At 41.5% G+C, this 72,089-nt stretch overlaps 1 protein-coding gene and 2 pseudogenes across 1 annotated transcript; 2 read left to right on the forward strand and 1 right to left on the reverse strand.

The window, feature by feature from the left end:
- Nucleotides 1-14,501: 14,501 nt before the first annotated feature.
- Nucleotides 14,502-33,297, forward strand: MYLIP (myosin regulatory light chain interacting protein). The gene is made up of 7 exons (XM_054491185.2): nucleotides 14,502-14,848; nucleotides 15,991-16,181; nucleotides 26,976-27,161; nucleotides 28,076-28,273; nucleotides 28,750-28,914; nucleotides 29,940-30,360; nucleotides 31,706-33,297. The coding sequence occupies exons 1-7, from the start codon at nucleotides 14,762-14,764 to the stop codon at nucleotides 31,793-31,795; spliced, it is 1,338 nt and encodes a 445-aa protein (XP_054347160.1). The 5' UTR covers nucleotides 14,502-14,761; the 3' UTR covers nucleotides 31,796-33,297.
- Nucleotides 33,298-33,387: 90 nt separating this feature from the next.
- LOC129039651 (small nucleolar RNA U3) lies at nucleotides 33,388-33,492 on the reverse strand (annotated as a pseudogene).
- A 23,915-nt stretch (nucleotides 33,493-57,407) lies between these two features.
- LOC129038349 (large ribosomal subunit protein mL42-like) lies at nucleotides 57,408-57,834 on the forward strand (annotated as a pseudogene).
- The last annotated feature ends 14,255 nt before the right edge of the window (nucleotides 57,835-72,089 follow it).

Genomic DNA, 72,089 nt, shown 5'->3' on the forward strand with positions numbered 1-72,089 from the left:
CAGAAAGGACTAAGTTCTGAATACATTATTAAACAGAAGCACTCAGCTTATTGTTAGCCCAGATGACATCCCATTTTCTACTTTCAAGACCAGAGGGGAGAAAATTTTTGAAAGCTTTTGTTGGAAGTGGAGGAAACCAGATAATGAAACTACAGACATAAAATAACAACCAGTGATGATTCCATTCAAACATGGAGTTTTGAAGAATATTAACTATTAAGAAGTTGGACTGATGACCTGGAAAATAACCTCTGATTGAGGAAAAAAGGCTACACTATTTAGGGCCACATATAACAATCACAAAGATAAAATCACTTACTTCCTCTCATCTGTATAACTTTCGATCGTATTTAGAAAAGATACATAATGTTCAATTTAAGTCACAATCAGGAAGGTGGAGACTAAAAAAGGAAAGACATTCTTTTACTGAAATAAAGTGATAAAATAGGAGAAGAAAATTCCAGGACTGGCATAATTAGAAGTACATAATTTTTAAACTCTGCTCTTAATCTTCAGATCAGTATTTTTGGGGGCTGGCTGCGGTGGCTCACGCCTGTAATCCCAGCACTTTGGGAGGCCAAGGCGGGTAGATCACCTGAGGTCAAGAGTTTGAGACCAGACTGACCAATATGGTGAAACCCCGTCTCTACCAAAAATACAAAAATTAGCCAGGCATGGTGGGAGGCGCCTGTAATCCCAGCTACTCAGGAGGCTGAGGCAGGAGGATTGCTTGAATCTAGGAGGTGGAGGTTGCAGTGAGCCGAGATCACACCACTGTATTCCAGCCTGAGTGACAGAGCGAGATTCTGTCTCAAGAAAAAAAAAAAAAAAAAGCCAATATTTTTAGCTCAAAGAAATCATTTACCATAAGCCAATTTTGCTAATCCCTGAGAATATTTTGTTGTTGTTTTTAAGGTAAAAGTCTAAGCCCACCAATAATGAAAATGCCAAAGTACGTTTAGTGACTTTTTAGTGGTTAGACAGTAAAATGAAATATCATGTAGAAATAACCTCCTATTTAGACCTGTAGCCTATACTTGATCATCTACAGCTATCTACATTGAGTTACATGTTCCATTCATAATCTAGAAATTTTCTTCTGCTGTTCGGCTACTATATTACCTACTCGGATTATATTAGTAGCCAGGACTCTGCTAAATATGTGGCTACCTTGTGAGATAGGCTTACCTCGTGAGAGACCAAGATAGAGGGTTATTTAGGACCGTTGTACCCAGTTCACTGCAAAAATAAATCAGGTCCAACAATGATGACAAAAATGTGGCCCACGTTAAATATTTTCTCACATATTCAACAAAAAATAAAGGGAAAAAATATAAATTTGAAACCAATAGAATTAAACTCCAAATGAAATAGAATAATTCTAGTTTTGATAATGAAGTTTCAGAATACATACACTAGCCAAAAATGATTTTGATCATTCATCAAGTATGATTCACTAAAGATGAATATACTAGGGGCAAATTCTTTCTTAGGTAGCAGTAAGAAATTGTGAAAATGATTTTGTATATAACCTAATCTAACAGCCTCCTGGCTGGGCTCTGTCACCCAGGCTGGAGTGCAGTAACATGATCTTGGCTCACTGCAACCTCCACCTCCCGGGTTCAAGCGATTCTCCTGCCTCAGCCTCCCGAGTAGCTGAGATTACAGGTGCCTGCCACCATGCCTGGCTAAATTTTTTGTATTTTTAGTAGAGACGGGGTTTTTCCATGTTGGCCTGGCTGGTGTCAAACTCTTGACCTCAGGTGATCTGCCGGCCTTGGCCTCCCAAAGTGCTGGGATTACAGGCATGAGCCACTGTGCCCAGCCTCTTTTCATGTTTTTAAATTAGTCTCCCCTTTTTGAGGAAACTGAGGCCTAACGAGTTGTAATAATAGTCAGTATTTATTGTAGGCTTTCTGGGTGCCAAGGACGCTGAGTAATTTCATTTAATTCTCACCAAAATCAAACAAGCAAGCAAATTCCTCAAAGATTAGGAAACTGAGGTTAAGCCAGGGGAGTAACTTACACAAAATCATAAAGTGGCAGAGGCAGGACTCATTCCTTTAACTACAGGACCAAGGAGCATGGCTAATTTTCTGGAAAACTACATAACAGCTTTGTTAAGAAGTCTTAAGTTTTCTTCAATTTAACTGAAATCATTTTAATATCTAAAATATTATTAATTCAATATTTAGTTCTCTCCAAACTCCAATTTAGAGTTCAAGGAAGGGAAGGGGGGAAGTAAGATGGAGGAATTGCAGTTGAGCTGCTCAGCATTAGGAAGGAGAGAAGTGTCTAGAGACCTGCTCTGCTCTGGAGTCGCCCCATTCTGGAACAGAAAATGGGGGCTCTGTGGTCACCTCTCTCTCTGAGCAGGCCTGACTGTTATGAAATGGTGGGAAAACTTGGGAATTTGGCATCGGTTAGGAAAGAAATTTGGTTTTCACTGGCGGCATCTACCAAACACTTAGGGAGCATCAACACCAATGCTATACAAACTCTTCCAGAAAATATAAGTGAGAACACTTCCCAGCTCATTCAGTGAGGCCATCACTAGCATCCCAGTTCCAAAACCAGACAAAGCCATTACAAGAAGAGAACTCTACACAAATATCATTCATGAACATAGACGCAAATGTGTCTTATGTAGTATTAGATCAAATCCAGCAACACAGAAAAGAACAGTAGGACTGTTTGTATTTGCTTTAAATTTTCATTTTTAATGATTTCTATGCCTAGTGCAATGTCTGTAATCTTTCCTGTTTTCCTTTGCGCAGGCCAGTGAAGGAGGTGGCAGAGCTTCCTTTAATAGTCAATGACATTTCCACAGCAGTCACATGGAGTGGGCAGAAAGCACCCCATTTTCCGTATGACTCTTAGAACAGTGGTCCCCAGCCTTTTTGGCACCAGGGACCAGTTTCATGGAAGACAGTTTTTCTCTGGCTGCAGGGCGGGGGTAAGGATGGTTTAGGGATGATTCAAGTGCATTACATTTATTGTGTATTTGATGTCTATTCTTATTACACTGTAATATATAATGAAACAATATGCAACTTGCCATAATGTAGAATCAGTGGGAGCCCTAAGCTTGTTTTCCTGCAACTAGACAGTCCCATCTGGGGGTGAGGAGAGACAGTGACAGGTCATCAGGCATTAGATTCTCATAAAAAGCACGCAACCCAGATCCCTCGAATGCACAGTTCACAATAGGGTTCATGCTCCTATAAGAATCTAATGCCTCTGCTGATCTCACAGGAGGCAGAGCTCAAGCAGTAATGCCAGCGATGAGGAGAGGCTGTAAATACAGATGAAGCTTCACACTTGCTAGCCTGCTGCTCACCTACTGCTGTGCAATGGGGGGTTGGTGTTGAGGACCCCGTCTTAGAACATGTGTTGATTCTATCATTGCACTGCACAGCGCATTTTCACATTTGACATTATTTTACTTTCATTATGTTAGGTATGTTGATCTTCTGAACTTTAAGAAACAGAAATTTAAGTATTTCTTCCATTGTATGTTAAGGAAAGTATATCTGCTTAATATTTTGCTGATGCTTTTATGTGACTCATCTCACTTAAATCAGAGAACAGGTATTACTCCATTTTACAGCTGAGAAAATTGAGTCTCCAGTTGTGACTTGGCCTTCATATGACTTGCAAGGTCAGCATTAAAATCCACACGAGTGCACTTCTCTGGCCTATGAAGCTGAAGGTTGGCAACATTCACCAATTACATTTGCATTTTGCCTGTGTGGACGTTGCATAAAGATCTTTGAACAAGAACTTGTAGGATGATCTTGCAATGGAATGTGAAATCTTGGAGGTTGAAAACAAATGACCTACTGATTAATTTGGTTCATAAGCTTTCAGAGAAAGCATTGTTTCACTTCTCTCTCAAAATATCTGAAACATTGTCATATTAAAACATATACTTGGTTTATTTAAAATACAATATATACACATCCTTCTGTATGAAAATCTCTGTGGCATGATATAGCTTGTTACTCAAGTTAAACACTTCCCTTCCTTTGTATCTGAAATTACATGTTACTTTACAAGAACCTTGAGGAGGGTTCTGCCTTAATATTTGTCCTGGGACATTGAAATGGTATTATTATAATTAGCAAGATTCAAAGGATTTCAGGTAATTAGAGCATATAGTGTTTTAAAAAATAAGAAGCGGCCAGGCGCAGTGGCTCACGCCTGTAATCCCAGCACTTTGGGAGGCTGAGGCGGGTGGATCACGAGGTCAGGAGATCGAGACCATCCTGGCTAACACGGTGAAACCCCGTCTCTACTAAAAATACAAAAGAAATTAGCCAGGCGTGGTGGCGGGCGCCTGTAGTCCCAGCTGCTCGGGAGGCTGAGGCAGGAGAATGGCGTGAACCTGGGAGGCAGAGCTTGCAGTGAGCTGAGATTGTGCCACTGCACTCCAGCCTGGGCAACAGAGAGAGACTCCGCCTCAAAAAAAAAAAAAAGCAAGGATTTAATAGAATTTAAAGAAAGGCAGAATTTCCTAATATCTCTTTCCAGTAACCTACTTGTCCAAATAAAAATACCTGCTAAACATCATTTAGGGAAATAAGCTGAATAGTTAATTAGTATCTTGAATTGACGAAGTAGGCACAATAATATTAATATTTATCCTTTGAAGTGCAACTAATGGAGTCTTGGTCTATTCATATTGGAGGTTCATATCGAAGTTTAATTTTCTTGGTTAGTTTAAAATATCTCATTAATATTTTAACTAATTCTAAAAAACTGTCACACTTGAATATTTGTAGGTATTATTTTTAGATAACAAAAGCCATGGCCACTCATTAAAATAAAGTTCTAAAATTAAGTAAAGTCAGATAGTTTTTTTTTTTTTTTTTTTTTTTTGGAGACAGGGTCTTGCTCTGTTGCCCAGGCTGGAATACAGCGGTGTGATTTTGACTCACTGCAACCTCCATCTCCCAGGTTCAAGCGATTCTCCTGCCTCAGCCTCCCGAGTAGCTGGGACTACAGGTGTGTGCCACCACACCTAGCTGATTTTTTGTATTTTTAGTAAAGACGGGGTTTCACCATGTTGGTCAGTCTGGTCTTGAACTCCTGACCTCGTGATCCGCCCATGTTGGCCTCCCAAAGTGCCGGGATTATAGACATGAGCCACCGCGCCTGGCCCAGATAGTTCTTTTCTTTAAAATTTCTTTTTGTAAATACCTGCCAACCCAAACAATCACGGCCAACATGAGTATATGTCCTTCTGCGTTAGTTTTCTGTATAGATGTGGTGTGCATTTAATATTCCTGTAATAATATTCTGCTGGTTGTTAAAGGTTTATTCAGCAGTGAGGCAATGAGGGAGAGGAGGACATAAGACATGACCCTACAGTCTCTGCCAGCTCCATCAGCACCTCGGGCAGGTTCTGTCTGCAATCTGTTCTTTTCTTAGATGATTTTTGATGAGTGAGGGGGTTGTTGAGCCTCCAGCTGCTGTTCCCTCAGAGGCCTGCTTGCTCTTGGGTAAAATATGGGGACAAAGGCTGATAGTGCTTTGAAGTAGGTGCCTACTCCCTTAGGGCTGGAGTATTTGAAAACACCTACACAGGACTCACTTACGTGCTGCTTACATATTTTTCCTGCCATTGAGTCAATGTGACACTTCATCGCCACAATAGTGAGGCAGGAGAGCTGCAAACAGGAACACAAACGGGAGAGCTGAGAGGCAGCCAGGCAATGTCCTCAACTGACCACAGTCTCGTTATTAAAGAAGGTAGAAAGGTTATTTAAGCCAGAGGAATCGAATAGTCCCAGTGGATGAGGGATGGAATAGTGACTAGTGAGCTCCTTTTGTAGTTTACGTCTTTTGGGGACAGCATCCACTGAAGGCTTGCATAGCTCTGAGAAACCTGCAATGTGAAGATTAGGCCAAGGTGAAATGGCCAACTCTTAACAAAGTTGACTTGCAACTCGTCTAATTGGAATTTGATGGGGGAAAAGCGTGGCACAACAAGTCAAGGCATAAGTCTCTAACCTCTTGTTCTTAAGATCTTCAAATAAGATTCCAGATCTAAAAGCCTCTTATATGACCATGAATTTAGATCTTGCCTAGAAAACAGCAAGAGTGTGTGAGGGACATTAAAGAGGACGTCTGGCTTTTAATAAATCTTTTGTTCAATTTCTCAATGCATGTTACATTCTGCTATCTTTGCTTTTACCTTAAAAATGATTATTCGCAAATTGAGGGATATCGTACAAGATCTGTACTCTTCAAAATGCCAATGTCATAAAAGACAAAGAAAAGACTGACGAATTGTTCCAGATTAAGGGAGGATAAAGAGACTGACAATCTGAATGCAACACATAATCCAGGAGGTTTTCTTTTGCTATAAAAGACATTAATGGAACAACTGGTATAATATGAATAAGGTCCAGATATTAGATAATAGTACAGTAATGTGATAAAATGTTAACATCTAAGGACTCGTATGAAACTATATGAAAAGTGTTTGTACTATTATTTTCTGAAGTCCAACATTCTTTCAGATAAAAAAATATAAATAATAAAAGATAGCCTTTAATTGTTAAAAAAAAAAAAAGTCTAAGATGGTTTTATTAACATCATATAAGCCAGGTGCAGTGGCTCACTCCTGTCATGCTAGCACTTTGGGAGCTCATGAGTTCAGGAGTTCAAGACCAGCCTGGGCAACATGACAAAACCCCGTCTCTACAAAAACTATAAAAATTAGCCAGGTGTGGTGGCACATGCCTGTAGTCCCAGCTACTCGGGAGGCTGAAAGGTGGGAGTATTCCTTGAGCCTGGAAGGTCAAGGTTGCAGTGAGCCTTGATTACACCACAGCACTCCAGGCTGTGTGACAGATGGCGACCCTGGCTCAAAAAGAAAAAAAAAAAAAAAAAAACACAAAATATTACAAGGCACCACTGTAAATACCTAGGATAGTTTCAATGATTGATAATATGTGTTTTACTTTTCATGACATACCTAACATTCTAATGGCAAAATATAATTTTTCAGTTATAATAAGGAACAATCTAACTGGCCTTACAATATGAATATGACCTGGAGCAGCACATCCCATCAGTCATCTGCTAGCAAGAATTGTCTCCTAAGAACATTGATTTACACAGCAGGATGTCAAATGGATGACAAAGGCAGGTAACATAGGCAAGCAATTTAAAGGAATCATATCATTTTTCCACTGTACATTTGAATATCACTTTTCTAAGTATTTTTGCCTCGTTATCTCTTTTTATACTTTGCATATATATACCATTTTTGGCTTGCCATTTTTCAAGAAAACATTTTCACAGCTAGATGAGATTTTTAAAATATATATTTGAAGCTGGTTAAAAACAACTACAATCTGAGAAAGACCTCTTATTGACTAAAGTGGAGCTTAAAAAGGGAGAGGAGGATTTGGCTTTTCTCCAAATGCCTAGAAATGTAAGTGATGCTTATTTTTAATCTATCACAATCCTGTATCTAAGACCTTCCTCGGACATCTATGATAAATCAAAATATCTTTATCACGACAAGAACAGTGATATGCACCTGGGTGGAATCTTGATTTCACGAGTATGTATTTAACATAATTTATTATGAAAAAGTGAATTAAAACTTTGTATTACAAGTCTTTCCATCTAAATTAGACCCCAAGATCAAGAGATTTGGTGTTTGTCTTCCTTACATCTGCCATTTGTAGCCCCAACTTTCCAGAGAAAAAGCAACAACTGTTAGAAATGTTATAGATATACCACGGTTATGCTAAATCAACCAGCAATGTATGTTGTGAAAGTGACAAGCTTTTGATCAAGATAGAAAACAAGATAAAAACTATGAGCGTTTTAAGATGAGGCACCTTCTCATTAAAGTTCAGTTACACCATCTCTGCCCAGCTTTTTTACTGCTACTGACATTTGCATAGTTTATAGCACTTGGTATGCAAACCTTACGCTCCTTCAGTTATTCAGTGTTGTGTCCTTGCTGGGTTCTCTGAAATTGTGATTATTTAAAAATGATTTGAAAATGAAGGTCTCCTATCTTCCTGGCAATCTGTCAGTGGCTATTCATATCTAGCACCCTCTATCAAATGTTTTCCTCTGTTTCTCCACTCCTCCCCTCTTCTCTCACCTGGTTCAGAATTCATGGACAAGATTGCATGGGAAGCCATAGGCATTCCAGGGTAAGGAGAAGCAGACTGGTTCCTCCCTACCTACACTGATGTCTGGACCTCAGACCTATGCTTCCCTCTAAAACAGACATTTCTGTTCTCAGAGCTCAGGAACACAGCAAAGATTAGGTACAGGCTGTGGATATTTCTCAGGTTGCCAAAAGCAAGAGATTCTGCTCTTTCTTGGGTTCAGATTTGCTGGAGAACAGGAGTCCAAGCATGTGCTCCTCAGTGGTTGGTGTAAAGCCAGTGCCCACTAGAAGCTGGGCCAGATAGGTACCTTGAAGCCCAGAGAGCAAACCAAATCTCGCATTGACCTACCTAGTTTTTGTGTAGCTGCCCTTGGTAATTCCTTAGTTTTAGCTCTTGACAGAGTAGGGTGGGAAAGACCTCAGGTCCCTCACTTGGGTCTGAGTTTTAAAGAAAGTAGAAACTACCCTCCCCATCCACCCCACAAGGGCAGTGCAGAGGCAATAGTATTAAATAGTAATTCCAAGAGAGTAATTCTAGAGAAAGGTGGAATGTCCAGCTGCCCAAACTACATGGAATATTTACCTCTTATCTCCCACCTTGGAAGATCTGGTTTTTAATTTCATTCAGGAAGACAGAAATTTTTGTGTACTCTCACACATGTTTCACATCTCAATGCATTTTCTATATCATGGGCAAGTTCAAATGCATATCTATTAATGTTAACCTTGGAAAAACCTGTTAACTCATCAACTGAGGTTCGGGCTTGAGTTGGAGCCTCAGGCAGGTTGGTTGTCTGTTCTCTACTCTGTGGCTTCCAACTGCATCAGTGAGTCCCCAACCTCATTCAAAACTAGAATGATGGTGAACTCTGCTGTGGGTGGATCAGCACCTATGTATCACTACCCTTGATAAGTAACTCAAAAACACATGCCTATTGATCATTTCCATAAGTAAAAGATAGGCATAAAAACATTGTTGTTAAACAAAATGTACCAAGTTGGAAATTTTCTCCCAGCTCTGAGCATCTCTCAATGAAGTGACACATGCTAAACAAGTAAGTATATCACAAAATGTGAACTTTCGGGGCATCTTAGTAGTGAGAAAGAAGACAAACGTAAGAAAGGTTAGTAGTCCAGAGAAGAAGAGAACTGAGAAACAGTAACAGTCGGAATTATTTTTGTGTGGTTGTTGTTCTTTCTGGTTATAACTTTCCTAATAGTCATAATAACAGGTTTAGATTTGGAACTCTGCATCCAAGTCTCTCTTGCTCTCTTAATATGTTTCTGGAAATTAACATGCAGTATTTGATTATAACACGATCAATATTTAGAGCCCATCATATGCAAAATACAACAGTGAAACATCAATATAAATAGAAATGTCTGATAAAATTATAGGTACTTCATTTTTTGCCTTATACTTTTCTGTCTTTTCCAAGTATTCTGCAATGAACAGTAACTCTCATAACTAGAATTTTTTTTAACTGCCTGCTAATTAAAACAATGCTGTTTCAGATCTCCCAGAGTTTTTAACATGAGTGCTGCCTATTCCTGCTTCATTCCTTCTTTTTCTCTTCAAACAGCCAGTTTCAGAAATGAGATGTTCTGGTTTGATGGTAGGCCAGGATCAAATTAAACTACTCCTGAATTTCACAAGCCTAATATTTCAAATGAGAGATTTCAGCTCATTTGACATATTCTAACATACTTGTGCTTGATGAAGCGTTACTTATGTGAACCATTAGCTTGAATAACGTGTGAAAGCAAAACGATGGTTTTCTTAGGCAGTCACTAATTGTTCTTCCCTCGGTGCTTCTACAAATGAACGTTGAGAGGCAAAGAGAAGGGTGTGGCAGGTGATGAAGGCTGTCCTTCTCTGGAGACCCAGCACAGGGTTTCTGCAGCAGTGCACGCAGTGTTGAGAATGCAATGCACAGAGATAGGTACCCAGCCATCCAGATCAGACCCAGTGCTCAATCAGAAGGAAGATTTTGCAGCCAAATGATCATCATATCCACACAAATACGATCTAGTGCTCAGTCTTGAGCCCTAGTATGTGAGACAGAGAAAATCCGTGGTGCTTGGGTGTGTCTGAACAGCTAGGACTCCACTGGGTTAGCCAACTCTACCCCCTAGTTATGGTTTCTATTTTTAAATTCTATATTCATAGAGCTGACCTTTTTTCTTTCACTATGCTGGTTAATTTTAATGCTATCTTTAAAAGATGAGAGCTAATTGAGAGAAAAAGAGAGCAGACACAGATAACTTGGGCATCTCTCTGGCTTCAATCACAGCTCAATCCAATGTAGTTCCCACCCCGGGTGTTCAGAGTCTCTTATTTGGAGTCAGACCCAGCTGGGGCTTGAAACGGGCTCCAGACGTTCAGTAGCATTAGCAGATGGTGGAATCCTCGAGGAAGTAATTCTACTGCGGGTTTTCTATTCCCTAACCAGGTCTTTTGAGCATAATGTGCTTTCTCACCAGCTCACTCAGCCTCCTCATTCTGTAACTAACCAGTCTCTCCTTAGCTCTACTCAAGGAATAAATCACAAAACAGAGATGGAGAGAAAAGACAGAGAGAGAAAGCGAGGAGAGAGAGGGGTCATGGTCCAGTATATTCCATACATGCTAGTGGGAAGCCAGTATTTTTTTTTTTTTTTTTTTTCTTCCCAGTCATAAGGATTTCTTACTGCCTGCCCCTCCCACCCTCAAGTGCCATTTTCCTATTTTTAGCTTTGTTTTTGTTTTAAGAAATCCTTCTCTGGGTTTGGATTAGAAATATCCCTGTCATGAGCGCAGTGGCTCACACCTGTAATCCCAACTCTTTGGGAGGCAGAGGCAGGGGGGTCGCTTGAGCCCGGGAGTTCGAGACCAACCTGAGCAATATAGCAAGACCCCCATCTCTACAAAAAATACAAAAATTAGCTGGGTGTCGTGGCACCTGCTTGTGGTCCCAGCTACTCTGGAGGCTGATGCGGGAAGACTGCTTGAGCCCAGGAGTTCAAGGTTGCAGTGAGCTATTTTCGCATCACTGCCTGCCCTCTAGTCTGGCAACAGAGCAAGACCCTGTCTCTGAAAAAAAATTAAAAAAAAAAAATTCTTGTAAATCTTATACTTCCAACTATTTTGCAAATGACAATTGTTAAAAATAGGTCGGGGCGGTGGCTCACACTTGTAATCCCAGCACTTTGGGAGGCCAAGGCGGGCAGATCACTTGAGGTCAGGAGTTCGAGACCAGCCTGACCAACATGGCAAAACCCTGTCTCTACTAAAAAAGCAAAAAATGAGCCGGGTGTGGGGGCGCGTGCCTGTAATCCCAGCTACTCAGGAGGCTAAGGCAGGAGAATTGCTTGAACCAGGGAGTCGGAGGTTACAGTGAGCCAAGATCATGCCATTGCACTCCAGCCTGGGCAACAAGAACAAAACTCTGTCTAAACAATAACAACAAAAAAGAACAGTATTAAAAATGTGGGGTTTTGTTTGTTTTTTGTTTTGTTTGAGACAGGGTCTCACTCCCTTCAGCCAGGCTGGAGTGCAGTGGTGAGATCACGACTGACTGAAGCCTGGACTTTCTGGGCTCAAGCCATCCTCCCACCTCAGCACCCTGAGTAGCTGGAACTACAGACACATGCCATCATGCCTGGCTAATTTTTTATATTTTTAGTAGAGACGGGGTTTTGCCATTTTGCTCAGGCTGATCTCAAACTCCTGGGCTCAAGGGATCTGCCTGCCTCGGCCTCCCAAAGCACTGGGATTACAGGCATGAGCCACCATGCCTGGCCAAAAAGTTTTAAATAAAATAAAGCATGTCAGATTTTACCTATGCTTCTACAAACTATTTTACAAGCTTAGATTTTTTTAAAAAAACAATGAAATCATACTTGCAAAAGAAAAATCCCTGCTAAAACCAAAAATATAAGTTATTTTTAAAGTAGTCCACGAAGTGGGTATTTGGTTTGGGTGTTTGCTTGTTTTATTTTTGTTTATTTTTTTTTTTTTCTTGGCCAACCAATATTTCCCCATTCTACTCATTTCCACGCCTGGTCCCATTGATTCTATGAGTTTCCAGTTAGCCAGCTTTAAGTTTCTGTTGTTCATAAACAAAAATACTAACCGATATAACTGGTCTCCCTATTGCCCCTCGCCTCTTCTTCCTGTTCTGAAACTTCTAGCAATTAAGCATAAAGTAGACAAGGAATGAACCAAATGCTATCTTCCAGATAAATTCCCCAGATTATTAGTAAACTGGAATTCAGGGAATAGGAGCTGCAGTTAATACAAGAAGGGACTATTTCAGCCCACAATAGCATGAGGTGTATTTATAAGACAGAAAGATGTGAGAGTGCACCTGTTCCTCTGCAACAGTGGGGGTTAGGACTTGGACAGTTTACGGTTTTACTCGGTCAGCTTTAGCAAAGAACTGTGTGTGGGAGGATCCCTCGTTTTTTTTAGCCTTGGGCTCTTGTATCGTACCTACTTGTTCAGAAATAAAGGCTACTAACAGATCCTTGGGACTCGTGAAGGGGGGTAGGGACGAGAAAAGTCATCATTAAGCAGTGACAGCACTGACCTTATAGCTCCCCTTACATACACAGGGACATTCAAATGCTTTTGTGAACATTATTATTTTTGCTGTGCTTCCCAACATGCTGGGTGGAGACAGAGCAGATATTGCCGTCTCCATTTTACTGTTGACAACACCAAGCTTCAGACAGATGAAGTAAGTTTTCTCTTTTTTTTTCTTTCGTTGTTTTCTTTTTGTTGTTGTTTAGAGACAGGGTCTTTTGCTTTGTCGCCTAGGCTGGAGTGCAGCAGGGGGATCACAGCACACTGCAGCCTCGAACTCCCAGGCTCAATGATCCTCCCACCTCAGCCTCCCGTGTAGCTGAGACTACACGCAGGCGCCACCACGCCTGGCTAATTTTTTGTGTTTTGTGTAGAGATAGGGTTTTGCTATGTTGCCCGGGCTGGTCTCAAACTGCTGGGCTCAGGCGATCCTCCTGCCTCGGCCTCCCAAAGTGCTGGGATTACAGGTGTGAGCCATCGAGCTGGCCTGAAGTAAGTTTTCTAAGTTTCCACGGCGGAAACCCACATCATCTGGCTTCTATGAAGAAATCAAAAAGGTAGGCTATGTAATGTACTGGCAAAGAGGAACAAGCGGTAAATGAGTGAAGGGTTGTAGACCTTTAATAGCTAATATTGCAGTAATGCCACCTGTTAGGTCAGGAGATGAGCACCTTCCCTTAAGACGAGGACAACATCTGGTTGCCTGGGAGAAGGGACAGGCAGGGTATCAGGTGCTGCATGAATGTTTAATGAATGAGTGAGATAAGACAGGAGATAGAATGAGCAACCTGAGAGAGGGCCTGGTGCCCTGTAAGGCGTTTTGATTCAGCAGAACGAGTAAGGAGAAGCCCTTCCGTAGCGTAACATACCAGCACTAGACCACGACACCTGGCTCACTGGTCAACTGCAAAAACTTTCATACTCAGATTTTGTTTTTCTCAATGATGAGGTCTTAATAAGGAACAACAATTCTGCCTCCCAGCAACCCACTGTGGCTAATCCTGGTGGAAAAGAGTTTTCTTTTTCTCTTTTTTTCCTTCTTTTTTTTTTTTTTTTTTTTGAGACAGGGTTTTTTGCTCCTGTTGCCCAGGCTAGAGTGCAGTGACGCAATCTCAGCTCACTGCAACCTCCGCCTCCTGGGTTCAAGCGATTCTCCTGCCTCAGCCTCCCAGGTAGCTGGGATTACATGTGCCCGCCACCACGCCTGGCTATTTTTTTTTTTTTTTTTTTTTTTTTTGTATTTTTAGTAGAGACGGGGGTTTCACCATGTTTGCCAGGCTGGTCTCGAACTCCTGACCTCAGGTGATCCTCCCACCTCGGCCTCCCAAAGTGCTGGGATTACAGGCGTGAGCCACCATGCCCGGACGAAAACAGTTTTCTTTAGGCTTTGGGTTGCTCCTTTTCCTTTTCGCTTTCACAACCGAAATGCGTGCTCGGAGTGATCCGAGATATCTGAAGAACAGTGGCAGCTTGGAAGTGTTTAATCACCGTAAATTCGAGACGGCAGAAAGGCGTCCCCGCCTGGAGCCGCAGGCGATCGCTCACTCTGAGCAGCGTCGCCCAGCGGGCAGAGGCGGCTGGTGTGTTCCGGGGCCTCCCTCCCTTCCCGCAGCACTCGGCGCCCGCAAGCTGCCACCTCCCGGGGCGGCCGGGGGAACTCAGCCGGCTCTGGGAGGCGGGGGCCGCGGTCGAAGGGCGCCGCTATTGGCTGACCGGGCCGGGGAGGAGGGGCGGGGAGGCCGTGATTGGCGGGGACCCGAGCTGAAGGGGGCGGGGCCGCTATATCAGCAGAGTCCCTGTCGCGGCGCAGGCAGTTGGGCTGCTGGAGTGCGGCGCCACCGCGGAGGACGGGGGTAGTTGGCGGGCAGCGGGTGAGGGGGTGGCGGGGACGCGAGTGGCGGCCGCGGGGCGCCAGACAAGGGTCTGCAGAGCTGCAGCCTTCGAGGGCCAGCCCTCTCCGAGTCCGGGGCTGGGTCCCAGCCGTGACAACGCGGCAGCCCCGCGCACACCAAAGAGAAGGCGGCTGCGGCGGCAGCGGCAGCCCCAGCCATGCTGTGTTATGTGACGAGGCCGGACGCGGTGCTGATGGAGGTGGAGGTGGAGGCGAAAGCCAACGGCGAGGACTGCCTCAACCAGGTGAGAGCGAGGGTCAAGAAGGGGCCCCGGCGGGTCCCGCGAGGCCGAGGGGCCTCGCAGCGACGCCTGGCACTCTGGCGCGCCGCCTACTAGGGGCCGGGAGGCACTGCGGCGGCAGCCGGGGGGAGCGCGTCCCCTCCTCTGCACGGGCGTGGGGCTCGCGGTCTCCTCCTGGCGCGCGTGGGGTGCGCGGAGAAAGCGCGCAGCGGGGGTCCCCAGCGCCTAGGGCCGGGCGTAGCCCGCAGCCGAGATCCACCCCCCAGCCCCCCATCATCCCCCCAACCCGACTTTCCCGAAAGCGGCTCCGCACACCTGCCGCAGGTATGTGCGTGATGCCGCCTGTCGGGTCCCCGCGGCGCCTGGCAGTGCCACCCGCGTGCCCGGATGGGATGGAGTGGCTCGAAGCAGTCTCGGGCCCCAGGGGTTCTTGGCAGACAAGCCGGGCTCTTGTCTCACGCTGCTTCTCAGGCTGCTGCTCTCAAATGCACCGTTCACCTGCATCTCCGGGTTTGCGGGGGACGGGAGGAATAGGTTTGGGTCATCTACCGCTCGGTTGTTTTTAAGCATGTGTTTCCTTAAGAGCGAGGGAGATCGGTGCCAAATAGTGCATAGGTGGTATGGCAGACAGCACATGTGATCCCAGGAAAACGCTGTGCCCTCAACCCCTCTAGCTCTGAGATGTTTGGGAAACCGCTTGTGAAGCTTAGCTGACACTTGTGGCGTGTTCCCTCAATGTGTTTGGTTTTTGGAGTCCAGATGGTTAAAATTGCCCAGATAATAAGTCGCCAAAAATCAGCTGTGCAGAGTATGCTGGTGGAGGGAATTCCGGTGATTGGAATACGAAGGAAAATACCCTGTAGTTTCCCCTCCTCATCTTTTGGAAGGCTACTTTTGAGGACTCCTTTTTTCTCTATTGCAATTGGTCATGCCCTAGATGTTAAAAGGAATTATGAGCCTCCATACTAGAGCTCGTGGTTTGGTATCACTGGAGCCGTAGGACTTTGTTTTTCCAGTTTAGATCAGGAATTGTTAACACCATTGAACTTTTTAAAAAGTACCAGCAATCTTAGCTTCAGGGAGCCGTTGGGTTTGCTTTGACATGTACCATTTGCTCATCCAGGCTGCATTCCTTTTTGTTTTAGGTGTGCAGGCGACTGGGAATCATAGAAGTTGACTATTTTGGACTGCAGTTTACGGGTAGCAAAGGTGAAAGTTTATGGCTAAACCTGAGAAACCGGATCTCCCAGCAGATGGATGGGCTAGCCCCTTACAGGCTTAAACTGAGAGTCAAGTTCTTCGTGGAGCCTCATCTCATTTTACAGGAGCAGACTAGGTAAAGTGAGCTAAAATAAACCAGTGTCAAACAGACCTTTGGTTCCTTTTAGAAGGGCCCCCGCACCTTCCCAGAGATACTCACAGGCAAGTTTTTTTTGATGCGGAGTTCCATCTTAACTTAGGTTTTCCATGCGGTCCTTTTGTTGAGGTGAAGGGGGAGCTACCTACTTGGTCCGAGTGCATTTTCCAATTCTTCTTTTAGTTTTTCTTGTCTTTATAAACTTGATGGGTGAGCAGGGTTGAATTCTTACAAACACTTGAGATAAGTGCTACCCCAGAAAAAAAAAAAAAAAAAAAAAAAAAAAAGAAACCACCCGACCCGACTGACTGACTTCCTGATAGCAGCATCTAATGCCCGATAGTAACCTCTGCCTCAGCAGTGTTACTATAGGTCATTGCAGACTGTTCTAACAGAAAGCAGGAAACAGTTCCTCTTGGGTTACTTAAACTTGGTCAGTTTCTTCAGCCTAGTGTCAGATTACAGTGTGCGGCCAAGAGCTCTGTTTGACTTCATGCAGAATTTTTAAAGTTTTTAAGTTTCTTGAAAATGTAATTTCATGAACTCTTCTAAGGCTACTGTAACTGAATTCCAACCCACAGATATGTTACACACGATTGGTGAGTTTAGATTGAATTTATCTCTCTACGTTGTAAAACACTACCAGCAGTGGTAGACAACTGAAGCATGTGGTCTCATTTTTCAAACAAAATATGTTCTCCCCTGGACTGACTCTAATACTTTTCTCAAGAAAGAGCCAAACTAGGAAATTGATATTTAATATTTATAGAAAGGCAGGAGACTTCAATCTTACAGTGGCATATCAAAAAATTAAAAAGGAAAACAGCTATTTTAAAGACATAGCAAGCTTTAGATCTAAGTTCTAATGTTCTTCATACTTCTTTGGCTGAGAAATTTGCCATGCATATGAAAAATGGGATTCTAAAAATTTTAAGTAATGATGAATGAGCATTATCCTTTAAGAGTTTTTTACATGACATTTGCTTGTTTGTTTTACCAAAGGACTGATAAAAACTCATTTTGAAATACTATTCATTTGAATTTGAAATTTCCGCTTTGCCTTGTAATCGAGCTTTAAAGGTTGAGGCAGATGTTTAATTTTGTTTCTGAATGAAGATGGTATATTGAATTCTTGGTACTCCTGAAAATATCTTGCAAAATATTCAAGTGATTGCATGCTTAAGGATGTTTTAGCTGTATGTATTAATCAGAATAGACTTTTAAAAATTATTATTTAAAGCTGATTTGTGAAAGCTTTGCGCCTCACTGTCATAACGTGCAGTCGAATACAAGATATAACACAACATATTGGAATTTTCATTGTGTAGTCCTATTATGATTTTGTAATTATTTCAAGATCTCTAGATGCAACCCAGTTTTGCTGGCACAAATTTATTTTTTAAATCTTTAGAAGCTTGGAGTACCAAATAACTGCATTTAAACAATGGCTGCAGTGATAATGGCATAATACATTTGTTTTATGAATGTATTCAGACTTTATAATTGACTAGTAGATGGTCTCTACCTGTGCTTTCCTGTAATTGGGTTAGTAACTATTATCAAATCAATTTTATTCATGTAAGAAATAGAGACATTTTATGAATTAGAACTCGAATCAAATTTCCTGTCTTGGTTTCTCCTTTATTGATTCAATTGACCTGGACTCTTGAGATTCATAATAGTACTCAAAGAATGTACATACCTAGTTCAACTAGGTAATTTTAATTGATTTTAATTCCTTTTTGAAATTGTGTGGAAAAGTTAGTGTGGCCTTAACTTTTAACTTGCTTTTAATATATTGGTGAATTTTACTTGGTTTTGTGGGGTTGGCTGAAATACATAACTGACACTTAGGTTTTAATAACTAGATAAAGTGATTTGTAATTAGCATTTGTACCTCTTAATTAGGACATCAGAAGCTGTACTGGGTCCAGTTTACAATTAGCATTGTTTTTACATGCATGAAACTATAGAACAAAAAATACATATGTTTACAAATGCTAGCAAATGAAGCTGGTTCATAAACTTCTTTGATGTTTAATTATTTGTTGTAAAATACTTATATAAAATGCCATGAATATACAATAGGTCTGTTTATGTAGTGAGTAAATTTAGCTTTGACAATCCAGTTATGAGAGGTGATTTTTTTATTCTTTTCTAAATCATGAGGGTGCGTGTAGTATAGTATACTGAAAGTATCTAGACAGTTTATTAAATGGTGCTGAAATATCCTGGCAGAGTTGTCCTCCGGGGACAATTAAGGTAGCCAAGTTGGGGAGGGCAGTTAACATATTCGCATATCGGATTAGGGAGGCCCTTGTGAGAATGATAGGCAGGAAGGCCTGTTTGTCATAGGACAGCACCAGGGAACCAGGCAGAAGCCCTGTATTGTAGTTTCAGCTCTGCCACCAACTACCAGCCATCCAGACTGCTATGGGCCCAGCTCTACATCCTACTTGAAAGCCCCTGAAGAGATGGTTTCCAAATTTCTCTTAGCAATAACTTTTTTCATTGCTTTTGTGTCCTCTTTATATTATTGTCCTTAATGTTTTCCTAAATATGTGTCTCTGAAAACAGAAAAAAACACATCAAGTGTTTGCTTAGATTGGTAGGTAGAGTTCTGATTTGGCCTAATTTTAGATTTGATTCTTCTATCTAGATTATGCTTTGCTCTTGAATATGAGCCTCAAATGTAAAAGGAGAGTCTTTTACTTTTCAGCTGGCATATTTCAGAGATGGAGACAGCAGGTTATTTTCAGCAGATGTTTGTGATGCCATGGAATAAAATGAATAGTGAAACAAATTAATGTATTCTGGAAGTAGATCTGAAATAATAATCATCTTGGAAATTCTTGCCTTTCAAAGGCTTTGAGTTTACTGCAATTCTGACTGGATTTTGTCAACATTTCCAAAACCAGAGATTAGAGAAGTATATGCTTCATCTTCACAATGGTAATTATACCATCCACTGCCAATAAAATCTATATTTTGTTCCTGACTTAGCCACGTTTTAGCAGAGCTCTGAAGTCTTTGCTAGGAGACGTTTTGCTTAGGTAAGGCTCACCAACACATGGATTCTCTTTTCCAGAAAACAACACCATTCCAAGAGCTCTGTGAGTCCCAGACTAAATGTTCACAGAAATGCTATAATCCTGGATGTTAAATTTCATCCAGATTTCAGTGATGCTGGCAGTGATGAGTTTGACTCTGACTCGTCCCTTGTTAAATCTGTCCTACCTTTCTGACCTCAGCTCCATCCTCAGCCCTCAGGAAAGTTTCCCTAGCCTTGCTTGGGAGACTAAACTCCCCCAAGACATCATGTATCTTTCCTTTATAGCATTTAATGAGCTTATAATACTACATATACTTACATGGCAATTTGTTTATTATCAGTCACTCTAATAACCTAAACTCCATTAAACAGGGAGCTGATCAACGTTGTATCCCCAGAGTCTAATAAGTGTCTGTTGCATATTTGTTGAATCATAGAATTAAGAACTTGGAAGTAAACAAAATGGGGTTAACTGATAACTACTAATGTAAGTTTTTCTAATAGATTTTGAGATGTTTTTCACTTTGCTTTTATAAACTGAAAAGTTGAGGGTATCTAAATCTCACCATTTCAAAAATGTTTTGTAGTGATTATTTTCTGTTTGAACTTAACTTAGATCTTCCTCACATTCTTTTGCTTCTTTTCTTTCACCCCCTGTACTGCATCCTAGACCATGTGTTTATTGTGGCTGTTAGTTCTTTCCTAAAAGAAACTACCACTTATCTGGGCCGTCTGTGAAGGTCAGATAGTTTTCAAGTTATAGCATCACTTTAACTGCAACCCATTTATAGTCCTAAGTACATATTAACTAGGTATTTCCCTGTCTTCCAACAAAAATCACTTTTAGACATGTGGAAATCTAGGAAAGATTGCATGCCCAAACACAAAATGGGCCCTGGAAAGTAAAAACAGTAAAAGCAGGCATGTGGTTATTTCCAAAGAAAGTATTTAATCGAATTTTAAATTTCTGATTTAATTTTTTCTTTTGTTAAGGCTATCGGATGTTTGTGTTATTATATGTGTTTATTTCAGCCAAGGAACGCCTGTCTGGGTATCTTTAGGCCCTTTTTGAATTTCTGGTACTTAAATATTTGTATGAAATATTCAAGGAAGGTTTTTAAAATGACATGTAAAATTAAATCTGAGCATTTAGAAGGCACCTAGGGTCAGACTCAAGGTGACCAGTGTTGAGCAGCTGTAGGGACACTAGGTGTGTTTCCTCTGAATGGTGTCCCACTGTGGCCCGTTCCCAGCCCTCTTCTGTACCAGCAGCAGGACCTAGCAAGTAACTCAGGATGTGAAGGCAGTTAAAACGATGATGAGGTCTGAAAATTCCTGAACCTTCCCGGCCTCATGGAATGAATGTACCAAAAAGCACTCCTGGCTAATCTAGATTGTTGGGAAAGAGATTGTAGTTAACACTTTCAGATTTCAGAACTGCCTAGATTGGTGTTTGCCTAGGATGGGGATCTACTGTGAGTGAATAAGCACATTTTTTAGAAGTGCAGATTTTCTGCTTTCAATTAGAAGTGTTCTTCTGGTGTGGGTTGTGATCACTTTTGAAGTTGGAAATTTTCCCGGCTGCTGCCCTCCACATCTTTTAACTGCTTTAGAGCAGGAACACTTTCATCAGTGATTCTCATTTTGTACTTTGGGCTTTGAAAAGGATCTCCTTAAGCCTACATAGAGGCCTAACTTGGTAATTATTTGGCTGTGACAAGTTTCTCAGTGGCAAGCCCTCCATGAAGTAGATAGATGTGGTGGTTCATGTTAGGTATGGCTAGTTACTTGAATCCTTGACCCTAAGAGATTTTTACTAGTATTACTTCCTTAACTTCTTACGAAAATTTTCAAACATACCGGAAAATTGGAGATTTTTTACAGGGAACACCTATATATATATATATATACACACACTATATATTCTACTCTATAGTATGTATACTAAATATATACTATATATACTAAATTCTACTATTAATAGTTTACTATACTTGCTTTATTACATGTTCATCCATTTATCAGTCCTCTGTCCACCCATCAATCTGTCTTATTTTTAGATGCATTTCAAAATAAGTTGTATATAAGTATGTTTCCCCCTAAATACTTCAGCATGCATATCATTAACTAGAACTCAATGTTTGCAGTTTTTTCTTTTGATGTAAAATTTACATAAATCCTAATTATACCATTTAATGATTTTTGACAAACAGCTGTGCTTGTTTAAATAAAACTGCTATCAAAATTTAGAACATTATCATCACTCCAGAAAGTTCCCTCAAGCCCTTCTGCAGTCAACCACTCCCCTTCTTTCCCACCCCCACCCACTGCACATCACACCTCTGTCATGTGTTCTTCTACCAGAGATGAGCTATGCCTGTGCAGCTTTATCTATATGGAATCTTGTTGTATGCACTCTTTGTGTATGCACTCTTTGATGTCTGGCTTCTTTTGTTCATCACAGATTTTTTGAGATCCATCCATATTGTCCTATATATCAGTGGTTGGTTCTTTTATATTGCTGGATAGTATTCCATTGAATGATTCTAGTGTTTGTTTATCCATACTCCTAATAATGAACACCTGTTTTCCAGCTATTATGAATAAAGCTGCCATAAACATTCTAGTATGTACCTTTTTTTTGTAGACACATATTTTCATTTCTCTTGAATAAATAAATACCTAAGAGTGGAATAGCTGGGTCATGGAGTAAGTAATCATTTCATTTTATAACTAACTGCCGGACCTTTTCCCAAAGCTATTTGGCAACTGTGCTATTCTGTACTCCCAGCAAGAATATAAGAGTCTAGTTCCTCCACATCCCTGCCAGCTTTCTGGTGGGTGTGTAGTGGTACAGTGTTGTGGTTTTAATTTGCATTTCTCTGACAATTAATATTAAACACTTGTTCATGTGTTTATTGGCCTTTCATGTATCTTTTTCGAAGTGTCCAAGTCATTTACTCATTTTTGTTGTTTGCCTTTTTTTTTTGAGTTGTACAAATTCTTCATGTACCCTAGATACCAGTCCTTTGTCAGATACATGTTTTGTAAATGTATTTCCTCCTGTGGCTTACCTGTTTTTCTGATGCCTTTTATGAGTAGAATTTTTTAATTTTGGTGAAGCCTAATTTATCCACTTTCTTCTTTTGTGGTTTTTGCTATGTCCTGAGAAACCTTTGCTACCTGGAAGTCATGAAGATACTCTTATGTTTTGTTTTTAAAGTGTTATGGTTTTAGCTTTTACATTTAGGCCTGTGATCCATCTTGAACTGATTTGTGTTTTACTGAAATTAAAGATACAAAACAGAAAACTCTCATAGCAATTCTGTTGTAATTTGATAGTTTTTAAATATAACTTGGCAGTCAAAGTTTGGTTTAAAATAAACTGTGGTTAAGTGACTCATTGGACTGAGGCAGGCTGACTGATGATCACAGTGGGTTCTGACAAGGTGAGAGCAGAACCAGCCATTACTCACTATGGCCAGAGTCAGTCATGGCTTTCCAGGAGAAATACAATTCAATTATTGGTAATTGAGAATTTGAAAAAAATAGCTACTTAGCTGTTTTAAAGATGTAGGTTAGTTCTTAAATTTTGAGTTTAATAATGAATCTGGATATAGTTATTTTACATTTGTCATTAAAAGCTCTTCAAAATGGTGTAACTGGTGAGGTAACTGGAGGGCAGTAACTGAGAGGAACCCTCTGTGATGAGCAGATGAACAACTTCCAATTGGTTTGCAGGAAGTTCTGCTTTGATTCCTAGATAATTGCTTTATGAGACAAGCCAGTGTTTAGAGGAAAGTTCTCTGATTACAACTCTTAAAAGATAAATGATCTAACTTCATTCCTTAACATTGTAAGAAGGAATTAATTTTTAAAAGAGAGAAAATTTGAAGTACTTTGAAAGAAAAATATAGTAAGAATATGTGATTCATTTTTAAAATTAAAATTTGGCATAGCCTTATATTCACTCCATTAAAAAAAAATCTTCTATAATGCTCAGTAAATGTTAATTCATCTGTGCCCATGATGCCAGGACATGAGTTTAGCCAGAATGTTACACCTTGGGCCCCAAAATGTGATCCATATATTGAAAATAATCAGTTTTCTTAGTAACTGGGCAAAACTTAAAGAAGAGTCATGAATTCGAAGGTATAACCCGAAGAATGTTTAAAAGGTGCAGTTTGAGCTTATTTATGCTCATAGGACATATTCATGGACATTTGCTTAAGACAGAGAAAACAGTTTTTTTCCAAAGGCTTTCTTTCTGTTTGTGATTCTAGGATGTAGCCTCTACTGAATTGAATATGTCATCTACTTTTGATCTTTAGTGCAAAAGCATTCACTGCAGGCATAACTTCTTTGACCACATCTGCTTCTTTTGATATTATTGGTAACCTTTTGCCTACTTTACAAAAAAAAAAAAAAAAAAAAAGGAGGGGGCAAAACCAAGGAGCCAGATAGTTACAATCCAGATGGTTTGAGGGGAAAATACTAAGAGAAAATACTTGATTCAAAACCACCCATAAATATTGAGCCATCACTGAAGTTCTTGTTGGAAACATGTCTCTGAGCTCTGCTGTCCTCTGTCTTGGAAAGAGCCTATTAGAGTGCTGATCTTTGCTGCTAGTACTCTGTTGTGCTGTTCTCCTGGAGAGCATAATGTCACCCAAAAGCTAGATTGTGGCTGGAGTTATTTTGATGGGATATGTCCCTTTATTGTAAAAGGCTGTAAGTCCATCTAAAAAGGAACTCTCAGACATGTTTACCCTAAAACCCCAGCTTAGGGCTAGGCACAGAGGCAGTGCAAGACAAATATTTATTGACTTGAAATGAAAAGGTTGCTTTATAGCCATGAAACTGCAAAATGAAGGAAGGGACTATCAGAAAGCTGATGTTGACAGTAAGGAGAAGGATTTTTCATGCTTACCAGGCATCCTCTGCAGTCCAGGCTAGAATGTGGAGTGTGTCGAAAAGGTCAATCATCGCCCTTGCTAGATCTTTTTTTAAATTCTGGCCCATATGCTGAGAAGGATCAGTGGTGCTCTCAGGCTGCCTGCCACCTGTTTACATTCTGTTACTGCTTCTTTGCCTTTGATTTTGGCCACTGTCTCTCCAGAAGTGTAGGCATGGATAGGTTGCAAAAAGACACGGAATTGATTCAAAACTCTTGTTACTATTTAATAAAGCAGGAACTAGTCTGTAACTTTAGACCTGAAAAATAAGTTAAAAGCCACTTTTGCCTGTAATCCCAGCACTTCGGGAGGCCGAGGCGGGCAGATCATGAGGTCAGGAGATTGAGACCATCCTGGCTAACACGGTGAAACCCCGTCTCTAATAAAAATACAAAAATTAGACAGGCATGGCCTGTAGTCCCAGCTACTCTGGAGGCTGAGGCAGGAGAATTGCTTGAACCCAGGAGGCGGAGCTTGCAGTGAGCCGAGATTGTGCCACAGCACTCCAGCCTGGGCGACAGAGCAAGACTCTATCTCAAAAAAAAAAAAAGGCCACTTTTACATAAGCAGTAATTAAACTAAGAAGACTTAGTTTGTGGCAATATTCTTCAAGTCTTTCAGAGCGTAATTTCTTTAACGAAAGCATAGATGCAGATTTTAGTTTCCTAACAGCACGCCTCCACCCCAGTTGAATACAGAGATGGGTACATTCACCAAGATGACGTTTATCAAATGGTCATCTAAGAAGCCTTTTGAGGCCTGCAACAGTGTAGTAAACCATGGCTTGCTGAGAATGCTGGATCTCAGTCCTCAGATAGCTATTTTACAGCAAATTATTTTCATGGTGATTCCTTTGCCCCAGTGGGGGCTCCCTTCTCAGTTTAGCAGTATGTCAGAATACTTTAAAGATTAGCAGATGTTTGGGTTAATAAAAACCATCTTTATCTTCTTTCAAGCTATTACACATTCTTACTATGATTTCTTTACAGGGGCTTTGAAAAAAAGAAAAAACTGCAGTATTTGGCAGAGTTTCATCATTTTAAATATTTCTTTATCATTATAGAATGCACAAAACATTGAATTTAAATACTTCTTAGTGAAAATAAGATTAATGGCTCTTGTCAGGCAGACATTTTAGACTCTCAGTATAACACTTCCTTAGATTTGTAGCCTTACTGTCTCCTTCTTAGTCGATTCTTACCTTGCTCATGTTCCTCTTCCTGGAATGTCAGACTCAGATATATTATTAAACAGAAACAGTGTTGAGGACATTGCACCTGGCCAAAGTTACAATTCATTTGTTAATGGGAGGAATAATGTGGCAATTAGCCTTGTTTGAGAGATTATGACAAGTCATCAAAGGAAGGTTAAAACTTCACATTCTCCAGGGATACTTGTTATAACTGAGGCCAATCTGTCTACAGCAGTTTAGATGCTCTTCAGAGTTTTGGACAGTGTGACCAGTATCTGAATTTTACAGGAGTTTTTAAGTGTGACATACCTTTTAGTAAATGTAGAATATAGTATTGTATACAACTAGGATAGGCTTAAACAGGATGAAACTAAGGTTGGAAGGTAAGCTAATCACACATAATATGCGGTTTTATGTACATTTTTGGAGCTCTCTGATGTTCGAGGCACTTAAGAAGTCGTACATAATATACATGTTATGTCAAATACTGTACTAGAGGAGTAGAGGATTTGCATGTGATATAGACCAAAGGGTATCCAAGCAAGAGGACAGAAAGAATGGCCATCAGGACAGAGGGAGCAGCAAGACCAGAGACACCAGAGCATGAACATGCTTCCTGGATTTCCCAGGGAGAGGAATTGTTCCCTATCCTGGGGCATAGCAGCTGCAGGGAATGACAGGAGACGTGGCTGGAAAGCTGGGGCCAGATGGCGGAGACTCCTCAGCTCCACGTTAACGACGTGCTCCCTTGGCAAGCCGTACAGGTCCTTTGAAGGATTTTGAGCAGAGAAATGACAAGTTTATACTAGAAACAAGCAGCATGGAAGGTAGGCTGCCTGCATGGAGTCTGGAGGAGGACAGCAGCTCAGAGAATAGTGTAAATTCTTCCTGCAAGTAGTATTGAGGAGGTACAAATGGGAGGATAGAACTGGATTTAAATAGTTTTCAGAGAGAAGAAAGTCAAGTGACATAGGACAAAGAGTCCAAAGTCAGTCTGTGGTCTCCATTCAGAGAAAAAGGGCTTGGGAAAGAATATATGGAGTTTGGTTTTGAGTGAGCTGAAATTGAGGTACCGAAGAACATCCAGGTAGTGAAGCCTGTAGGAGATTGGGCATTTTTCATGTGATTCTTAGGAGAGAAGCTGGCACTGAGACTAGAGATTGGGGTATCATTTGAATAAAGGTGAGAATTTTGTCTTTATGTATAGAGTTCCTTACGATTCTATCAGAATCTATGTCAAGATACAATTTTTCTGATTAAAATAATTTCTTTTAAAACACTATAATGCAGAAACTTATGTGTAATTATTTTATGTTTTGTAGCCTTAATGTTACCAAACTTGTGTTAAATAAGTTTATCTTGTTTGGGTCACAACTTTTATTCCAGAGAAACTCAGTTCTTATTTTGATTTTGTCTTAATACTGATGATTTTTTTTAAAGTTCTTTAATGTTAAGCACTTTCAGTGTGACTTTTAAAATTGCTTTCCTTAAAAGTGACTGTGAAATTGCTGAGTAGGCTGAGATTGATGTCAGGTTATCCCCAAGCATAACCTCACTCTCACCTTGCTTTGCAGGCATATCTTTTTCTTGCACATCAAGGAGGCCCTCTTGGCAGGCCACCTCTTGTGTTCCCCAGAGCAGGCAGTGGAACTCAGTGCCCTCCTGGCCCAGACCAAGTTTGGAGACTACAACCAGAACACTGCCAAGTATAACTATGAGGAGCTGTGTGCCAAGGAACTCTCCTCTGCCACCTTGAACAGGTGAGGCTGCCATCAGGGCTACTGCTTATATTCATAGAGCTATCAAATGTATAAGCATTTCCAAAAGAAGATGAATCTGTGGTACATACACATAATTTGTGAGGTTAAGACTGGGCCATTGCCCAATTTAACCAAATATTTTCAAAAAATTTGTTAGCCTTTTATTTGAAAAATATATAAACACAATATGAAATGCTATATAAAGAGAATTTTTTTTAATCTCTGCCTTTAAGTACAAATCTCCTAAAATAAAAAATCCATTATGTATATTGGTGTTTTCTTCATCCCAGCAAGAATTAAACCAGGAGATCTAACATAGGCATTTTAGTTATCTATTCCTGCATAACAAGTTACCCCAAAACTTACTGACTTAAAACAACAAAAATTGTCTCACAGTGCTGTAGGTCAGGAATCTGGCCATGTCTTGGCTGGGTCCTCTGGCTCATGAGACTGTAGTCAAGCTGCAGGTGGAACTCTGTCTCATCTGAAGGCTCGACTGAGGGTGGCCTCCATGCCAGGTTGACTCCTGTGGTTTGTTGGCCTGCCTCCTTCCCTGGCCACAGGGGCCTGAGGGGTCAACCTCATACTTATAAATTATGTGGACAAATGCATGAGACTTTCCAATATGTAAATTTGACTTATGTATATTTTTAGAGACTTTCCATAATTCTTCCAATTCATCACCCATGCAGCATCCCCAAAGTGTTTTTACCAAGTATTTAATAGTTGAGATCCCAGTGTCTTAGATGTTTTTTATAGTAAGTTCACTAAATACATGAGACATCAGTAATACATAAGTTTTAAGTTGTTGTGATTCATCAGTGTTAGTATATTTCACTTGTGAAGACTACATAGGTTTATCTCTAAAGTTAATATCTGTATACTTAATTCTCTGTCCTCTTGGTGTCCTCCAGCATTGTTGCAAAACATAAGGAGTTGGAGGGGACCAGCCAGGCTTCAGCTGAATACCAAGTTTTGCAGATCGTGTCAGCAATGGAAAACTATGGCATAGAATGGCATTCTGTGCGGGATAGCGAAGGGCAGAAACTGCTCATTGGGGTTGGACCTGAAGGAATCTCAATTTGTAAAGATGACTTTAGCCCAATTAATAGGTAAGCCAAGACTTAACTTTTTTTGACCTAAGCATGTGTATACATCTGTAGCTGTCAATGTAATAGAAAGTAGGAAGGGATTTACTCGACAGTCAGCTCTTAGGAATGAAAGATTTCATTTTGGTATGTACATTAATTTTATTCAGGCCTAAATAACCATTTTAAATGTTATTCAGGGTATACAATGTGGCAGAGTTAACATTTCCAAATAACCCATTCACTGCCATAAAAAACTTGTTTTCACCTCTAGACATGCATGTGCGCACACCCAGCACTTGCTCCCACACTTCCCTCCACATATGCCCAACTGCTTTTCGCTGTGTCTTTATGATAAGGCAGCATTATGGTGATGTGATAGCCCCAGAGGAAGCGTCTGATTTTTCTGCTAGGTCATGAGCAAATGGGGATCCCCCAAAGGCACACACATGGTGAAGAATCACTCCTAGATCTGTTTCTTTTCTCTTCCCGTCTCTTAGGATAGCTTATCCTGTGGTGCAGATGGCCACCCAGTCAGGAAAGAATGTATATTTGACGGTCACCAAGGAATCTGGGAACAGCATCGTGCTCTTGTTTAAAATGATCAGCACCAGGGCGGCCAGCGGGCTCTACCGAGCGATAACAGAGACGCACGCATTCTACAGGCACGTATCTCATGTGCTTGGTCACCTCAGCACCACAGCTCTAAGGTTTTTAGGTTTCTACAGTTCCTTGGATTGTTGTGTCAATGAGTCTAGTACAGAATTTAAGAAAATCTGAACATTTTGTTTCTGTAGTAGCAGTGGAGTCCTCATTAAGTGGTCTTGTTTTACCCACAGAAGGTGCATGCGTGTGAGCCGCACAAACACATTCTTTGCTTACCTCCTACCGTATTCTCTTATGCCATTAATCTAGACACAAACTGTGTTAGGAGATTTCTATGCCTATTTAATCAATACAACAACCCTAAGGGGTTAAGTATTATTACCCTAATGTTAAAGATGAGGGAACTGGGAGGATAATTATTTACCTAGTCTAGGACTCAGCTTCAAAGCCAAGTTTGATTACCCTAAAGGTAACCCTGAGGGATTGGGCCTGTTCCACTGCCCAGGAGAAGGATAGCACAGATCATCTTTTCTTTCTGGCAGAGCTGCTATCCTGAGTCGTCACTGTGTACGGAAGGATTTTTTAATAACAATATTGATTCCCTCATTTCAGAGGGTACTTTAAAGCCAAGTTGTGATTGGACTCAGGTATTTGGACAATGAAAGCTAAGAAATTTAAGTCGTAGACAACTTTAAACTTTTTTATTTTAAAATAGATACACAAATTGTGAAACAGGATGGAAAATTTTTAGACATTTCTAACATAAAAGCCAAGACTTCAGGCAGATGCCCTTTTTCTTCCATAAGCAGCTTGACTCAGTAGCATCTGTCCTGGGGAGGAGGTACGTGCTCACTGCCCTCTGTATTTACTGCTTTACAGAAGCCATAATGTCAGGAGACGTTAGAGACACAGAGGTGTAATCACCGAGAATATCTACCAGATGTAAAACTGGAAGGACTTACTTTCATACATGCAGACAAGAATATGAAACATCTGCTGACATTTCTGTTCTTATTGACAACAGCGAATAAGGGGGCTGCCAGGCTCTTTGGTGTTAAAGTAGATGTTCAATCTTGCCTTGCAGGTGTGACACAGTGACCAGTGCCGTCATGATGCAGTATAGCCGTGACTTGAAGGGCCACTTGGCATCTCTGTTTCTGAATGAAAACATTAACCTTGGCAAGAAATATGTCTTTGATATTAAAAGAACATCAAAGGAGGTGTATGACCATGCCAGGAGGGCTCTGTACAATGCTGGCGTTGTGGACCTCGTTTCAAGAAGCAACCAGAGCCCTTCACACTCACCTCTGAAGTCCTCAGAAAGCAGCATGAACTGCAGCAGCTGCGAGGGCCTCAGCTGCCAGCAGACCCGGGTGCTGCAGGAGAAGCTACGCAAGCTGAAGGAAGCCATGCTGTGCATGGTGTGCTGCGAGGAGGAGATCAACTCCACTTTCTGTCCCTGTGGCCACACTGTGTGCTGTGAGAGCTGCGCCACCCAGCTACAGGTGGGGGAGTCAGCTGCCCACTTTTGCCTGCAGCCTCACCTATCCCTCCTCTTAATGGGGAGTAGGAGCCAGGTACTGGCTCGCTAATACGCAGATGGGGAATGCCCATCTTCACCCGGAAGGGGTCTTTGTATTTGGTGACCTAAAAGGTATTGCCCTTTAGAAACATTTTAGATTAGCATTCTATTTTCAACAACATAATTACTCCAAATTATACAGTATTTTCAAGTTCTGAAAATGAGGTTGAGATTCCTGGGTAACATAACAGTTAGCGGCTTACCCGAGGACAAGAATCCAGGCCTCCTGAGGCCTGGCCCAGGGCTGCTTCCTCTATTTCAAGTTGCCTCCCTTTTTCTGACACTTAGGAGGATGGTGTTTATTACTTAAGCTATTTGGGGAAGAATACTTCTCAATTATCCATGGATGGGTTTTTGACTCTGTGATATTGGTGATTAATTTCCTTTTATGATTGCAAATTCCTCAAGGGCATATGGGTTGGCTGTTATTTATTAGCAAGTCAAACTAATTTTAATATTAACAACAAGAAAAAGAGAACTCACATAGTTTTCTTCCTTTCTTGCATGAAGAAGAATTTTAAATTTCCTCCTATAGTAAGTTTTTTCAACTTGTTTTTATTTCTCAGATGTGTTTACCAAATGTCACTGTGGTTTTATGTAAAACTGGTCCTAGATAATACTTAGTCCTTCAGAAGCTGCTAATTTCAGAGTTAATAAGACCGAACGACCCCTGTGTCCTTTCCCCAGAAGCAGTCATAGGCTTGTCTTTTACTGCCCACCTATTCCGACTCTCATCCCTAAGTCTCTCCTGAGGGCTGATGATGGGCACGGGCTTTCTGAGAAGTCAGCCAGGAATGTGGAGCTGCCACCTACGGCTAGAAGCAGAGCCAGCCTCCCTGGCCATGCGGGCATCAGCCCAGAAATGTTGGCCTGAGTCAGTCAGCTGAGCTAAGGACACACAATTTTAAGAAGGGTCTCCTGCATTGCTGCCTGAAGTGTTATAGTCTACTCACGTTGAGACCACACTCTACACAGAAAGACGTCTTCAGTAATTGCTTTACTCGATGTACTTTGTTTAGCATTTCACTAAAAATGTAATTAATTTCCTTCAGTTTATACTATGTCATAATATTTATTTTTAAGCCCTTGTAAAGTATAAACTTTCAACCTGTGAGACAGCAAAGATCTCTACCAATTGAAAGCTAGAAATCTCTGTGATCACAATTGATTTAGAAAATTAAATGCACTAGAGACCAGGGGTGTGCGCAGAGACACAGGCCCCCCACCAAGGCTTGCATGCTAACAGAGACTTGGCTTTTCTTTTGCAGTCGTGTCCCGTCTGCAGGTCACGTGTGGAGCACGTCCAGCACGTCTATCTGCCAACGCACACCAGTCTTCTCAATCTGACTGTAATCTAATCTGTTGTGCTTTTATTGGACTTGCCATGTTTCCGTGAACTGCACTATTATAAACTATTAAAATGATAGATTGTGGAGAAAGTAATTACTCCAACACCCATCTGCCACGTGATGTTAAAAAAAAAAAAAAAAAAGGAAGAAAAATAACACAGCTACTCCTCACTGCAAAAACATATCCATGCGTAGAATCAACAACTGCAGTCGTGGGGACCAGGAGGAGCTCTGGGACGCAGACACATTCCTTGGATGTTGATTTTTTTTATGATCAAGTAAAGGAATAGGTAAAGTCTTTGATGTCAGTGAAGTGGCAACATAGCCAAAAAGTTGGGTACCTTTTAGGAAATGATGTTGTAAGTCTCCTTAATGTATCCCGAGGTAAGTTTCCTACTGGCAGCAGATTTTGTAAGAATTACTTTTAAGAATTTCATTCTTTTTGTATGGTCATGGAGCTCCAACCATTTTTAATAGGAAAGTTTTTTGCAAATTGTTGTCGTTTTAATGTCATTTCTGTCTTTATAACTTGATCAAGAATGATTGAAAGGCAAACAGGTTTACAAACCAATTCTGTGACTTTTAAAAAGTTGACAATGTTGTCAGATTTAAACCAGTGTGGCTAGTAAAAAGCAGCTCACTCAATGTGGGTGGCTCCCTATTCCTTTATGCTCCCCCATCCCTACCCCCACAAGTCTTTCGATTATAAAATACTACCAATCTTGTTATAAGATTACTGTGGAGTAGTCAAGTACTCCCCGGGCCTTCTGAGCTGGTGGAATATTTTATTTCAGACTGAAAACAGAGAGCACTCTCCTTGGGAAGGGAAAGCAGAGCTTGCTGAGTGAGAGATGGAGCCTCATGGTGTACAACTGAGGGTAGTTAACTCATCACTTCTCCCAAGCACTCGATCCCAGCTTCACCCACTGGTGTTGCTTTGCTTGAACTGTTCAAGCCTTTTATAGCCTTACCATAAGTATTTAGATATTGTGTCCTTTTCTGTTTTTTGGGGGGGAGTTGTGTTGTGTTTTTTTAAAGTAAGTGCTTAAGTATTAACTTTGGGTTGTCCCCTCTGTATGTTTTGAAGGGGTTTTGGTTCTTTTTGCTTCTGTATTCTTAAACATGTTTTCCACTCCCACTTGGGCATTTTGGAAGCTGGTCAGCTAGCAGGTTTTCTGGGATGTCGGGAGACCTAGATGACCTTATCGGGTGCAATACTAGCTAAGGTAAAGCTAGAAACCTACACTGTCACTTTACTGAGATTTCTGAGTATACTTTTCATATTGCCTTAATGTAGCAGTAATGTGTTTATGCATTTGTTTCTTTGCACAGACATTTTGTCAAATATTAAAACTCTACTTTTTTATGGCACATATTAGCATATAAGCCTTTATTCCAAGAGGTATTTATTTTTTCACTTGTAAAAAAATAATGTTTCCACGTAAAGAACTCTGTTATATCCTAGAGGACTCTGTCTTTTATATTCGGGATAATAAAGACTTTAAAGCAAACATGGATGTGTGTGTTGTCATTTAAGCCAGTTTTATTTCATTTCAAAGAAATAAGCAAGGGGTAACATCACAGTTGGTATCTAATTTGCTCCTACCTGTAATTTAATTTTTTTTTTAATAGTTTCAGTGCTCTACAAATTCAGAGAAACTTCTTTAGTAACAAACTATAGAAATGATCCTTGAGAGTATAGTCTCTTTTATTTTTTTTTCAAGAAAACTTGAAAATATTTGTGGTATTGGTTCTAATGGAGATCACTTCACCTAGTTATTCTCTTATTTATGTTTTTGGGTGGTTGGATTGGAATGTAGGGGAAAATGGGGTCATGAACATAAACAGATGAAAAGAAAAAAATAGGAAAAGTACTGGAAGCTATTGGAGAAGGAAAGAAGTGGCAAAGTTGGAAGTTAACAATTAACAACCCAGCTGGTGCTGCTGGTGTGTGGCCTGCTCAAGACGGGAGTGGCCTAGGTCATAGCAGTAAGGGCCTCAGGCTACAGAAGCTGGGGTTATATTCCTGCAGGACTGCTGGTCTACTGCTAGGCCCTAACTGCTCTATGCTTGCCAGTGTGTGCTCATCTGTGCTTCTCCAGAAATACATTTTGGAATAGAGAATATTGTACATAATATATATAAGTGATCATTATCTATAGCAATTGGAAGAAGTAAATTTATTTTTTTTAATTAGAGGCAGGGGGATTTGTTTTTACTGTACCTATAACCTAAGTCAATCTTCCATCAATTTCTAGGAATTAACTAATTTGTTCATTCAACACATTTATTGAAACCTACTAAGTTATTGAGCCCTGGAAATTTAACAGCCATCAAGACAAATGATTCTGGATGCCTGTATCATGTACTTAGCCTGTAACATATACTTTTGTCTCTGCACGGAAGTTAGATAATATTCAGAATCCAAGAATACTAGCATCAGAGGGAGTCTTGGGCATACCAGTATCAAAATGCTAACCAGGTTGATGGAGGTATGGATGGATGGCAGGCTGACAAATAGATAAGATTACATATTGTTCACCCCACTAGACCATATGGACGCCTTAAGCTCAGTGACTAACATGAAAACCACTGTATTACATGGTGGCATCATAGAACTAGAAGGGAAGAACAGTGGAGGAACAGGAGGCAGGGATTCATTGTGCTTAGGAGCCAAGGATAAAGGTGCTACACAAAAGATCACTGAGCAGAGCCTTGACATTCTAGTTGGAAAAAGAAAGTGCATAGCCCATGCCAGGGCTGGAGCACAGTCTGCTGGGGCTGGCCCACCTGCTGCATGTCAGTGAACTGGTAAGAAATCGGGCTCTGAAGGAACATGTGATGTAGAGTCACAGTGGTGGGGAATCTTGAATTCCAGGTTTAACATGGACATGGTTCTCCACTGCCTTCAGAACAAGGAACTTTTGGGACAGGGGTGGCAATCAGATCTGGTTCTTGCACAGAGAAGAGGTCCAAGAGCAGGAAGAGAACAGTGGCAGAGAACTCAATTTCGACCATCTGTCAACATGAAAAGAATGAGACAGAGTCAAAATACTTTAGAAATATGGTCTAGAATGGCAGTCATTAAAAAGTCAGGAAACAACAGGTGCTGGAGAGGATGTGGAGAAATAGGAACACTTTTACACTGTTGGTGGGACTGTAAACTAGTTCAACCATTGTGGAAGTCAGTGTGGCGATTCCTCAGGGATCTAGAACTAGAAATACCATTTGACCCAGCCATCCCATTACTGGGTATATACCCAAAGGACTATAAATCATGCTGCTATAAAGACACATGCACACGTATGTTTATTGCGGCACTATTCACAATAGCAAAGACTTGGAACCAACCCAAATGTCCAATAATGATAGACTGGATTAAGAAAATGTGGCACATATACACCATGGAATACTATGCAGCCATAAAAAATGATGAGTTCATGTCCTTTGTAGGGACATGGATGAAATTGGAAATCATCATTCTCGGTAAACTATCGCAAGGACAAAAAACCAAACACCGCATGTTCTCACTCATAGATGGGAACTGAACAATGAGAACACATGGACACAGGAAGGGGAACATCACACTCTGGGGACTGTTGTGGGGTGGGGGGAGGGGGGAGGGATAGCATTAGGAGATATACCCAATGCTAAATGAGAGTTAATGGGTGCAGCACACCAGCATGGCACATGTATACATATGTAACTAACCTGCACATTGTGCACATGTACCCTAAAACTTAAAGTATAATAATAATTAAAAAAAAAAAAGAAAACTATTAAGAGGAAATTGTTTTCAGAACTTGAAAAAAAAAAAGAAATATGGTCAGCATTACTGAGAGAGACAAGTCATATGAAAATCCTGTTTCTGGCTTGGAATAGATAGCCTTTAATGGAGGGACAAAAAAGGGAGCAAGTCCTGAAGGTAGAAAGGAAAATTACAACAGGGTTTGGCCACACATTTGAGATGCTTGGTGATGGGCAAACCTGGAGGCAGTTGAAAGCTTGGGTTGGAACTTCCAGAGGATGATGAAGATAAAGAGGAACATTTGATGGCCATTACATTTCATTGATATTTGAAGACATGACAACTTAGAAGTCATCTATAGGAGTGTGAAAGGAGGGAAAGAATGAAGCTGAGCATGCGTCCCTGAAAGGACCCACATCTAAAGTGAACAGTGAGACTATGAAGGTATTTGAGAAAGAACCAACAACAGGATAGGGATAACGAGGGGCAGAAAGCTAAGCCAGGAGACAGATGCGAAGAGACGGTCAGCTGTGTTAGGACTGCTGCAGGGTCAAGGAGGCAGAGTACCAAGAAAGCCATAACATGTGGCAGTATGAGGAAGTGTCAGGGCTTAAGAAAGAGTGGGTGCATTTTCAGAAGCGAGGGGATACTACGAGGTTACCAGATTGTACTGAGCTGAGTAGAAATGTGAGGTGAGGATGCGGAAGTGGTAACTCAAGGAGATGGTACCATAGGAGAAGGCAGGGCCACGAGAAGTGTTTTGACTTTGTGTTTTAAATGGGAGGCCCTGGGTAAGCATAGAGGAGAGGAGGGCCTCTCCTATGCACTACAGTGGTGCATGCTTGTAGTCCCAGCTACTCGGAGGCCAGGAGGCGAGAGGATTGCTTAAGACCAGGAGTTCAAGAAGAGAGGGTGCACGAAGATTCAGCTAAGGAGACAAGAGAGGAATAAATGAAGAGCCTGGATCTTTGGAGCACTGGAGAAACTGAAGACTCAACAGGCTGATCTGCCAAAGATAAAATTTATGAGACTTGAACAAAAGCATTCTTTGGTCTTTTTATTAAGGGTTTCAAAAATCAGTGATGAAACTAGAGAGTTATTCCCATCCTACCCCATTCCAGTATGTTTACTGTATATTTATCTTGTCACAAGATGAGCTCGAATGCAATGCTGGGAAGTTCTGGGGGGAGGTGTCCCCTTAACTCTGCTGTTGAACACCAAGGATCAGAAGCCCCACAGGAGAGCACACATAGGTAAAAGCATTAGCTCTTCCAAGAACAACATGAGAAAAAAGGTATGCCCTGTAGAACAGAAGTGTGGGGAAATTTCCAAACACAAGCATTAGAAAAAGTGCAGCGGTGCTTCACGCCTGTAATCCCAGCACTTTGGGAGGCCGAGGCAGGTGGATCATAAGGTCAGGAGATCAAGACTATCTTGGCTAACACAGGGAAACCCCATCTCTACTAAAAAAATACAAAAAATCAGCCAGGCACGGTAGCGGGCGCCTGTTGTCCCAGCTACTGGGGAGGCTGAGGTAGGAGAATGGTGTGAACCCGGGAGGCAGAGCTTGCAGTGAGCCGAGATCGTGCCACTGCACTCCAGACTGGGCGACAGAGTGAGACTCCATCTCAAAAAAAAAAGAAAAAGAAAAGAAAAAAAGAAAGAAAAAGTGCATGCACATGTCACAGCATTTGCATGTGCACCTGAAGAAGGAGGGGTCCAAGGGATGTTTGTGTGTTTAGAGAGCCAAGAATAAATTAGGAAGGTTGAAGTTTTTAATACCATCTGACCAAGCAATGGGGAAAGGTACCTAAGTGGAGTTTAAGCACATCTGAATTTAAGACAAAAACACAATCATTCTTGTCTTTCTCACTGCTTATCACATTTAGTGTCTTCTCATAGAAATTCCAAAACATTGCAGATTACTTTTATTCATATCTGCAGAGTCTTCTTGAAATTCACTTATTTAAAAACTGCAGGATATTAAAGAGTTAGCCCTATGCCTCTTAAAAACAAAACTATGTCAGGACCACACAAATGATACAGATTGAACAGACCTGCCGGTTGCTTAAAGAAAAAATACACTTGAAGCAAAAGCTAAACATCTGTTGTTCATAAAGCTTGCCATAGCGCTAAGGGCAAGAAAAACTTAAAGGAGTAAGCTCTTTTTTCTATCAAGGAGGGATTCTCCTAGTTGAGAAGAAGGTATCTATGTGAAACAAAAAGATAAGCAGTTCAAAAACCAAAAATAATGAATACGTAGATAGACGTATATTATATATGTATTCTTGTATGAATAGATGCCAGTGAATGGGGGAGGACTTCTTAAAGTGGGTAAGTTGTTCTTTGTCTTGAAGTAAGTACAGGATTTGGATTGATGGAAAGGGAAAGCATGAGAATGCAAAAGAGCCCACAGGCGAAGAGCAAAGGGTACGAGAGAGGACAGAAGTAGAGCCAGTTCATGAAGAGACATGACTGCTGGAATAAAAATTTCAGCTTTGCTTTGATACGTATGTAAAAGCTACAGTAAGGAGTTTATACGTTTGATTCATTTGGCCTCTTATTCCTTAACTTGGGCATTGATTTATTAATTCAACAAGTGCACAATACATACCTAGAATTTATCAGGCTCTCTATTAGGGCTAGGGCAGTGGTTCTGGATCAGGGGCAATATTGGCCCCCAGGAAGCACTGAGCAATGTCTGGAGATGTTCTTCAAGGGTCACAATGCAGGTAGGTGATTACTGGTATTTAGTGGGTAGAGGGCCCAAATGCTGCCAAATCTCCTACAATGTACAGTATAACACTCCCCACAGCAAATAATATTGACATTTCTGGCCCAAAACTTCAGTATTGCTGCTGTTGAGAAAAAATGGCTGCATGGTATGGATATCTGAGATGTAGTTCTTGCCTGCTCTGGGATTCCAAGGGCAGTTGAGGCTGTAAACTAATAATTCCACTCTACAATCAAAGCAGGTATCAGGTGCTATGGAAGAGCAGAAGATGCCACTCACTTTGCTTCAGGTTGGAAGGTTTCCTGGAGGAAGGTTGCGTTGGAGAGTAGTCTTGGAAGGTGAGCCAGAGCTTGCCAGGTAGGGAAGGTGGGTGGAAGGAGCCAGTTCAAAAATGTAGCATATTTGGGGACCAGTGGGCAGTTTGGCATGACTGAAATACAGGGTATGTGGTTGGATGGGTTGGGATGAAATAATGGGAGATGGGTTTGGGGAGTTAGGTTGGAATCTTATCCAGGAAGGTGCTAAAGGCCCTGATAACCCCTACTCCCGGTCCTACTGATAAGGTCAGTGTCCACAAAAATCATAAAAGAGAATCAAGAACTGCTGAGTTCCTCAGTTCTGTTCACTGTACTCTTTTCTCTTGTCCATAGATCTTACTTCCTAGCCTGGGCTCTGCCGAGCGTGTGTCCTCTGAGTTTTTAGTAAAGGTAATAGCAAAATAAAACCATTGCTAGTAATGTGCCCTAGAGATGGGAGCTGTCAGGTAATCATTTAGAATTTAAAAGCTTGTCTCCACGTTCCTTCAGATGAAGAAAACGGTAGGATAAAAATATAGCACAGCTTATTAGTAACATCTTACCCATTTTTTCCCTAAGTGGTTAGAACATGCTGCCTTTCCCTGCTCTTTACATCAGCGTTTCCGTTATTAAAGCTATTTTTCAGTTCTAAATCCTAGGAGGATTTTCCCTATGAATTTAACATGACTGAGGAAACTTGCTCCAGGGTAAAACTTTGCTGCAAATTATCTGAGATAGGCTTCTTAATAAAGAGACGAAAAATGAATCATAGCCTTGTAGTAGTTTCAAATGTGGAGTTACCTTTCTCCTTCATCCCCACTATCATGATTATTCATAATGGAAATGGGCCAGCTTTATAAATAATTACACACAACAAAAGTCCTTTGTGTTCAACACTGGAAGCTGCTGCTGATGCGGGCCAGGAGAGTGTGTATGCAAGATTTAGGGGAGAGAGCGCGTGAGCCAGGCAAAGCTGCTGTGTCTAAGCTTCTCAAAAGGTCATCCCTACACATGAGGTACGACACCCCTAGACTCAGGCAGCACGTTCTGAAATAGCGCTCGGGTTACCTGTTCAAGCAGAAGTCCCTACAAATGTATAGCCATGACTTTCCTGGTCTTTAGATATTAAATAGGCTCTTCTAAATGCAAGTGTAACTTACACAAATGAACAATTATACTAGAAAAGGAAACTATTAAAGCAGCTTATAAATCCCTCCCAGCACCCTCTCTTCTCCTCCCTTGCTGCAGGACAAAAGGTAAGCCATACCCCTATGCTTTTGTCTGTGGGAGCCATGAGCCCCACCTCTACTTCAGTAATAGATGCTAAAGAGCTTTTCCCTCTTCATATCACCTCTATGTTTGAAAGCTCTTTCTCCTTTTAAAAAAATTAATTTTTCTTTTTTTTAAGGAGGTGGAGAGTCTTGCTATGTTGTCTGAGCTGGCCTCAAACTCCCAGACCTCAGCCTCTCGAATAGTTGCGACTACAGGAACATGCCATCTTTCTCCTTTTAAGAAGAAGCCATGCCTCCCCTCTCCCCTCTGGTATTTAACCTCAATGTACATGCTGTACTTAAGGATCTTTGGTGGAGTCCCTGAGCGGGTGTTCTAAAGGCTTGATGGGAATTGGTTCATTTCATTCTCACACATGCGTGTGAAGCAGAGGTTCTCCTTGGCCTCATTTTACAGATGAGGACCTCAGGCACAGAGAGGCGGAGTGACTTGCTCAAGGTCACAGAGCTGGAAAGAGGAGAGCCAGGAGTCACACACAGGGCTCCAAGTGTTCCCCCCAACCCACCCACAGCACTGCTTCTGAGGGGCAGCCTTACACATGGCCCAGGATGCTCCAAAAGGTTTACCTTACCACAGGCCATCCAAAGGGACGAAATGGCCAGTACGCTTGTCCTCTTTGTTTTTGTTTTGCTTTGCTTTTAAGGAGTGTGACTAACAGCCCAAACCCTCTCCACTAGTGCCCTGGAATTTGAGGGTACAACCTTTGATTGCACCAGTCTTCATTAGCGAGGGTCTTAGGCTTCCTCCTTTGCACAGCCCCATCCCAGCCCAGGAAGCCATTTTACAGCAACATATGTGTATATATTCATTACCACGCATTTTTATGGGGAAAACACCTTAAATAAACAGTGAGAAGGCAGACAGGTAAAATCAAATGGGATAACAGTTCTGGGATCTCCAGTGCTCTATTTGACTCACTGAAAGGACTGTAGAAAACAACTGAAGGACTTCACTCCTGGCAAGCCTTCACAGTTTCAGAGTTTCCATGTTATTACTCATCTCCTTGCTGGCCCTTCTCCTCCCAGCTTTGAATTTCCACCACTAAGCCCTAGGGAAAGAACAAGAGCTGTGGGCCAGTCAGGCCTTAGTGGGGAGGCAGAGAATTCATGCACATCCTTCAGCTGTGCAGCGGACCCCCAGGGGCAGCTCCTGTTCCAGGCCCACACCCACCGGGAATCTGGCCAAAAGACCAGAGCCAACTCCACAAAGCATTTCTGAGAAATGGATATTTCACTCAAGGCTTTGAGGAAAGATTCTCATTATACAGGACATGTGGCAAAAAATATCCAAAATCCCCTATTTAAGCATCTCTGTTTCTCCCTTCCAGACACAATAAACAGCAACAAAGGGAGGGGTAGGGGAATGAACCTAATGACCAAAGGAAGGACAAAGTGGAAGAAGAGAAAGAACAAGGGAATGAAAAATACTTTTCTGTGAATGTAGGTGAACCAAGTATCTTCGCTGGCTGAGTTAGCAAAGGGGAATTCTATGGTGAGATGACAGTGAAGCAGGAAATTTCCCTGACCCCTTTGCAGCTGGGAACTGGAGTGCAGGCACTGGAGTTAGCTGGCTGCTTCGGCACTGGCAGGGGCGAACTCCACTCACTCGAACCCATTGCTCTCAGCCCCTCATGGGAGGGAATGCACAGGTGAGTGGATGCAGGAACTGGGGTGAGTGCTTTCAGGCACCAGCAGGAGCAAAACTTTGTGTGGGCCTCATGGCAGCATCTAGCGAGGAGAACCTGTGATGCTGTCCATGGACAGCTTAAGTATTAAACAGCTCAGTGGGCCCTCTGCCTTTTTGCATGAGATAGTTGCTTTCCACCAGCAAGGGCAGAAGGTCAGTGTGACAGCCTTTAGTTTTCTGCACCTGTGGCACTGAGCTCTCGTTCAGTGTCCAGGAAAAATCAGGTAGCACGAACAAATCGAAGAGTGGTGAATGTGGAGGATTTTATTGCCGATGAAAGTGATGAAGGGAAGCTGAAAAGGGGATGGAGTGGGAAGCTATGCTGTCAAGCCGTCCTTCTGAAGTCAAGCCTATCCCTCTGATGTCAAGCTGCTTCTCTCCAACATCCAGCTGCTTCTCCTCCCAGCTGAGCCTGGGGTTTTTATGGGCACAAGACTGGAGGCACGGTGGGCCATGGGTGGTTTTGGAAAAGTCAACATTCCAGACAGAAAACAGAGATGTAAACTCTCACTTTGAGCCACAGTATCAGGCTTTTTGGCTTGAGGGTGGGGCCCTCACCAGGGACCTGCCATCTTCTGCCCAGAATGTCTCAGCCTCCTGTCCCTATCAACGGTAAAATAAACATGTGAACATATTTGCTGCTTCTCTTCTCTTTATGGCTCTGCATTATTTATGAACCATGAAGGTAAATTTCAATGGCAGGAGAGTGAAGGTGGTGGACTTCTTTCCAAAATTTCCCTGACCATCTCTATGCAATTTGTCAAGAGAAGGAAGACACAAGCTGCACCTCTTACTGCAGGCCTTACTGAGGCTTTATGCAAGAAATCAATTACAAGTTATCCATAAAGCTTTGGGGCACCCAAGTTGCTCAACTACAGCTATAAAAGGAGGATAAGTCTATCTGGCAGATCCTCAGTTTACTGTCCTAGAACTTAAATATCCGTGGCTTGGGAATAAAGGAATGATCACATTTGAATGCAAATGTCTAGGGAAAGCAGATGTAGCTTATTATCTTGAATAATCTCAGTAATATGACAATGCCACCTGTTACCTAATGAAAACCAAAGACTGTCCTTGCCTCAATGCCCTAGGTGCCAGCCACAACGGCCAACATCATTCCAGGTGTCTTCCTGCATATGGACAAGCCTTTCATCTGCCAGTCTTGCATCTGTAAACACATCTGCTCAGGGCACTCCCTGTGCAAAACACTCAGTAACTCCCCACTGCATGCAGAGTTCAACCCATACTCCTCAGCCTGGCGATAAAAATCTTTCATCCCTTAACATCTACATAACTTTCCATCTCAGGTCCCTGTCCCATCTGCCATCCCACCCACTGTTGAGGCTGGCATCAGCTACTCAGCTCCATGAATGCGCTTTGCATCCCCCTCTCTCCTCACTCCTGGACCATTGCTGAAATGTTTCAGATGCTTAGGGAGTGCTTTTCCCTTGCTTCCCTTCACAGCAGCGATATTCACCTGACCTAAACTTTCTTCAGGGGCCAGCTTAAATCTCACTACTTGCCAAATTCTTCCATGCAAAATCAATTTCTTCCTCCATTGTAATACCATGGCACTTTGCACCAACACATACCATCAGAGGTGTGTATGTGTGTTTCATGCATATGCCTAGATTACAATAGTTCCTTCATAGCATTTATCATTATCTGGCATACTATACATTTACTTATGTATTTTTTATTGTCTGTCTCCTCTTCTGGAAAGTATAAAAATTTTGTATGTTTTATTTATTACTGCATCCCCAATGCCTAGAATATTGCCTAGCAGATAGTAAAGACTCAATAGATGAATGACTCATAGGAGCCTAGAGATCCCAGACTGTCTTGCTCATCTCCCCATCACCCCACAATGGCTGGCAAAGTGCTTTGCACATGCTTCTTGAATCTGACTGGACTGAAGAACCAGCCACCTGGGTTTGGCTATGTACATCTCCTCTGCTTTGAGCAGAAGACATGGATTTAACTGCCAGTTAAACAGCTGTTGTGCTGCAAGCCAGGCAGACATGATGGGGGCTGAGATTCATACAGGAAACCCCTAGGTTAACGGGCAGCCCTAATTGCTAAATCTAATTAGGAAGGAAATCAGTTAAATTAAGAATCCTTCATGTAAGAAAACCGAACAAAAAGCTGTTGGGCAAAATTTTTCATTCTTCTTTCGCTTTAATCAGCTTCCTTGAAGAAGAAGGCAAGATAGCAGGATTTCAGCAGGAGTGTTTTACTGGGCCAAAAGCCATGTTCCCATGACTACAGAACCCCAAAAAGAAAGAACAACATGGTCTTTGGCCACTAGGTTCCTCTTTGACATGTGCTCTGGAGGAAGCTGCCGTGTCACCTCTCCAAAGAGCCTACGGATTATCGCTGTGAAAGCTCAGCCTCTCAGGTTTGAATCATTGCCAACAGGCTTGCAATTTGAAGGGCTGATCCTCTTAATTGGGCAAAAGCACACCGTCCCCGCCACTGAAGCAAGTGACGCAGACGCACCATGCAATTCACCTGTACTGCTGAAGCAGTTACTTATGTGGTCTTCAGTCATTTGGTCCGAAAAGACAGATATTTTTCTCAATATTTGCGACTTTAATGTGTTTGCATCATCATCTTCTGCAGCACCTTAAGAATCACAGAGCTGCTTTATTTTTTTTCCTGAGAAACCCATCATATATATATGAAAACAGAGATACGATAATATGAATATCCCTAAGAATTACCATCGATACCAATAGGATTGATATATGTGAAAAACTATATATACATCTGTACAGTATATTCAAGGCATATATTCAGGAAGCAGAGTGGTCACTTTAGTATCAGCTCCATCAAGACTCTAGGTCAGCTCTTTCACAAACCTTGTGAATTGGGACAAGTCAAATAAGCTCTCTAAACTTTGACTTCCACAACTGTAAAATAGGAATAAAGATAATACCTGTTCAACCCCGTCTCTACTAAAAAACACAAAAAATTAGCCGGGCGTGGTGGCGGGCGCCTGTAGTCCCAGCTACTGAGGAAGCTGAGGCAGGAGAATTGCGTGAACCCGGGAGGCGGAGCTTGCAGTGAGCCGAGATCGCGCCACTGCACTCCAGCCTGGGCGGCAGAGCAATACTCCGTCTCAAAACAAAACAAAACAAAACAAAACAAAAAAAAGATAATACCTGTTCGTGATCATTTTGTGAAGATTAAATGAGATAATGCCGTAAAGCGCTTAACACTGTGCCCAGAATATAGTAACCACTCCGTAAGTGTTGATTGAATACATTAATAGGCTGCCAGGCATCCTCCAACCACTGACCCAGACAGGCTACATTTCTGAGACAATGGGGCTTATTCTCATCCTCAAAACAACTGGGTCCTGAGGCCATGTTTACAGCTGTGCTCGTTGCACACTGTACAACCCTAAGAAGCACCATTCAAAGTTTATGCCTCAAGGATCTAGATATTGATTATTACAATTTTACAACATATTATAACAATTTCCCAAGAGATGGAAATAAAGCATCGTGAGGAGTGGGGAGACTTTTTCCACTTTGCACAAAGGCACTCTGCGAACAAGCCCTGGCCCTGGGCAGTAAAGGCAAGCATTGGCGCCAGCTCCCTGGAAGAAAGCAACTCGAGTTAGATGACTGTTGTTTTAGCCACAGTTGGGCCCATTCATGGGACTCTAAACAGTGTAAGTATTGTGGAACAGGGCTCAAAAGCTGCTCTCGCTGGACGGTCTTTTTGGTTTGTAAAAGTTAGCTAACTGTGTTTGCTGTCCTTATTATAATTATTATCTTATTTTACTAGATTCTTTGTTGTGTCCAAGCAGTCTGTTGTGTTCAAACACGGTGACCATATCTGTTCATCAGCACCATCCACCTGTCATAATAATGATCAAAAGGCCACCCAAGCTCCCAGCACACCATCCTGAAGCCAGCCATTCCTGCCTGGAATAAGGCTCTCTGCAGACTCAGCCTTCCTCTTTGGAATAGGAACATGTCCTGAATCTGGACAGAAGACCTGAATACCCCCAGGCTGACTAGCTGAGGGTCGGCAAGAAGGATGGGCAGAATAAAGCAAGGAACGTGAGCTCAGGGGATCAAAAGAAACCATCAGGGCTACCACCACACAGCAACCAGAGATGGGCATCTGGAATGGTCACCTGAGCAAGAGGTCCTGGGAGCTACAAATAGTCATAAGGACACAGCAGGCCACAGCTCCAGAGTGGGAACCTCTCCCTTCTTCAAACCCTGATAATATGCTGTCCCTAGCTCCCTGTATTAGACTTAGGCATTGCCTGCTCACCCTCCTGGAAGTTTGTTCCTACAAATGTGTAAGAACCATGACTCTGCCCTCCCTCTTACTTGTTTCTACCACAATAGTAAATCCATGCTGGTTGAGCATAAACCTATCCACTCTCTTTCATCCTATACCTTTCTCTGTCTTGATTGTAGTGGTGGCGGTCACACAACTCTATGAATTTGTCAAAACCCTAGAGCCATATATACCACAAAGAGTGAATATTACTGTGTGCAAATTAAGAGAGGGGGGTTATGGCAGACACTGTTGATTGCCTGCACAACAGCTCTTCTCCCTGACTCTGCTTCTTTTCTCGCAAAACCCTGATTTTATTTTATTCATCCTCCTTTAGGGGAGGCTGAACCTTCCCAGCCTCATGGGGATACATCTTGATTAATCTAAACCAATCGGGAATTCAATTCCTCCTGTCTCTGATGGGTTTGGAAATGGCATTTGATAGGATTCTTGCCAATCTAAGGTGTGAAGGTCTGGGCCGGGCACGGTGGCTCACACCTGTAATCCCAGCACTTTGGGAGGTTGAGGCAGGCAGATCTCTTGAGGCCAGGAGTTTGAGACCAGCCTGGCCAACATGGTGAAACCCCGTCTCTACAAAAAATACAAAAATTAGTCAGGCATGGTGGCGGGTGCCTGAAATCTCAGTTACTCAGGAGGCTGAGGTGGGAGAATCGCTTGAACCTGGGCGGTGGAGGTTGCCTTGAACTGAGATCATGCCACTGCACTCCAGTCTGGGCAATAGAGCGAAACTTAGAAAAATAAATTAACTTAAAACATTTTTAAAATAAGATGTGAGGGTCTGGAAGCTTCTGCTCAGGTTCTCTTTACAAAGGGGCTTCACCTGGCTCTCTGCTGCCACCCGAGCCAATTATGGACCAGGGCCTGGTGGGGCTCCTCTTCTGCGCCATGGCCTTTGACATCATCATCACACTGGCTGGCAGGGGCTGGTTGCAGGCGAGTGATCACATCCGCATGTCCTTGCCGGAATGGAGACGCTCCCACGAAGGTGGCCGCCAGGGTCTCATGGGGGAAGACATGGCGAAGAGTGACTGCTGTGCTCCTCTGTGGCTGTGTCACCCTCAAGATCTGTTCCATCATCTGCTTCTTTGCCCTCTATGGATCCCAAGCACTTGTCTTCATAGGAGTGACTGGAGCCTCTCGCTCTGGTTGCTGTGCTCCGGATCATCCTTCTGGTAATACACCCGTGAAGTACACCCAGACCTTCAGCCTTCATGCCAAGCCTGCTGTCACATCTATAACTGGACCTACAGCTTCAGATGGGTGCCCACAATTATCCTGATCGGCTGTGCCTTCTCCTGCTGCTGCCTCCCAAACTGCGAAGATGACCTCCTGGGCAACCTCAGACCAAGTACTTACATACATCACCTCAAGTGGGGAATGAGAGAGGAGGAAAATTGCTGGTGGGAAGATGGATTTAGAGGAAGGAAGTAGTTGCAATCCATCAGAAGCCATGCTATACGATTAGAGCCCAGTTAAACTTGAGATGAAGTATCAAGCCGTTTTTTAACCTCAGGCTGTTTTCTCCAGGCTGCTTTGAACCTGTTTTTTGGCAGTTGATATTACTAAACTAGTCAAAAATGCTAGCACAATTTGGGAGAAAATATTTCTTAAATACTGTTATAGTTTCATGTTCATTTTTGATATATGTTTTGTGAAGTTAAACACCACTCATTACCTATATTTGACAATATTTCCTTATATTATCCATAGCATTTATACCACATTTGTAAAAGAATATGAATATGAAACTTACCCCTTTATATAGTATAAATGAGAAGGCTTTCAAGATTTAATAATATGATCAAATTTTTGTTTTTTTCTCGATGGAATGGACTGAGTCTATTAAGGGCTAAGAAAAGGGAGATATTGGTAAAAATTGTCAGTAACCAAACATTCCAAAAAAAATGCAAGAAGATAAATATTTTTGCAAGCCTTCAGATATTTAAAGAAGCAAAATAGTTTCCTACAGGCATAACATTTGTGAGAATTTGTAATTACTATCCTGAATAATTGATTTTTTGCTAAGCTTCACATTAACTTGATGCATCACCTAGGAACGTACGGCCAAGGCCTGTGTGGTAGTGACGCCTCCTTAAGAAGTAAAATGTGAAAATGAAATTTTCTCTTTTGAAGTGGTTTATGGGGTTAGGATGTGGGAAAATGCTATATTAATAAATTCGTACTGTTTTATGTCTGTGTGTTCAGGCCCAGAACAGACCAGACTGAAAGATGGACTGGGTCTAATTCATCATGACGATAGATTTGATTCGATTGTGCAGTGAAGCATTAGAAGGGCCATTCCTATCACAAAAAACGCCATTCCAACAGCCTAGGAGTAAGAAATGGCTTGACTTTTGTTTTCATCTCAGGTTTAACTAGGCTCTAATTGTAAAAATACAGCTTCTGATAGATTGCAACTGTAAGCAAAAACCAACATATAGTTAAAAATGTGGTCCTCCTTGGTAAATAGATCCAAAATATCTAATGTAAAACATGCAGCAGCAGATTTAAGGAATGTGAGTTTCTCTTGATGGCATATATATGATATATCCAGAGGATTTTTATATTGTTTTTACTTATATAATGAAATTCATTTTACGGCTGGGCATGGTGGCTTACGCCTATAATCTCAGCACTTCAGAAGGCCGAGGTGGGAGGATTGCTTGAGTCTGGGAGTTCTAGACCAGCTTGGGTAACACAGTAACATAGTGTGACCTGAACTCTTAAAAAAAAAAAAAGAAAAAAAAGAAATTCATTTTATATATCGAATCATTATTTTGTAAGTTGTGAAATAAGCAATTGCAGTTTTCATTATGATTTTTCCCCAGTAACCAGGTATTCTAATTTTTAAAAAGAGCCAGGGGGCAGGGATTCAGAAAGATTACACGCCTTCTGCTTTTCTGGCTTTTGGTATTGTGTGAGGATGTAATGCCTGGAGCTGCTAATGCAAGCTTATGAAGATGAGGGGTGCTAGCGCATATGAGGAGGATGGCAGACCTGATAGGTGGAAAGATCTAGGTCGTCTTGACAACATTAAGCAGCTGAACTCACTGATCCCAGAACTTCAGGCCACCCCACCCCACACTTACCATCTCCTGTCCTACTGCCATGGGAGGTAATACACTTTTTGCTTATTGTTGAAGCTGCTTTATTTGATTTTCCTATTACCTGCAGCCAAAAGCATTGTGATTAATACACTGGTCTCGTGCTGCTAGAAATGAATCATGCCTCCTGTAGGGTTGTATCCAACAACAGACACATGGCAGGTGTCTGTTATACCATCCACAAGATACAATGTGTTTGTTTTGCAGAAATTGTCTCTATCACCTGTGGGCTTTTGCTACCCATGGAGCTACTTGTACCTAATTCAACCAATAAAAATAATGCTAGAAGCTGAAGCCAACAAAGCTGTCAAAATTTGTCTTGGGTTCTTGGGTTAGACAACTTGTTGAGATTTTATGACACATTTCCTTTTTTCTCCTCTTTTTCTAGATTCTTTCCTGCTGGATGCGGAACACTCAATTATCACTTCCTCATGTGTGTAGTCTCCCTCGCTGAGTCAGCTCTCACTGGGGCCTTCCCATGACTTATTTGTTGTCTTTATCTGTCTGAAGCTTCATCTTCCTTTGACATTTATCTTCATCTGGAAATTCTATAATCTTCCTTTTCCTCTTGTCTTGATCTTACATAAAATCAACATTGTCCATTGAAAGTTATGTTTAAGAAGCAATGTTAACAAAACTATCATGAAGTCCCTTGTACCTTGTTAAAAACCACTGTATTCATAACTTTGTTGTTTTTTCAAATATATTTTTCTCTGGATTGAAACTGCTTACCATTCAGGTCATTGGAAATCTCTTCATTCCCATTAAACTCTTTTTCAGGTTTGACATCTTTGTCCTCTATTAACTCAACTTTGAGTATCTCCTTTTTAATCCAACAGAAAAAGCTCCTCCCCTATCCTTCCAGTCCCATGACTGTAAGATAAAAAATTTCCTGCTACAGGCATCTTGCAGGCAATGTGCCAGACAGGCAATGCATCAAACAGCCGACATTGATCAGAACTCAGCCCTTGTCATATATCTCTTCCTAAAATGCCTAGCAGAATAATTTGTTGAGTACATGCTCAATAACTTAAATTGTTTTGAATTAAATCAAATGAAAGTTTTACAGTCACTACTGGAGGGAGAACAGGCAACATGTATGATTTTTCACTGTTTTGGAGCACATGGAAAAGAACATCAATACTAGTAGCATCTCAAGATCCCAGTGGCTAGACCCAGCCTACACACGACAGTCAAAATTTACTATTTATGATGTGGATTATCTCATACTAGTCCATTGCTTCACTTTCTACTGGCTGACACCTCTGGCACATTTCATCCTTTTTCTTCTTCTTTTTCTTTTTTTAGAGACAAGGTCACCCAGGCTGGAGTACAGTGGCATAATCATAGCTCACTGCAGCCTCGCTCATGAACTCAAGTGATCCTCCCACCTCAGCTGACCAAGTAGCTGGGACTAGAGGCATGGCCACCACACCCGGCTAAGCACCTTTGATTCTAATATTGAAAATATCATTATAAAATATCTAGTAGGTATGAATTAATGAATGAGTTAAATGGCAGGTGTTTGACCCTAATGAGTAAAGGTTTGGGGACGCAAGGGAGATGGTAATATCTGGGATCTTCTTAGGCCTCATTACCAGGACAAAAAGAAACAAAATGAAGTTTCTCAAAATGCCCATTTAATACATTATTTTTTATTGTAATAAACATACGGCCTTTTCAGATCTTATTTTTGTTCCTTCTATTGTTAGTTCTGAGTGTTTGCCTATGATGACAGCCAGATTTCATTTCATTCATTCATTCATTCATCTATTCATTCTGACCATCATGTGGGGGCCAAGCACTGTGGTGGGTGCTCGGGGTGCACCAGTGAACAGAACAGACAAAGCCCTGCCCTCTTGGAGTTTACATTCTAGTGCAGGCAACATGGGAATATAATAAATCCATAAACTCAGGAAGAACTCAGTTCTTTTTAGATCAATAAGGCCTAACTGTGAACTGTGAACTGTGAAGGGATGGATTCCCTGAAGAGGTACCGAGACCTCATTTTAAAAGAAGACTTTTTATTTTTGGACATTCTTTAGATACTGACTTCTTCTATTCTCTAGTAGAAGTATCTTGCAGCAAGGAATAGAAAGACTGAAGTCAGTTGATGTGATATTGGGAAAGTCCTGTCTTTTGCTTCTCTGGGCCCCTGTGTGGACTTCTGTGAATGAAAGAATAAAAAACAAAGTGCTTTTCCTATGCTCTCACTCAAAAACAATCAACACAGAAGACTTCTGTGACCTCTGGGCATGAAGAAGTTTGTGGAGATTTCTCCCAACCAGCAGCCAATCAATCAATCCAGCAGAGGACACTAGCTGGGTGTCCTCTATCTACCTGGAGACAGCATCAGATCCCACAGGATGAGGGCTCAGTCCCACAAAACTGCCCTCCACCGCCCCAGGATCCTCCCCTTTTTTTAGGGTCCATGGATTAGCAACCTTAATTCCATATGGAACCTTAATTCCCCCCTGCCAAGTGAGAGGGAAAAACACACCCAAAGCGTTCCCTCTATTCTCTCACTTAACAAACAATCAACACAGAAGACTCCTGTGACCCAATTGAGGAGGTGTTTTTCCCATCCACCAAGGAAGCAAACAATTCCTCAGTGGACACCAGCTTGGTGTCCTCGAATTCAATTCAATTCTGATGCTATCTACCTGGAGAGAGTGTCAGATCCCACAGGTTGAGGGCTCAGATCCATAAGACTGCCCTACCCGCAACACACACACCTTCCCATGCAGATCACAAGCCCCAGGTTGTATTATCTGTGCTTCTGACCAACTGGCTATACACTGGGGTTCCCACAACTCCACCAGGTTCACTTAATTTGTTAGGGCAGCTCACAGACCTCAGGGAAACACTTAAGTTTTCCTGTTTATTATAAAGGATGTTACAAAGGATACAGATGAAGAGATGTGTAGGGCAAGGCATGCAGGTAGGGGCACAGAGCTTTCATGCCCTCCCTGGGCACACCACCTTCCAGCCACCTTCCAGGAACCTCCACTGTCTGGAGGTTCAGCTACCTGGAAGATTCCAGAACATTGTCCTTTTTGGTTTTTATGAAAGCTTTATTAGGGAGGCATGATTGATTAAATCATTGGTCATTGGTGACCAGCATAATCTTCAGCCCTTCTCCCCTTCCCAAGGTTTCGGGGTGGGGCTAAAAGTCCCAACCCTCTAATCTTGCCTTGGTCTTTCTGGTGACTAACCCCATCCTGAAGCTACCTAGGAACCGCCAGCTATCAGTCAACTCAATAGCACATACAAAGCCATTTATTACCTTGAAGATTCCAAGGATTTTAGGAGTTGTATGCCAGGAAAGTGGAGGATAACCAAATACTGCATATATTTCACAACATAACAGCCTCACTTTCCATTATAACAAAATTAGGAAATTAGATAATCAACAAGGCTCTCTGTAGCTCTGAAGTATTAACACTGTGATTTTATGGAACACATATAAGAAATCCTCTAGCTTTTTTTGTTTGACTTTTCCAGCAGTTAACATTTTTTTTAAATATCAGAAATCTAAGTGGTCAATACTCTTCTTAAATGAGTTTGTCTATCAGATCACCTCATAATAAATTTATAAATTTATTATAGAGAAGTTGCTGCAATCTTAGCATTTCTATGAATTGGAGAACATGATTCAGACTTGTTGATGAGGTCCAGAATAACTGAGGGACATATCTCTTTAGGGTTTAGATTGTCAATAAATGAAATCAAGGAGGTATCTAAAGGAGTTCTGATCTTGCCTATTAGAAAAAGTTCAGGAAACACAGCAGAGAAATAAGTTAAAAAAAAAAAATCTCTGGAGGCAGTAGGATCTGACCAGAAAAAACAACCACTAAAATGTTTGCAAGTGTCAGGGGGAAGGAGGTAACATTCCTCATATTTACAGACCTTTGAAGCTCATTTTAACTTGGGAACTTTATGGACATAAGGATAAGTCCAGGGCTGCCTGGTTAAGGGTCGGGTCTCATTACTCCCTAGTTAACAATTCACATTTTAAAATGAAAGAACCAGACTTAAATGTAATCCTGTCTTTAGGCTTGAAGAGAAGTAAAATGCTATTTTTATCTAATACATAAGTAAAAGCAAGAAAATCCCCTCCAGAGAGTGGAAGATGTTCATGGCTCTATTGTAATTTCTGTCTGCAAATGTGTGAAAGAAACTTTCAAGGGAAAAATGTTCCAGAAAGTAACCTTTTAAATGTTAAACCACTGCACTTTAGAAAGCAAGATAAAGAGCTTTGTACCCCAAGCTATTTCTCTGTTCCTTTTTTCTTGAGCTAAACCTCCTGTGTAATAATTTCTTTGGAATGCTTTGTTCTGAAGAGATGTTTCATGCGACTGGTGCCTTGTCTCAGTAATCAAAGGCACACTGAGTCAAATTTGGCCTTTGGAAAACAACCTGGATAATGACTGCCTGTAATTATGTAAATGTTTAGATAATAACTGATTTTCAATTTAATTTAATGGAGACAAAACTTAGCACATCCTTACCCAATGCCTCTCCTTGTAAGTGGCCACTGTGTCTTCTGGGTAACTTGAGAGCCTGGCAACAATATCAGGAACATAGTAGGTGCTTTATAAATAGTTAGTAGATGAATGAATGAATGAGTGAATGCTTAATAAATGTGCTTGATCTGATCCTAAAACAATTTTTTTCCTTTTAGAAATTCAGCCATTTAGTCATCATTTTTTGAAGCATATTTCAAAAGTATACTAATATTGAAGAGTAATTAATAGAAAGCAACTGACACTATGTCTTTGTTAATGCTGCACCCCCTTCCCAAATAACTTTCATGGTTTATGGCTCTCCAGAGGTGAGGGAAAAAAGCCACCTGGGAGAAAAGTATCTGCTGGTGTTTTTGGTTTTTGCTTTTCTAAAACTGCCTCAAATTCAGAAAAAAAGGCCATAGTTTTCATGGCTATGGGGTCCACACTCTAGTCTCGATGCAAAATCTTTCCCTAATGACTGGACTTGTTTTGGCAGCCCTCAGAGTAAATTACGCTCCTCGCTAGCCCTCAGCAATCACAGAGGCTTATCTCAAATTCTTCTTGTCGAAATGGGATGTGTACTTGGTCTTACCACTTGAAGAAAAAATGTTTAAACACTGCACAGTTTACCAGATCTCACTTTGAGGTGTTCATTGGGGTTAGCTAAACAAATGGAGAAGGTCTAAGTAAACTGTTCAAGACTTTCAGCCAATGCTGAAAGTGCAGTGCTGGAATTGCCTGACCCCAGACAGAGGGTAACCCTGCGGGTGCAGTTTCTAGATCAAGGCCCGGAGGTGCTGACCACAATGGGGCCATGGGTGGAGGGGGATGCCTTAGGCACCACTGAGGAAGTAGAGGAAAGATCTAACCCTGGAGATATCTTCCTCCTGATTTTTTAGTTTTTCTGGAGAGCCCCTCAGAGTGTGGGAAAGTGTGTAGTGGACTGGGATTTGGGAGTGTTACCTTCCTCCCAGCGACCCTCTCCTTTTCTACCCACTTCTTGCTGATACAAAATCTCCAGGTGCAAAATTTCATGGTGACCTCTGTGCCCAACTGCAAGCAGCTTCCGTAAAAGGCAGATGTGACCTCAGCATTACACACAGGCATTTTTAAAAAATAAAGGAATATTTAAATTAAGGAACAATTTAAGCAAACAAAAGACAGAATAATAAACAGACTCTATGTGCCCACTACCAGGAGTAAACAAACTTGAACATTTTGCTTATTGATATGATCTGGCTGTGTGTCCCCACCCAAATCTCATCTTGAGTTGTAACCCGAACTGTAATCCCCAGGTGTTGGAGGAAGGAACTCTCTGGAGGTGATTGGATCATGCGGGTGGTTCTCCCATGCTGTTCTCTTGTGATAGTGAGTTCTCAACAATATCTGATGGTTTTATAAGGGTCTGTTCCCTCTTTGCTCTGTGCTTCTCTCTCCTGCCATCTTGTGAAGAAGGATGGGTTTGCTTTCCCTTCTGCCATGATTGTATAAGTTTCCTGATGCCTCCCCAGCCATTTGCAGCTGTGAGTCAATTAAACCTCTTTTCTTTATAAATTATCCAGTCTGGGGCAGTTATAGTAGTGTGAAGCCGAACTAATACACTTATTTACTTTAGGCCTTTTTTTCTTTCTTTTTTTTTTTTTAAGAAATAAGATTTTATAGAGTTAAAAAAAAAAACCTCCCTCAATTTAAGTATCTGCACAGCTATTCTTTCTATTCTTTTTTATCTTTGAATTGCTCATAATTAAAATCAAAATAATTTGTATATTTGTAAATGTTTTGATTTTAATTATGAGCAATTCAAAGATAAAAAAGAATAGAAAATAATACAATGACTATATACCCACCATTGAGATTACATGCATGATACTATTTTGCCTTATTTGTTTTAACCTTGTTCTAAATTTTTATTGTGGAAAATTTCAGACACATACAAGAGTAGGAAGAATAGTATAATGAGCTCCATGAACCCACCACCCAGCTTCAACGATTGTCCACTCATGGACAATCTTGTTTTATCTGTGGGGTAGTTATAGATAATATAGATTCTACATTCTCCCATATGTTATTTATCTATACATATTTCGTCATGTATCTCTTAAAGAGAAGAACGTTAGAAAAAAACTGCAATGCCATTATCATTCTTAAATGTAGTGATAATTCACTAGTGTCTGCTATTAGTCAAAATCCAGTCATTGTTCAAATTTTTTCACTGTAAAAATAATTTTTTTTTTCAGTTTTTGTGTTTGAATCAGGATTCAGATAAGGTGTACACCAAGCTTAAAGCCAACCTGCCATCTGCAGGGCACACAGGGCCCCAGACAGCTTTGAATGCAGCCCAACACAAATTTGTAAACTTTTTTAAAACAGTATGAGATTTTTTGCAATTTTTTTCCTCTTAGCTCATCACCTGTTGTTAGTGTTAGTGTATTTTATGTGTGGCCCAAGACAATTCTTCTTCTTGCAATGTGACCCAAGGAAGCCAAAAGATTGGACACCCCTCATGTACCCATTGACATTGATTTGACAGAGATAGTTATATCTCTTTCCAATTTTTATTCTTCTAATTGCTTGTTCTTACCTAATTGTATAGACTAGGACCTCCAGCCCAGTATTAAATAGCAGTGGAGATCATGGCTACCCTTCGTCTTGTTCCTCACTTTAATAGGAAGTCTCCAGTGTAATCACATTAAATAAGATGCTAGCTTTTGAGCTAAAGTATACACACACACACACACAATCACATATATAACATATTAAAAATCACATATGAATATAAAGTGTACATTATTTATATATTTCAATAAATGATGTACCATATATAAACATATATGATATATGTAATTATATATAATCATATGTATTTAAAAAACAAAATAGTCATCAATGTATATTTTATAAGTGTTGTTTATCAGGTGCCTTATCTACCACTGTGAAGATGATTATATGACCTTTTTCTCTTGAATTGTCTTAATATGAAGGATTATGTTATTAAATTTTCTAATAATCAATCACTCTTGTTAAAGACGATGCTAATTCCTGCAGCAACTAGAATTATAAATGGAAAAGGCTACAAATTATCTCAGAAAAAAAATCTAGATGTCCTACTTGATAGGGAAAGAGAATTTATGTACCATACATGTGTGTGACTAAAATAATCAACTACTGATGTTTAATTTTTTAAATCTCCTTGTATAACAACTATAATTAGACGTGACTTTCATATACACCTTTCAGATGCTATTGCCAAGTACATCCCCAGTTTCTAAATATGTTTCTATTCTTTAGCAGAGTAAACAGCAAAAGGTGCTAGAAGGCAAATAAATGTGCAGGGAGACAGAGCAACACGTGCCCAGAGTATTTTGTGCTGCCCAAAGCCATTTGGCTTTGAAGAGATTCAAAGGAACAAACATCTGATGTTCAGACACTAAGATGAAAGAGTTAAAGGGCTTCTTCCCAAAAACCCATAACCCTAGCCTAATTGTGAGAGAAACATCCGTTGAATTCTAATTAAGGGACGTTCCACAAAATTCCTGACCAGGACTCCTCAAAACTATCAAGGTCATCAAAAACAAGGAAAGTCAGTGAAACTGTCACAGCCAAGTGGCACCTAAGAACAAATGACAACTAAATGTAATGTAAGATCCTAGATGGGTTACTGGAACAGAAAAAATACATTGGGTAAAAACGGAGAAAATATGAATCCATTATGGGCTTTAGTGAATAGTAACAATGTTGGTTCATTAATTGTAACAAATGCACCGCACAAATGTAAGATGTTAATATTGGGGGCAACAAGTGGGTGGACTTGAGGTGAGGAGCTGTCAAGTGATGAAAACTGGTGTGCCTAGAAGCAGATTTTCAAAGCAGTCTCTCTTCAAAACATCTTTTTTGAAGATGTTTATACCACCTGATAAGCATCTCAATACCCCATGGCTGTAGCAGCAGTAAAATAGATGACAGTAAAGCAAATTGTCTTGAAACATGTATTTCCAATGCAAAATGGAGCTTTATACTGTGTGTTATAAATCTATGTATTCTTCTCTACCTGATGACTATAATTGCAAAATAGAGCTTGCTGTGACTTCCAATGGCAGGACGTGAGCCTGCTACCACTCTCCTGTGGACATTCCCTATAAACACACAAAACCCATCCTTCAACCAGATCCTGGGCACAATAATGAAGAAATACAAGATCAAGTGCTGAAAACCAGACTGGAAGAAAAAGGTGAACACCTTGAGCAAAGACCCATGTTAGACCAACTTAGCAAAATGTTCTTTAGTATTACACGCTGTTGGTATTCTCATGGACAGTATTAAAGATGTTGCAAGAAACTAGATCTTCTAAAAGACAGATGACTGAGGTACTCGGGGGAATCAAAGAGAAATGTTCTTCATTTGCCATTTGAGAAAATGCAATCCGGGGTGTTCACTAACATGTTATATAGTAAAATCAGAATAATGAATGTCTTTTCATATTCAAAAAATAATAGGGGGAAGTAGGTGTGGGGCGTATGAGGACTGTCTCCACTATCATAATTTTTCTGTAAGTCCAAAACAACTGTAAGATTAAAAGTTTATTTTTAAAAGTTAAAGAACCTTAAAAAATAATACAGGTACATCTTTTCTCCAGACGCCAAGAGAAGTAGAATTATATTCTTGAATTCCCCATCCGTTTTTTTCAAACTACCCACTAGTGCCAGCTCAAGGAGCAGTTTGCTTTTTTCATTTAGAAGTATATTTGGAGGCCAGGCATGGTGGCTCACACCTGTAATCCTACCAGTTTGGGAGGCCGAGGCGGGTGGGTCACCTGAGGTCAAGAGTTCGAGACCACCCTGGCCAACACGGTGAAACCCCCATCTCTACAAAAATACAAAAATTAGCCGGGCATGATAGTGGGTGCCTGTAATCCCAGCTACTCAGGAGGCTGAGGCGGGAGAATCACTTGAACTCAGGAGGCAGAGGTTGCAGTGAGCCAAGATCACGCCATTGCACTCCAGCCTGGGTAACAAAGTGAGACTCCATGTCAAGCAAAACAAAACAAAACAAAACAAAACAAAACAAAAACAAAGTAGAAGAAGAAGTATATTTAGGCTTATTTTGGTGAAGGAAAGTGGTAGATGGAGTGAACTGGAGAAGTGATTTGGAGAAAAGTCAAGATGCAGCATCAAAGCCCTAGATGGGACATACTGCCTTCCTCTCATAGGCATTCACAAGTCGACAGCCGTCTTTCCTTTTCTCTTCTTTTCTGTCTCTCCATCTTTCCTTTTTTATTTTGAGGAGATCAGGCCTGCAAATTAAGACAGAAACAATACTACTTCGAAACTTCTTTAGCACCAGTCCTTGGTGTCCAGGTTGTGACACGCTCCTCAGTTTCTGTTTAGCATTAGCTCTTCAGATCTGGTCTTTGAGTTCAGTATTTCCCAGGAGCCTTGGCTTTTCTGAGCTTTTATTGTCTTGTTATTCTGCTTACCTGACATGGAGATAAAACCCTCTCGCTCCTTTGTAAGCAGCCTGGAGTCATTGCCCAAACATGTAACTGAATCTTCCTCAAGATGTCATTCTATAACAAGGGGCCTGACCCAATGTTTCCTATGTATTTCCAAGACATGAAGGACACATTTGCTGTTTTCCAGCAAACCATTTAAATATATAGTACTTGTTCAGAAAACTTGCCACAAAATCAGTTGCAAAATAATTATTTCAATCAGGAAGCAAAACCATCTGGATTTTTATGACGTACCAAGGTACACCAGTCCAAAGACACAAACATCACAAAGGCCTGGCCTAGATATCATGAACAGTGGCTCTTGTTGAGACAGCTGCTGGGGTCTTGGACATAGCAGGCTGCACATGGCTGGCTGTGCAGTCTAGTGCACTTAATATCTTTATCTTAGCTATAGATTGCCCTTGTCATGCTTTAGTTCCCTTTCATTTACATTCATCTTCTGCTCAGTTCCTTCCTACCATATTTTCTTTGAATTGATTGAAAAAAGGACTGTTCATGGTTTGCTTCTGGTCCAAGACAGTGAGTTCATGGGAATAACACAGCAATTTTAAAAGGAGGAAGTTTTCTCAGGCTTTTGGGGATACTTCTCCAGTGATGGCAGGCTTCTAGTCAAGGCAGCTCTGCTGTTTGAGATCACAGGCTGATCTCACGGGGCTTTCCCTTTAACTTTTTAATATGGAATATTTCAAACTATGGAATATTTCAAAATATTTCTCATACAAAAGGAGAAAGAATAGTATAATGAACCCCCAGCTTGAACAATTATCCCCTTATGGCCAATCTCATTGGATGTGTATTTCCAGCCATTCCCTGGCCACCCCTTCTTCCCTGGGTTACCCTGAAGCAAATCCAGGATATTATATAATTTCATCCAAAACTATTTTCTATGCATCTCTAAAAGATTTGGACTCTTTCTGAAAACATAACTATTATCTGTTATCACAACAAACAACCCAACATTAATTCCTTGATATGTTTGAATATCAGGTCAGTGTCCAAACTTGCCCATTGCCTCAAAAACAGTTTTTCTTTGTATTATTTCCTCATTTATTTTTATATGCCATTTCAATGTAGATTAAAATAAGACTTACATATTGCAATTGGTTGATGTATCTCTTTATTAAGTTTCCCTTTTATCTTCCTATACCACATCCTCCCTCCCCCCTCCCCTTTTTTGAGGCTTTTGTTTGTTTGTTTCTTTTTTAACATGAATAAAGTGAAGTAAACATTTAAAAATGGAACTCGAAGAGGACAGCCAGCCAACCAGTAGATGGGATATTTTCCCTTTCTTTTGAAAAGGTGACTCCCTCTGGCATTGGACAGTGTTTTACTTTTTTCCCACTGACGATGCAAGTCCAGCAGGTTTCTCCTTAATTTGCTTGAGGGTTGAAAGGACAGCAGTAAATTTCAGGTCACAACCAAACTGCCTATTTACTTCCCGGAGTGTTAAACATTAACACTCAGGCCTTGCTTCCCCAGAAATCAGCATTTGTTGATACAAAGTGTACTCTGGTTTACAACAGATATCTGGGCTTTTCTAGTAGCCTATTTTTACTCACTCACACACCCCACCCCAGCTTGCCATCAGTTCAGCCACAAGAAAAAAACTAAAGAGAAAGAAAGTTGAAATATTTAATTTACTGCCACATGAATCTGTTTGAGTAGTTTCACAGAATCTTAACACGAACAACCTGCAGAGTTGAGATGTTGACACTAAAATGGCACAGCAGGCTACTTCACAACCCCATCTCCATCTTTTCTTTTCCCTTCTTGTCCCACTCACCCCGCAACCCCCAAATGGTTTAACTAAAAAGTCATTTAAGGCGAGCATTGTGGAGAAGGATAGGCCAAGGGCTTCTCACTCTGGGATTTGGTTCAGATTCATGGTCTACATGAATGGTCTGCACTCTGACAATGACCTCCGACATCGACCTCAAAAAATTTGTACTGTTTTCCAAACAACCTCATTTTCCCTATCCCATTATGAACCTATTATCAGTTCACTTTTCTAAAATGCTAGAGTGTTTGTTTATTTGTTTGTTTGTTTGTTTTGAGACAGTCTCGCTCTGTCACCCAAGCTGGAGTGCAGTGGGGCGATCTCAGCTCACTGCAACCTCTGCCTCCCGGGTTCAAATGATTCTTATGTCCCAGCCTCCAAATTAGCCAGGCATGTTGGCCACACTTATAATCCTAGCCCTAGCTACTCAGCTAGGATTATAAGTGTGGCCAACATGCCGGGCTAATTTTTGTATTTTTGGTAGAGACAGGGTCTCGTCATATTGGCCAGGCTTGTCACAAACTCCTGACCTCAAGCAATCCACCCGCCTTGGCCTCCCAAAGTACTGGATTACAGGCTTGAGGCACTGCACTGGCCTAGAGTTATTGTTTTCTTTCTTCTTAAGCTAGGTCTGGCCATTGAGACCTTTAAGCAGCAACTGAAAGAGCAGCTTCTCTGAGAGCACCTCAGAGCCTTTTGTGATGCCCACTGCAAAGCAGGCTGAGGCTTCTGTATTGTACTGCAGGAGACTTTGCTCTTTCCTCACCAGCATTCTCAACACCCCATGTCTCTACTCTGTTTTGGGTGCTCCCACTGGGTTGCCCATGGGTTAAAGATTCTTGATTAGTCAAGGAAAAGCAATAGCAGGTCAAGGAACCTGCCCCCATTGTGTTATTTCTAAACAAAGGACATATCTTGAATTAAAATGGGGTGTGGGGGACTGGAACAAAAGGGTTTCTACTAATATCTGGAGTTGGCTTTATAAGGAGTAAGATCCCTGCCACAGCCTGCCATTGCGGTGGGGATTCCACGACCTCTGTGGCCCAGGCTGTGTCTTCAGGTGAATGTAAACCCCTCTGTTAGTACACCTGTAGACAGCCTACATGCTCTGGGGTCTTAAAAACCTGAAATCAAATTTTACTTCTGCCATTTATGAGTTTCTTATTTAGGCAACTTTACTTCTCTAAGTATCAGGTTTCTCATCTGTAATAAGGGAATTAAAATATATACTTCATATGGTTGTTGATATGGTTTGGATTTGTGTCCCTGTCCAAATCTCATGTTGAATTGTAATCCCCAATGTTGGAGAAGGGGCCTGTTGGGAGGCGATTGGGAGTCTACCCACATGATGGTAGACATCTCCCTTGCTGTTCTCGTGATAGTGAGTTCTCATGAGATCTGGTTGTTTAAAGGTGCATAGCACCTCCCCCTTTGCTCTCTTTCTCCTGCTTCGGCCATATAAGATGTTCCTCCTCCCTCTTCGCCTTCTGCCATGATTGTAAGTTTCCTGAAGCCTCTCCAGCCATGCTTCCTGTACAGCCTGCAGAACCATTAGCCAATTAAACCTCTTTTCTTTATAAATTACCCAGTCTCAGGTAGTACTTCATAGCACTGTGAGAATGGGCTAATACAGTTGTCAGGATAAAATAAGGTAGCACAACCAGCCTACACTAAGAATGTTAGATCCCAGAACCAGAAATACCATTGACCCAGCAATCCCATAACTGGGTATATACACAAAGGATTATAAATCATTCTACTATAAAGACACATGCACACATATGTTTACTGCAGCACTATTTACAATAGCAAAGACTTGGAACCAACCCAAATGTCCATCAGTGATAGACTGGATAAAGAAAATGTGGCACATATACACCATGGAATACTATGCAGCCACAAAAAAGAATGAGTTTATGTCCTTTGCAGGGACATGGATGAATCTGAAAGCCATCATTCTCAGCAAACTAACACAGGAACAGAAAACCAAATACCGCATGTTCTCACTCACAAGTGGGAGTTGAACAATGAGAACACATGGACACAGGGAGGGGAACATCACACACCAGGACCTGTCAGGGGATGGGTGGCAAGAGGAGGGAGAACATTAGGACAAACACCTAATGCGTGCAAGGCTTAAAACCTAGATGATGGGTTGATAGGTGCAGCAAGCCACCATGGCACATGTATACCTATGAAACAAACCTGCATGTTCTGTACATGTATCTCAGAACTTAAAGTAAATTAAATTAAATTTTAAAAAAAGAATGTTATATCCCAACCTTTCCTTTCTTCTCCCACCCCCAAAGAATAATAAAGTAAATTGCTTAGGAGTCAATAAGATGAATTAGTCTGCCATTGCTTTCCCAACTGTGGCAGAGTCAAAATGAAATAAGTAATAGGTTTTGTCAGGGGAAAAGGCTAATGACATAGCCCTGCAGGTTGGGCAATCCCTGGGTCTACAGGGATTTTTAGAATAGGGGATCAGAGAACTAATGGATGACAAGACGGGACTGGAAAATGTAAGAGCAAAGAGAAAGGTATAGAAGGTAAGATGGGAGCACCCCAAAGGTAAATGTCTTCTGTTTTGGCCATTTTTGCCGCATTTGCCAATTCCTTTTTAAAATTTTTATTTTTAATTGACAAGTAATAATTGTATATATTTATGGGGTACAAGATGAAGCTTTGATATATGTATACACTGTAGAATGATGATATCAAGCCAATTACCATTCTTCACATACTTGTCATTTTTTTGTAGTAAGAACATTTCAAATACATTCTTTTAGCAATTTTGAAATATACAATACATTATCATAACTGTAGTCATCATGCTGTACAATAGATCCCAAAAACATATTCCTCCTTTGTAACTGGATCTTTGTACTCTTTGAGCAACATCTCCCGATTCCCCACCCCACACTCCATGCTAGGGGTGTGATTTCATACTCATGTCTATCTCCTTGGAGACCTTCAAAAGTACAGATGCATGAGAAAGAAAAAATACTCTGGTGGAAATATTATTGGCATTTTTAAGACAATTTAATAAGCTTTCAGTTAGTTTTCCTAGGCCAATGCATATTTTATATAGTAAATGGCAACATCTAAATCTCATAGGTTGAATCGGAATATCTATATCTGGTTTTCTCTGGAGAAAACATACGTTCGTTCATCTGTTCGAAGGACACAGCCAAACATCTTTTGAGAGTAAGTCATTTTATACTGTGGATATGTGAAGTTGCACTCCCTCAGGCAACTACAGAAAACCAGAATTAACCTAAATTTATTTCCAGGAGCAATAAAGTTAATTCGAAATGGTTGAAATACACCCATTTAGTTTATATAGTCTCATTAGAGCCATAGATTAGTTTTATAAAACATACATATTGCGCTATTTCATGTTCTCCACTTTTCCTCATCAGAAAAAGGGAGTAAGAACAAAATGAAGTGCCTCCTAAACACAGATGAATGGTGCCTCACCACACCCTTCATAGAGCAACCTGAAATTGGGCTGTTATGAGGAACCCATTTTCAGCCGAGGAATCTTACGTCCATAAGTAACTTGCCCAAGGTCAATAGGTTAGTAAGGTAGCATAATCAGGATTCCAGCTCTAGTCTGCTGATTCCAAAGTTCGTGATCTTTTCATTGAAGTTATCTGCTTCGCTGTGACAACAAATGAAACAACATATGAGAAAGAGAAAGTACTTAGTAGGCACTATGTCCCTAAGTCTTCCATTTCCATCTTCAAAACTGGCCCCACCACAACGTAAAGAGCAAGGGGTTTCTAAGGGCCTCCCCTGCAAGGGTACAGAGTTGAAGAAAGGCAAGTCAGTTTGAGTGTAACACACACACAGTCACAAACATAAATACACAAACAATAAATAGCACACAAGATCAGATTAAAGGCTAAATGGGAAAGTAATGTTGATGCTAAAGGAGTTAAAAATATTATAGCTGCCCCTTACCAAATAGTGAGCAGATGTAGTTAGAAAACTGAAATTATGGAGGCAGAAGAGTGGGAGGAAGAGATAAAATTTGAAACAGTTGTTCTATTTGCAGAAAACAGCAGCCTGGCTAACATATGTCAGCAGAGTGCCTTGCACATAATAGGTGCTTAACAAATATCTGTAGAATGACTTATTCAAGTCGGCCATTCTACTAGTTATTATAGCTTGCCAGGCCTACAATTAATTTGGCTAGTTGTTTTTTATAATAAAGTTGGCTAAAATGAATACAGTCATGTGTCAGTTAACAACAGAGATATGTTCTGAGAAATGTGTCATTAGGCAATTTGTGTGAACACTGGAGTCTACTACACACCTAGGCTACATGGTACAGCCTACCGCTCCCAGGGTACAAACCTGTATAGCTTGCTGCTGTACTGAATACTGTAAACAATTGTAACACATTGGTATTTGTGTATTGAAACATATCTAAACATAGAAAGTGTGGTCAGACATGGTCACTCATGCCTGTAATCCCAGCATTTTGGGAGGCAGAGGTGGGAGGATTGCTGGAAGCAAGGAATTTGAGACCAGCTCTACGAACATAGTAAGACCCCATATCTCTACAAAAAGTAAAAATTAGCCAGGCCTGGTGACACACGCCTATGGTCCCCCCTACTTAAGAGGCTGAGGTGGGAGGATTGGTTGGGCACCAATTGGGCAGCCTGGGAGGTTGAGGCTGCAGTGAGCCGTGGTCATGCCACTGCACCACTGCACTCCAGCCTGGGTGACAGAGCCAGACCACAACTCACAAAACTAAACACAGAAAAAGTACTGCAACAATACTGTACTATCATCCTATGGTTAAACTGAGAGCTAACCTGATTAAGCTCACCAAATTGAACCTGCTTGAATGCTTTTAATTGCTTACTTCTAATTGACCTTAAAATTCCCAGTGGCTTCTTTGTAGATAACACAGCCCTGACCATAGCTCACTACAGTAACAATCGCTTAAAGCAGCAGCTCTTGTACAATTCAAGCCTTTAGAGATCAACTGGATGCCCGCCGGTGTGTGACCTCTTAACAGAGAGCCAAAACTTCCACCCTTAGACCATGATAATGCCATCTTATTCTGCACGTGGCTCTGTATCTGGCATTGGTTGGTTCTCGGTCTCACTGACTTCAAGAATGAAGCCACAAACCCTCGTGTGAGTGTTACAGTTCTTAAAAGCAGCGTGTCTGCAGTTTGTTCCTCCTGATATTTGGATGTGTTCAGTGTTTTTTCCTTCTGGTTGGTTTGTGGTCCAGCGCTGGTTCAGGAGTGAAGCTGCAGACTTTCATGGTGAGGGTTAACATCGTAAAGACAGTGTGGACCAAAAAAAGTGAGCAGCAGAAAGTTATTACAAAAAGCAAAAGAACAAAACTTCCACAGTGTGGATAGTGGACCCCAGCGGGTTGCCACTGCTCGCTCCGGCAGCCTGCTTTTATTCTCTTATCCGGCCCCACGCACATCTTGCTGATGGGTCCATTTTACAGACAGCCGATTGGTCTGTTTTACAGAGAGCTGATTGGTCTATTTTTGACAGGGTGCTGATTGATGCATTTACAATCCCGGAGCTAGACACAAAAGTTCCGCACGTCCCCACTAGATTAGCTAGATACAGAATGCTGATTGGTGTATTTACAAACCTTGAGCTAGACACAGAGTGCTGATTGGTGCATTTACAAAGCTTGAGCTACAGAGTGCCAATTGGTGTATTCACAATCCCTTAGCTAGACACAACGTGGATCCCACACCAGGCCACGGGTGGAACTACCTGCCACTCCCGCGGCGTGCGCCCGTACTCTTCAGCCCTTGGGTGGTCGATGGGACCCCGCGCTGTAGAGCGGGGGCGGCGCTCATCCGGGAGGCTCCGGCTGCACAGGAGCCCACGGCAAGGAGCGGGCGGGCTGGGATGCAGGCATGGCGGGCTACCGGTCCTGATCCCTGTCCGGGAGTAGTCAGCTAAGGCCCCGCAAGAAATCGAGTGCAGCGCCTTTGGGCCGGCACTGCTGTGGGACCCCGCGCACCCTCCGCAGCTGCTGGCCCAGGTGCTAAGCCCCTTACTGTCTGGGGAGAGCAGAGCCGCTCAGCGGGGCCGGCGGCTCACTGCGGGGCCCGCCAAGCCCACACACACCAGGAACTCTAGCTGGCCCGCAAGCGCCGCGCGCAGCCCCGGTTCCCACCCGTGCCTCTCCCTCCACACTTCCCTGCAGGCTGAGGGAGCCGGCTCCAGCCTCAGCCATCCCAAGGCAAGGACTCCCACAGTGCAGTGGCGGGCTGAAGGGCTCCTCAAGCACGGCCAAAGTGGACGCCAAGGCCGAGGAGGCGCCAAGAGCGAGCGAGGGCTCAGGACTGCCAGCATGCTGTCACCTTTTGGCTCCTATGATAAAACATGCACCCTGATTTCGCTTGGGTAGAAATCCTGATTGCACCACCTCTCCCCACACTTCAGACTATTTTCTATCCCATAAGCACTCTCAAGCCCATTTTAAGTTAGCGGAGTTTAAATTTGTTCTTCCATCTCCTCCGCACAGCAGTCTTATGCATAATATCTTTTCTCTTTTGCAAAAACCCGTTGTGTAACTGCAGGCGGGTTCGCGCTTTCTGTAACTTCAAGAAAAAAGCCGCGGACCTTCACAGTGACTGTTACAGCTCTTGAAAAGATGGCAGGGTCCCAAAGAGTAAGCAAGAGCAACATTTATTGTGAAGACTGAAAGAACAAACTTAGCACAGCTGTAGAAGAACTGAGCAAATTGTGGCTGTTGGCTGGGGGTGGCCAGCTTTAATTACCTTATTTGTCCCCTCCCATGTTCCACTTCCATCCTATCAGAGTGCCCTTTTTTAATCCTCCCCGCGATTGGCTACTTTTAGACTGTTGCTGATTGGTGCGTTTTACAGAGCGTTGATTGGTGCTTTTTACAGAGCACTGATTGGAGCATTTTACAACCACCCCCCCCCCCTTGCTAGTTACAGAGTGCTGATTGGTGCGTTTTACAATCCTAGCTACAGGGTGTTGATTGGTGCGTTTTACAATCCTCTTGTAAGACAGAAAAGTTCTCCAAGTCCCCATTCGACCCAGGAAGTCCAACTGGCTTCACGTCTCACCATGGCCACATTGATTGGCTCCTAGCATGTAGGCAGAACGAATCTATTCACTAACAATGGGACTACTGCTACAAATATGATCCATCGTTGACTGAGTCACTGTTTTGTGGCACATTACTGTACATACTGCTGTGGCCTAAATAAGTCAACCAATTAAAATAGCAGGCTAAACCTGTCAGTCAAAATGTGGGGCATTCCTGGGGCAGGCCCCCTGCAGCAAATAGTCTGAGACTTACTGAAAAGTGTTATTCAGTCTTGTTACTCAACCCACCGAAGAAGGGAGGTGAATGTGGAAAACAATCTGTAGGTCTTCACAATGTCTCTAGGGCTTGGATCTGGGAATTGACGTTGTAGAAGAGGCTGACCTCCAAAAAGACAAGGTTTCTTATGTCCACTCCTTTTCTAAGTCAAAGCTTATGAACAAATTGGAACACAAGTGTTTGTGAACCCCTACTGTCACCCATCTTTTTGCAAAACTTATTTTTTGAGCCCAAGAGATTCTTCCCAGGCATGTTTTTCCTCTTAATTTAAAAACAAACAAACAAAAAACAAACAAAAAAAGTGTTCTGTAGGAAATCTAATCCATATGTTTGTTTCCTTTAGTCATCAAACTAATGCCTGGTTAATGGGAGTTCATGACCAAATACTTTTCCATTAAAACAGGAAATTATTTTTTGTTCACCGTAAACAAATCAAAACTCAAGAGGTGTTTGAATCTCCTTTGAAGTGTGCTGCCCTTAAGCTTCTTTTTTTTTTTTTTTTTTTTTTTTTGAGACGAAGTCTGGCTCTTGTCCCTCAGGCTGGAGTGCAATGGCGCCATCTCAGCTCAGTGCAACCTCTGCCTCCTGGGACTCAAGCGATTCTCCTGCCTCAGCCTACCTAGTAGCTGGGATTACAGGCGTGCGCCACCACATCAGGCTAATTTTTGCATTTTTAGTAGAGACAGGGTTTCACCATGTTGGCCAGGCTGGTCTCTAACTCCTGACTTCAAGTGATCCCCACGCTTCGGCTTCCCAAAGTGCTGGGATTACAGGTACCTGGCTAAACTTCAAGAGCGATCTAAACTAAAATAAGCATTTCCTAAGCCATGCTTTCAATCTCATGCTTGGCTTTTAGAGCTCCTGGTTATATACAAGCCATATACTGAGCATCAGGAACAAAAGGTAATACCGAAGCCACAAGAAAATTAGTCAACCTTGTTGGTCTTGTCAATTAATTCTTTAAAATCCTACAGAGCGATTTGAGGATTAGCTGTTCATGCCAGTCACGAAAACGGATTGAAACCTTTACCACCACCTAGAGGTCATTGAGCTGTACTGCAAAAAAAGAAAAAATGTTACTTAAGTGGCGCTGTAAATTCTCAGGCATTTTATGGTTTTTCCATTACCACACCAAACTGACATAATACTGGATCTTTGGGAGAAGTAAATGATCTTCATAAAAGAGGCACTTTTTAAACTCCCAAACATAGAGTAAGTCAAGGAATGGGAAAGAACAGCTGGGAAAACAGGTTTTTCCAAGAATATTCCTTCCTTGAGCTAAAACTGCCACTTCCTGTACCAGCAACTAGATTTCGAAGATGCACATTCAACACCTGCTCCAGAGAGGCAGCCATCAATGCCGCCATCTTGCTTTCTATGGGAGAATGGCTTGGGAGACAAACAGAAGTGAATTATGTCGCGATCCAGCCTTTCAATGGCTGTAGAATTTTGGCGCACCATTCTTTTTATCTTGAACCTAGAATCCTGGCTCATTCTTGATATATTTAGGTAAGACCAGATTGAGTCAGAAGATGCAAAGTTAATGTCCCCCATGATTTCATTCCCTATGGAAAAAAAAACTTAGAAAACATATCAAAAACTTTCCATCGGAGACTTTGAGAGAAAAATAAAAAGGAAAAAAATGAACAAAAGATCTCTTTTTCTTCCATGTGTTATTTTAGAGAATTAGATTTAGACTTTGCCTCTGAGTAAGAATCTCAGTCTGTTTTGCGTCTGCAAAGTTGTCCGTTTTGACTAGGGTTGCTAGTGACTCTGAAACCACCTTGGGTCTACACTGGATTTCTGTGGACTTCTATTCCATGGAACTTGGAGAAAAAAGGTTAGTTATGAGCCATTGGATACCAAGACCCCTCCCACAATCAAATGGACTTTCTGGTTTTGGAATTGATCTCTTTCTGCTTTGGGTTTTATAGCCCATGGCCAATGCAGCCAACTGTTATCTAGTCTGTAGGGAATCTCACCAATCCACAGCTACTTAATAAATGATCCTCACAGGGCTAAATCATTACAGTGCCACCTCGTGCTCCAGCCTCTTGACAGGTAACAGGCCACTGTGAGTACAATGGTGTGCCCATGGGCCACTGCCGAGAATGAGGAAGGGGAGGGCCCTGTGTGTGAAGTCATGAAATGACTGCTGTACAGCCAGTGTCATTTGAGGCTTGTGAGTAAAATTAAAAAGTAGATGTCAAGAACTAGCCTTCTTCCCAATTGAATGATTTCAAAATGAACTTTCTACAGGTGGCTTTCACTGCATGCATTGGGAAAGTGTGCATGTTTACCAGGTTTGCCCACTTTTGTGTCTGGGACTGTGGTAGGGTATCAAATAGTCTTCTGTGGCTAGAAGCTCTCTCCTTTTATAGCAATGCCAGGAGCATAGTTGGCTCCAGAGATCTCGGATCATTTCAGCTTTCTGCTCAAGAAAATTGCCCCACACCCAACTTACTTATTTGAAACTCAACGACAATAAAGTTTACTGAGACATTCTGCTAATAATTAACTGCCTTGGGGCCCTGGGTATTTAGATCAGGGTTCAGCAACCTTCTTTCATTTAAGGGAGGCCTTTTAGACCTCCTTGGATGAAAGCAATGGGAGTTGTCCATGAAAAGAATTGGTGTGCTTTAGAAACAAGAGCCCAAAGCAACAGATGAGTGGGCTTGAGACATCTCTTTTAAATTAATTGAAATGAGAATGGCAAGAAAAAAGCAATGGAAGAGTTGTGGACGTGTTATATTATATATGTGCCATAAAGCCTCTTTCAGTAACACCCACGATAACGGGGGGAAAGACAGTGTCACTGGAATCTCCATTGGATGAGAATTGCACTGACTGAGTTGGAATCGTGCTAAGGTGAGAGTCTCTGGAGTTCCACTTGGTGGTTCTACACCTAGATAGGGACAATAATCGAAAGAGTGCTATGCAAAGACTCATACTCAGAGATGTCTCCTAAACCATGGATAAGCCAAGAAGACCACTGGAAGTCACGAGTTAAACCAAGAGCGGGTTGTCTGACCAAACTTTGCAACCCCTAGGGGAAGTCAGAAGGGGAAAAGGAGGAGAGAGCTGGGCCCCCAAGAATCTACTGTCCCGGTACCAATTTCAAGATGCATCCTCCTACTAAAAAGGGCCATCTAGACTGTATGTTTTCCATTAAGAAAACTGCAACTCACAATCTATTTAAATTACAATGCGAAAGTGAGGCCCCAGGACTAAAATGTGAATTTGAGAGGCTTAGATCTAGTCAAGTGGTTTCCATCAGAAATGGCTGAGAAATGTGACTTTTGTTTGTTTATTTGTTTAGATTTGAGGATAGGAAGAAGCAGAAATAAAAACTCTTTAAACGTATTTTAGATTTTGTGATATGAAGACCTAGTATTTCTCCAGAGTTTCAAATGGAGTGTTTAGTCTTCTATGATAATGGTGATTGGTGTGGTCAAGATTATTACAACTAATTACAACCATTTGTTGGGAATGTTAAGCACATCATAAAGCATTGGATTCATGGGTTTTGTGGTATAGCCCTTTCTAAAGAATTTGTTTTTTTCATCTTTTGCTCTCACAGTACCAATTCCCAGACACTCCTTAAAAATATGCAGTCAAAAATACTATTTATATGTGCGGAAACCAAAACATCCATTGTTAAATGAGAGATCTCAGGGCATCCAGGGTGTCATTTGACCAGGGACATTGTCTGCTGACTCTTGTCCTGTTATAGTCACCACTGAATAAAGATCTCTCCCCATCCTGCCCCTTCCTGCGGTTGCCTGTTAATGACACCTAGCTTTCCTGTGCAATTTTAATCATGCTTGCTTGGGCCTCCACTACCCTCACATTAGTGAAATGGCCTGGTCTTGAGCTTGTAGGAGGCAGTGACATCACTGGGTAGAGGGAAGCACAATCTGTATCTACATGTTCCTCTATCGTTGAAAAGACTGGATTCCCTAACAGTTCTTCCAT

The sequence above is a fragment of the Pongo pygmaeus genome, chromosome 5 (assembly GCF_028885625.2).
Source record: "Pongo pygmaeus isolate AG05252 chromosome 5, NHGRI_mPonPyg2-v2.0_pri, whole genome shotgun sequence".
Classification (NCBI taxonomy): domain Eukaryota; kingdom Metazoa; phylum Chordata; class Mammalia; order Primates; family Hominidae; genus Pongo; species Pongo pygmaeus.

Excerpts from the sequence above, each read along its gene's own strand:
- MYLIP (XM_054491185.2), top strand. The coding sequence starts at position 14,762 with ATGCTGTGTTATGTGACGAGGCCGGACGCGGTGCTGATGGAGGTGGAG. Across the intron at positions 16,182-26,975 it reads ATTTTACAGGAGCAGACTAG|GCATATCTTTTTCTTGCACA; the intron begins GTAAAGTGAGCT and ends CTTGCTTTGCAG. Across the intron at positions 28,915-29,939 it reads GAGACGCACGCATTCTACAG|GTGTGACACAGTGACCAGTG; the intron begins GCACGTATCTCA and ends CTTGCCTTGCAG.